This window comes from Anas acuta, chromosome 11 (assembly GCF_963932015.1).
Source record: "Anas acuta chromosome 11, bAnaAcu1.1, whole genome shotgun sequence".
NCBI lineage: Eukaryota > Metazoa > Chordata > Aves > Anseriformes > Anatidae > Anas > Anas acuta.
In genome coordinates this window covers 11207268-11268215 of record NC_088989.1, presented here as the reverse complement: position 1 = coordinate 11268215, position 60948 = coordinate 11207268, and the positions used below count along the sequence as shown (strand labels likewise).

Genomic DNA, 60948 nt, shown 5'->3' with positions numbered 1-60948 from the left:
AGCCCTGGTGTGTTTTACCAGCCTGGGCTTCATCTGCAGCCAAACCAGGGATGCTGGCACCCACAGCCCGTCAGGTGATGGATGAGCAAGGGCTGTGCTCGTCCCCAGGTGCTGGCAGGGTGCTGGATCCCAGGGGCAGGTGCTGGGCCAGGTGTGAGGCTTCGGTGTGTGCTGCAGGTGGGCATTCAGCACGAAGGTGCAAGGTGCTTTTAGTGGGATGGCAAACGATTTTGAGTAAGTCCCCTGAGAAGAAGAGAAAATATGGGCATGTCAGAAAGGCAATGGCTTCCCTAGACCTGGGGCGTTTTTGTGCTGTGCCGTGGGTGCTGCTTGCTGCTGGCAGCGCTCCTTGGTTCGGGTCTGGGCTGCAGTGTGGAGGTTTTCACTGGTATCATAGCACACAGGGGACAAATAATACGGAGCAGAGGAAGGCACAGGGATATAAAAACAATCCCCTCAGCAAATGGAGGGCCACGGCACATCAATTTCTTTCTGCAGTGTCTGGCGGTTGTTGCAGGAAGACGCGGTGCAGCCACCTCACCAAAAGACCCCCCTGGCTTTGTGGTACCTGGGTCTCCCCATGGCAAGGAGACGGCAGGAGGTAACATGAGCTGTTTGCTCCCTGTGGGCCCCTGGGGATGCTGGTAACTCCTCACTTTGCTTTGGCTGGAGATGGCTCACTTCTCTTTCATCCCAGGTAGGCTGATATTAAGAAAGCCTTGAGTGGCTCTGAAGGCATCTGCTCCTAGCTGGTATTTCTTGGACACATCCAAACTGTGCTACTCATACAGACACCTAAACTCTTTCCCTGCTTGCCATGAGGGCACAGAGGTGTCTGCAGTCCCCACAGCTCCAGGGACCCTGCTCTTCACGCCTGGATTTCCAAAGGCGAGATCTCCATGGGGTGACAAACGTGGGGAGAGGGGCCAGGAGCCGCACAGCCCCAAGGGCTGGGCTGCTCTGTTGCAAATCCTGTTAGTGGTGAAGAGGGATGAGAGGGAGAGAAGTGTGGAAAGAGAATCAGCTCTAGACAGAATATATGTATTTTTTTGCCTGCTCCCCGGGAGACTTTTGAGAGTCTCAGAGCAGCATTTCACATAGTTACTCAAGTGGAACTGCTCTGAATAAATAGTTGCATTTCAGCAGTGGAGATTTAAAACCCAGGTCTTGGCAATTTCTGGCTGCTGAAAATCCCTTGGTATTTTTCAGAGTAGTGGGTGTGTTAACCTCAGTACCTTGGCCAAATTCCCAGCTGGGAACCACCTCATAAAATCCCTTTCATACTCCTAGCAGGCTCCGTCTTAAAAATCTTTCCTTCCACCCCCCCCTTTTTTTTCCTCCTCCTCGTTTGCCCCAGCTGCCTCACTGCTCTGGTGAGGCGTAATTCTGAGTTTAGGCATGTTTCTAGCTAGTTGATATATTTTTAGCACTGGTGTCATCCTTCCACTGCTTTTTCCTTTCTTTACAGTTAGGATGGAGAGAGTAATCGCATCTCCTTCAGCCAAGAAAACAAAAAGTTTGTGTCCCCTCTTAGGTCACTTCCTACTCATAGGTTATCCTGGCAGGATTTTATTGTTTCTGTTGTTGTCCTTGAGAGTAGGTGACCTGTTTGTTGCTGTCCCCTTCCCTCCCAGCCCTCTGCTGCTGCACCACCAGATCCCAGCCTGGCTCTACATCGCCTGGGCTCTAAGCCTCCTCCTCTGTACCATAGCAAGTCATTTCTCATCATGCCACTGCATCAAACGATTCATTAACATGCAGATTTTCCTTTAGCAAGAAGATATTATCAGAAAAATAAGACAAAAATGATAAAAGTCCCTGTTCAGAATAGTCCAGCATCCTCCAGCCCACCCCTGTCTTTCCTTCTTCCCTTGCACACCGGGCTGGCAGCTGCTCAGATTTATTTTTCATTCTTCTTACTTCTTGGTGCTGCATTTTCTGTTCTCCACCTCCTTTCTGATGGATTTATCAGAGCCCTTGACCCCATTCCTGTCATACCACAGGCTACTTCCACCAGGACTTTGGGCCGGGGGCTACCTGGGTGCCCCGTCACTTGATCACAGGCAGATCTTGGTTCTCCACTTCCCTTTCAGCTGTGGTAAGAACATTTTCCATGTTGGTTACACAGCCTAGTTCGTATGTTTACAATTATTGTCCCTGTCCAGAGCTGCCGAGAAGAATTCATTTAGTCTTGGGGCCTCACCTAGACTTCCTGTGAACTCTTGTTCCCTGTCCTGCATCACACCACTGCTTGTTCTGTCTTTATTATCTTTGTGTTTGTATGGCTGGAGAACCTTTCACTATTTGTTTTAATATCCTTCCCAAGGTCTAACTCAGTTTGACTTCTGGCATTTCTCACTCTATCTCTCCACTTCACAGCCCCTACAAACCTTCCTTCTCTGCTGTTTAATCATTTTCTTTTCTGCGCTCTTTCCTCACTACGTTTGTCCCTCTTACCATATTAATTCCAGCAAGTTAGGAGCTGCTCCTTGTGTATTTTTTCCACCTTTGGGATGCAGTCTCCACGGAGTTTTTCACTTGGTTCAAGCTTCCTTAAACCTCCCTTTTATATCCAAGACATGGGTTTGCCCTTTTGAAACCAGGAACCTTTAGGCGACATTCTGCTCTTGTTTATCTGTCTGCTCTGGTTAAAATATGTCAAAATACAGCAAAAGTTTAAAATAAGTCACCCTGTCCAAGGTTATTTTCCAGTTCCAGCCCTTCCATGGTGTTCTTATCACTCACCAATGTTGAGTCTAAAACAATCTCCCTTCTTGGTGCTACATCTACTGTTGCTGTTCCACTTTTAACTGTGGTAACTTGGATATCTGGACCCTACTGTTTCAGATTTTTTTTTTGTTTTTGTTTTTGGTCTTCATTTGCCCATTTAGTCTCCCACAGTAAGTATTTTTCTGATAGTTTCTCTCTTTCTAATGGTGTTAACAGGAATTTCCACGTCCATTCAAACCCATTCCTGCTGCTCCAGGGAGGTCTTTCATCACTTTCCTAACAGAGCTGCTTTTATCTCCTTTGTCCAAGTGATGCTGACCCTAAATGATCTTCCTCTATTCTCTCATATGTCTTCATCCATCATGTTGGTGAGGACGTTGCTGCCTTGCCACTTCCCTGGTTCCATTTGTCTTGAGGGGAGCAAAGCCCTGCCAATTTTATTGCTTGTCCTGGTTTCTGTCACCTCTCCAGCACCAGGGTCAAGCTGGGCAATAGCAACACAGACTTTTCTTCTCTTCTTCAGCCTCCTTGTGGCTCAGTCTGCTGAGACACGCTCAGTCTGCTGACAAACCTCTGGAGCTGCCCATCCCATCCCACCAAATCCCCAGCTGGTGATGCCTCACTGGTGTGATCCTCTGATGACCATGAGCCTGGAGCCAGCAGCTCCTGCTGCTCGTACAGCTCCTTCTTGCCCTCAGCAGCTGTGCAGAAACATGCTTTCCTCTGAACCTTTTCCATAATTAACTTCTTTTTTTTCTTTCTTCTTCTTTTCTGTAGCATATTGTCGGTGTCTTCTGGTCTCTGAGCCTCCTGGGAGCCCGAGGAGGATACATGAGTTGATTTCTTCTGGAAGGGGGATGAGCAGCCTCCAACTTGCCAGCCCAGGTGGATTATCTTGTCCTTTTGGTTTTAATAAGCTGTGCAAGACTAAAGAGTGACTATGGATTAGGCTTTTTTTCCCCCTTGAATTTATTTTGGCACATAATTGGAGTAAGAACAAAGGATGCTGGGTCCTTGTGCGCCACTGCCTTTCACACTGGCACTGGTAGGAAACCTATTAGCAAATCTGGCCAGCGGATAGAGACCAAGGGGTTTGTGGTTTTGAGGGACTTACACGTTGTTAAACATTTTGCAGTGTTTGAGCTGTTTGTATGTGTTGGGCTTGTTTTCTTCCCCTTCCCTTCCACTTCATCTTCACTGTCTCCCTCACCACAAACCTGATTTTAAAAGTACATGCACTTATTAATTTATGAGCTGTGGTCAGTGCTGTGGGAAGAGAGACCGGGAGGGAAAGGGGTTTGTGCACGTGGCAGGGCCATAATGAGATCAGGGATGGAGGAGGCTCTGCGTGTGGACTCCTGCTTTTGCTGAGATACTTGATCCTCAAAAGAATGAATACAGCACATGACAGCTTCAGCTCCCCAGCAGCTTAATATTTCTGCGGATGATTGATGGCACTCTGTACAGGACCTTCCTACATACAGGTGGGCAAGTGTAGACCACAAATATCCCATGTTTGTGGCTGATAACAGGGGCTAGAGGAGGACACAGGAGGAGAGCAAGACCCCGATGCTCTCCTCCACTTCCCAGGGCAGCAGTGACCACAGCCTGGGGCAGGACAGAGCAGAGCTGCCCCTTCCTGCTGCTCCTGCCCAGCCCATGAGGCTGCAGCCCGTTGGGGTGACTTGGCAGGGGATACACGTCCCCTCTGCTCCCAGCTGGAGGTCACAGCGCTGGCAGGTACAGGCACTGCCTCCCGCGTGGATAATTGCATTTGCCTTAGCTAAAAAGCAAAAGATAAGAAAACCGACGGAAGGCGGAAGCGTTATCCTGATTTTACATACTGTTTGCATCTGGTGGCATTTTTACTGTAGCCCTACTGGAACTTTGCAAACAAGATCGATTTTCTCGTTTAACCCTTTGCCCCAGTGCTCAGCGCAGAAGCAGGTTTTGCTTCTCACAAGCCCCACGGTGCCCTGGTTTCCAGCAGCCTCTGAATATGCAGTCTGTGAGTAAGGAGGTGTTTGTGCTGGGTTGTCGTTCGTGGCTCCTCCAAGAGCTGAGTTTGCCAGCCTGTTACTGCAAAGCTGTTCAGGAACGTGGCAGCGCTGGACAAACAGGCCTTGTGGTTGAAGGGCTTCTCGGGGGAGCTCAGCGGCTTCTAGTAGAAAAAGCGCAATTAGCGCTCGGGCATCTGGGATGTGTTAGGACTCCTTTGACACATGGAGAATCATATGGATTTTTCCAACGAGATGTAGAAACAAAAAAGACAGGTCATCATCTGGCCTTTCTGATCTCAACATGCATCCCATTAACTAAGGGAAAAAATGTTGCAGGGAATTCGTGAGTTGGCTCAGTTGCGTGTGGGAAAAGATAGAAGTCGGGGAGGGGGGGAAGCACCACGTTAAATGTAACCCCCATATGCCCATTTAGGATTTAATAAGAGAGTTACCACATCGCTGGTAAGTGACAGCTGGTTATTGGAAGCATACGCTGAAGCTGTGGATGATCTGAAGGCAAAGCTGATGCTTAGCTATTCATACACCCATACATCTGCCTTTAATAATGACTTTTAATTTTGTTAACATGCATTAACGAGCTTATTAAATCAAAATAAAATGGGAATCTTACTCTTAATGCAACCACACAAAAAGGACCCAACCCTAAACCCTGCCTCTCTGGCTCTAGCCCATGGTTTCCTGGGTAAAAATGTTTCCAAGGGTAGGTTTAACCCAGCAAGTCATTCTGGCAGATTCACGACGATTTTATTTCCTCTCTCTACCCTTTCTACCTTTTTTTAAACTGCGCATTTCCTTGCTTAGCCCCCTCTAGAGCTGTATGTGTATGGGGCACAGCATGGGCGGGAATTTCAGCCCAATTCGAAGTTGTTCGATCTAAAAAGCAGGCAGCGAGCATCATTTCGACTGACTCTCTCAGCAGAGGCGGCACTTCTGGCCTCTCTAGATGAGTGAGGGATCTACACCAGCTCTTCAGGCTGAAACATTCTGGGGCTGTGAAGGAGAAAAAGGCCGGACTCGGCAGTGTGGGCTCCGTTGTGTTTTCTGCTTTTAATAATAACAGGCTGCGATGCTTTTAGCGTGGTGGGAGGGTCCGCTAGCCCATTGTGTGGGATGAGCACTGCCAGCACGCTGCTGCATTTGCAGACAGATTTGCTTGGATTGGGTTGAACCTCTGTTTTTCTACGCCAGCCTAGGTGTTTGAGCCAATGCATTTGCGCGGCGTGGTGGAGGCAGCGCTCTCAGATGGCTGCTGGTGGCCACCATGTGGGCAAGAGGCAGGTGATGGCCCTCCAGCAATCGGTGCTGCCAGAGAGGGAAGGAGGGCCATGCCAGAGCCTTCGTCTTCCTCTCCCACTGCACCTCCAGCTTCCCCATGGCAATGCTCACTGCCTCTCCTGGGCAGATGTGTCGGTGTGAAACCTGCTCGTGGCTGTGGCAGAAGGTGTTGGTGAGTGCCCCTGCTCCGTCCTGGGCATGCTTGGGGTTTGGCTTGAAAGATGAATTGGCTTCTTTGGCCACAGTTTGTTGGGTTTTCTAGACTGCCCCTTATCCCTCTGCAGTCTGGAGTGTTCAGCCAGTGGCTCTCCCCCTGAGGGGCAGGCTGTATGGACTCGAGGTCAGGGTGCTGCCTTGCAATCATGCATACATTAAAAACCACTGTTATAACCAGCTGGTTACTTCACATACCAAAATGCCTTCTGGTTAACTAGTCTTAATGTGGAGAAAGAGCGGGATGCCGACCTCAGCTCTCCTTGCCTTAGCTCCTCATCCTGACACCGTGTCCTGTAGATGATGTCCTGCTCCGGCTGTGCCCCATCCCGGTGACAGCCGCTAACGTGGGCAGAGCCAGCACTACCGAGGTGTGCGTGGAGCTGCTGGCCTCGTTGGTCCCTACTTCCGTCTAACCAGCAGAGCGGAGAAATTGCCTGTTACCTCAGGTCGATTTTTCATGCACTCCTAAATTGCTTTGTATTGACACGCTGTCAGAAATGGATTGTCACATTAACCCAGCCAGAGCCGGGCTGGGCTTTGCAAGGGCCGATCGCTTTACAGGTTCGTGGCAGGCTGGGGGAATAATGGGGTGCCTGGGGGGCTCTCCCTTTCCTTGGCCTCCTCTTGGGTTTGAAGAGATGTTTTGCAGCACTTTCTAGAAGTTATTTGTGCAAAGGGCGAGGCTTGCTCTATCCTCCTCTCGTTGGACTTTTCTTCTCCCCAGTGATTAGATCATAAAAGTGACTCACAAGGCTGGTGGCTCCTCACCATGGCTATGTGGTCTGAGTCATGAGCTCTGCTCCCCAGTGAAGGTAGGTGACCGAGAGCACGGATCCCAAGGTTTAAAGGATATGGGTCCTACTCTACTCTCTTTGCTTCCTCACCTGGCTGTCCCTTCATGCTCTTCACAGTATTGCTACCCCTTCCGTCTGCCATATGTCAGATACACACAGAGACTAGGAGCTGTGAGGTTGGGTTGCACCAGAGGAAAACCAGTGGTGACTGAGAAGGTGAGTGAAAGGAAGTGGGAGGGATGGACTCACCTTTCCCCATGAGTCAGCCTGCAGAGAGACTCCCATTTCTTCCAGCCAATTTTTTAGGTGACATGTAATTTCTAGAGCTTCCCCTCCCTACCCCTCATGACCTATTGCATTTTTCTAATAAGATTGCACCTCAGAGATTAGCAAATGTCTTTTGAAGTCAGAGCATATGCCACCCACTCCACCACCCCTGTCTGTCCTGTGGCTAAGAAAAAAAAACACTCCAGCCCTATGAGAGCTGGCAGAACACAGCCTGTGAGGCCAGAGCTGCAGACAGCTCTCATGCAAGGGGATCTTCCCCTCTGTGATGAATTTGAAAGAGTTCCTGGGTTGTGCCCCCACGTCCCCTGCCTGAGCTAGGGAGGTGATGGTGTCTCCTGATGGACAAGAGGCTTGTAGGATTCATGGAGGTTCACGTGGCAATGGTGTGGCTGGGCAGCAGGCTCTCATGTGGTTGCTTTGCTTGTGCCTTCCTCTGTCTTCTCTATGACAACAAGGACGGGTCTGTTGTCTCATCTCACAAGATCTATGAAGAAATGTCTGTTTGAAAGATGTACGTTTTACACCAAGCAGAAAGTAACTTTAGGGGTCTAGTTTGGCTCCTCAGAAGCCCTGTTCTGCTGCCTCTCAATGTAGCTGCCCATATTTCCATATTCCTGATCCTCCCTAAAGATTTGTCTGCACTTTGCCAGATCTACCTATGATTCCGGTGTGCTTAGCTTATGTCCAAGCAACACCAGAATAATCTGGGCATGAGCCCAGTTCATGAGGTCTTTTCTGGGTACAGCTGAGACAATAGGGTCTGCATGGGCAGAGAAATGTTTGTGACTCCTACCACATAGTTTAGCAGCTGGAGCCCTCTTCCCTACAATCTCTTCTCTCTCTGAGAGAGACTTGAACCCACGGCTCCCTCCCCAAGAGACCCTTCTGGTTATCAGGGCATTCTGTGTGTAAGGTGGCAGGGGAGCCTGCTCAGTCTCTGCCATTTGAGCTTTTCCACTTTGTAAGGAATGATTAAACATTATTTAATCCCCAGATTGCAGAGGGGGAGTAAAAAGAAGCAGGTCTTCCAGCCTGCAAGTGGGGGAGAGGTATTCCAGTGAACACTTATCTCAATTAAACTATGGAGTCATCTCTCCTCCCCCTCTCCTCTCTCTCTCTTCAGCCCAATGAATATTTACTCATTTCATGCATGGTGGAAGAGACTGAGATTCATAATATGAGCATACTCAACTAATCTCAAACTTCTGTGCAGTGCTTGAGGTCTTTTCTCCATTTCCTTCATCTCCCAGAACAGGGAGGGACCTCGTCCCTCCCCACTACAGCACCCTTTAATGGACCATCTCCTCCTCTGGACCCCTCCTCTGGACCCCTGCTCCCTATTTTGTCCAGCTTTGCATTTCTGGGCAATCAGGATTGCAGGTTTCTTGTTGTGCAAGAAATATCTGGGTGGTGGTGGGAGAACTGCCCCCGGTCACTCCTGCCATGAGCTTTCCCTCCCACCTCCATCCGAACATCTCCGTCCTTTTCTACGCCTGACACCACTACCTTATCACAGCTGAAAAGCATCCTTTCTTTATGGAACAGTCCCTGCCATTCCCCCGCTGGATTTGTCTTTCTCCTTTCATTTTTTAGCTGTTCAGCCTTTTCTTCTCATTCCTGTGTACCCTCCCCCCGATCCATCAGGCTTCTCCCGAGCCCTGAAGTGTTGTGACTGGGGCTGACTGACAGCGCTTTGTGCCTGACACACGTCTCTGGGATGCAGCCCGGGATGTGTATGCGAGAGCGAAGCTGGATTGTAAAGTGCCGTGTGGGAGTCTCTGAGAAGGGAGTCAAAACACCGTCAAGCCCGTTCTTCCCGAGAGGAGGGGAAATGTTGTGAGGGGGCTGCCGATGCCAGGAGTGCCTGCACAGGTTGGGCAGGGGCCATCCTGCCCCCTGGGCACTGAAACCTGTCCTCGTCCTCTTTGTAGGATGAGTGCAAGGGAAGGGGGAGACATGGAGGACCAACCTCCCTTCTCTGCATTTGTGGTGCTGCTTTCAAGCTCAAGCTAAGTCAACATGGACAGTCACAGTGAACTTATGCTGCATGTGTCCTGAGCAGAGGGCAGGGTGTTCCACGGTGGCTGCTTCTGGTGGCTTGGCAGAGGAAGGTGAGAACGTGGTGGCTGCAATCACATAGAGGGATTTGATTCATGGGAATTCCCTCTATCCAATCTTCCTCACTGGACTTTCTGGGCAGCTGTTTTCCGGCTTTCCAAGTTTTTCTTCTTCCCTCCCCAAAGCTGGAAAGGATAGAGACACCCAGGCCAAGCTCTGGCTGGAGCTGCAACTCTGAACTACCTCATTCAGCCGCTGCATTCATCTTCCTTCAGCCCTGCCTGGGCTCTCAGGTTATTATTGGTGTGTGTGAGAGCTTCTGCAGAAGAATGGGCTCTGATGAGTCTGCAGAGAGCTGTGGCTTTGCTGGGGACAAGGTGGCCTGGCACGGGAGGCCAGGATGAAGTAGAAGCAGCTGTTGTCCTCCTCTCTCAGCCCACCTGCAGCCTCAAGACCGCTCGCCCAAGCTCAGCATTCATCTCATGGGGCCTGCAGCCAGCCTGCTCTGCTTTCTCCCAGCCAACGTCTGCTTTAGCTGAGCTGGCTGGGTTTGAAGGTCTAACACGCACTTGGAGGAGGCTTGTTGTTATGAGGGCCATGCTCAGTACCATCATGTCTCTCTTCACTGCTTGCCAGCTCTCTGGTGCAGAATAAATCCCCCTCCCTGAGCACCTCCTGTGTTTGTGCTCCCTGCCTTACGCAGAGTCACCTAAAAATCCTCTTTGCTGGCTCCCCCTGAGACCCCAGGTGCTGCTTGGAAATCTCTTAGAGAAGTAATCATCCCCTTCGGATTGCACCATCATTCACCTTCTGTCCTCCTGACAGTCCCAATTTGTTTGTGTGTTCAGCTGTAGAGTGCCCAAAGCAAAACACCGCACACTTCTGCTTTGTGAAGTTTTCTCCCCCCCAGGAGGAAAGCAGCAGGGTCACTGCTTGCCTCTTGATCTCCTCACCTGCTGCCCTGTGCCCTGTTCTTCTGGTGGCTTTGGCCACTACAGTGGGAGGGAGGGATAATAACTTGTTGCAGCTGTGTCTGTTCTTAACAGCTGGTGGGAGGTGTTTTCATGGCTTCTGGGTGAGGAAGATGCACATGGCAATGAGAGTGAGAAATAGGGGCTGGTTCTGGGGTCTGCCCATCCTCCCATATGGTGTCGGTGTTCCTCTGTCCTGCCAAGGGGTCACAGAAAGGTATGGGTTGGAAGAGATTAAGGACCAGCTTGGAGCAGGCCAGCTTAGATCATCACTCAGGGCCTTCTTGACTTGGCTTGACTACTGTGTTAATTTTCCTGCTGTTTTCTTAATGTCCCATCTCCTTGCACCTGAATCCTGTTCTTCTCTGTCCTTTGTACTTCTTGTGTTTGTTTTCCCAATGTCCCGTGTTATCACTGAGATCACGATCAGGTTTGCTGTCTGTCACTTTAGTTGCTTTTCTTCTTCTGTTGCTCTTGTACATTTCTACTTCTACTTTTTTTTTCTTTTTTTTTTTTTCCTCCCTTTCTCACTGTGCCCTTCTTGTCCCCTGTGTATCTTCCATGCTCTCACTCTTTTCAGGAAGCAGCAGCCCCAGATGGGTGTCCCTATGTCGTGTCCAAGTCACAGTTACAGCGTTTGAACAGTTCTGATTCTGCAAGAACTGGTAGATCAGAGGAGCCACGAACACCGTGTGAAACAGTCTGCAAAATGCTCCACAAAGGAATTTGGCTCCTTTGGTGCTTCCTGCACAGATTTTCATGAGACTCAGCCCTCTGATCCACTCATCCCCACCTCTGGGCTGCTCTAGCCCAATTCCTGTTCCTTTCCTTTCTTCCATTACCAGCAAATCCCTGACCCTGTTAGACTCACTTCAGGTGAAGTATTTTCCTCTTTTCTGCTTCTTTCCCTCTTGCCTCACTTCCCTGCCCTCCCTTGTCCCGAGGGCTGTGAGATTTGGCAGGCCACAGCCAGGACTCAGCACTCCAGGAATTTACTTTATCGTCGGCAGAGACCTGCCATCCTGGGCAAGCTTTTCCTCCGTGCAGGACACTGTGTGATGGAGGGAGGTGACCTCCTGTGTATATGGAGTGTCTGAGTGTGCACAGTCTTTTGATACCACATCATAGCATCTGGAGAAATTGCCCGTGGGCTTTCTGCAGGACTGCTTGTGCAAGAACTGCATACAGACATGTGCCTACTATTGCCACGTGGAGACAGGTACAGAGAAGCGTGAAAGCCATCAGGCTGTATTTTAAGTCTATTCTCTCCACCCTTTTCTAAAAGAGCATCCCTCTTGTGTCTCTAAAACTTCACCTTCCTGCATGTCTTCCTCAGAGTTTGTACAGCACTGGGCACATCGTGGGAGGAGGACACCAGAGCTGATCCCTTGTAACCTCTTACAGGCACAACTTGCTATGCACACCGCAGCAGACACCTCCTGAGCACGTGTGTGTCAGGGATGCGCTGGCAGGGATCACCTCTTCTGAGAGAGACTTGGACAGAGCTGTGAAAAAGTTCCTGACTGACAGCATACCTTGGTTAAAAATCCCTTCACGAGCTTGCCTGGGACCAGCCATCGAGGGCCATCCCTTCTGAGAACGGGAGCAACTCCTGTGCAGGAATTAGCAGTCAGCACACCTGTTACTACAAGAGACTCCAGCTGAAAAGAGAAGAAGAAGGGGGAAAAAAAAAAAAGAAAAATAAAAGAGAGGCACTTCAATTTGACGCAATTATCTCAATTTTCCCAGGATAAGGATCCTTGAGATATTTATCTGATTTACAAGGGTGTGCTGCAAGGTGGCAGGCACAGGGCCTTAAAGAGACATCCATCGACTCCCTGTGTGTGGTGGGGGGAGAAGAAAGAAAAAGGTGAGTGAGAAGGAGACACTGGAAGAAGAACCCTTTAGAACTGGGAAAGGAGGAGGGATGCCTGCTCACTCCGTATGTTTTCACTTGTGATTAATAATTTGTGGAAGGCTGTGTTGACCACAAGCAGTGCTGACGGCTGGTTCAGAGAGGTGCCTGGGCAGAAGCAGAAGGGAGCAGGCAGGGATGGAGAAGTGGCAGAAATCCTGCTGTGGACTGGGATGCCTTTAAACTTTTAGCAGTTGGTACCTGGGTGAAGTGTTTCCTGAAGAATTTCTTTTTCTTGAGTTTCTACTGGGGAAATGATGAGGGTTGGTTTTATATCAGGCCTGGAGAACTTGCTGGAAAGCAGAGTTGGCTTTCTGAATTTGGCTACAGTTAGACAAGATTTTGGTGGGGTTCATTTAGTTTAAGTGCAGATGTTCTGGGCTCGGAAAATGCAGATTTTTCTATACCCCCTTTTAGGAAAGGAGTGGAAATTGGTGGAGAGCAGAACTCACCTGACGCCCTTGAATGACCTCCTTTGTCTGGGCTGTACCGCTCTCATTACAAGACAGGCTGGGCCAGGAGCCCTCATTTTCTCCCATGCAACGCCATCAGACCTTCTGCTTTGTGCCTCTCCCCTGCTCTGCCCCTTAGTCTTCCTCCTCACCTTTGCAGTTTACATGACTGTGGAGGCCCTCTGCGATTTGGAGGATGCAGCTTTGCTCCCACTGTCACCCCTGACTTCACATCATCTCTACAGAGAGGCAGGTATGAAAATCCTCCATCCTTCCTGAGATTGTAGCTGCCTTACTGCTGTCCCTGCAGCTCTTCACACCTCCCTTTCCCTTCCGTCACATCCAGGCTTCTCGGCTTCCCTTCTCAGCCCTTTTGCCTCTCTGTTGCTCCTTCACGTCCACATCCCTTATTGTTCCTGCAGCACTGCCTTGTCACATCACACCCTGCTCCCGTGATTTGACAATAGAGAGAAAAAACGAAGGGATTCAGTGGAGTGGCGAGTGAAACAGGGAAGTGGAAGAGGAGGAGGAGAGAAAGGGAAGATCAGAGGGAGTGAGAGCAAACGCTTGTGGCTTAACACGGCTCGGGAAGTCACCTGGGGGAGTCATTGACTGCGGGGTCACTGACCTTTGTGAGTAAATTTCTGTAATAAACTGGAGAAAGTACTGGCAGGCCCAAGTGATTTACTTTAGAAATTGCTGTAGTTCAGCTCCCCTCAAATGCAATTCAGCAGGACTGTTAGCAGGTGCAAAGCCCTTGCCAGCCTTAATATGGATTACTTTTCTTTGTCCCTTAAGTTCATCTCTTTACAGCACAGTTATGTTCTCATAAATTTGTTGCAGTGTGTTTGCGGGCAGCTGGCCCATCGGAAAGGATTTGTGTCCACTGGAAAAGCCTGTTGGATAAAGTTCACTTTGGCAATACGCCTTCGTAAGGCCTTTCCTCAGCTGCATTGCTCTGCAAAACAATACCTTAGTTAAAGACCAACTGGCTTCACTGTGACAGAGGCAGAAACCCTCATTTCACACGTGGACACCTGTGTGTCCTCACTGGCTGCGGATCTCCCATATCCTGCCCTCCTGTATAATAGCTGACTTTGATGAATGAGGAGCAGCCTTAAAGTGAGGGGAGAGATTTGCAGATGCCTGATGTAAAATAAGTTCCTTGTGCCACTAGAAAAGGGTTATAAGGGAATCTGTAAGTCTCCCTTGCGCTGCAGAGGTCTAATTGTTCAGCTGTGTATATTAGTATTGCATTATTGCATGATGTTGGTATTAGTATAGAGTGTGTGATATTGATATTGGTAATAGAGTGTAGGCTGTTCTCTGCTAAAAGCCTTGTGATAATGAATATATACCATGTATGTCTTCTCTACAGAGGGGAGCGCATGGGGAGTGATGTAGGGAGGTTGTTTAGGGTTGGTATTTGAGTAGTGAGATTCTGCTCCATAGGAAGGGACCAGAATGTTACAAATTTTAGTGCAGCTGGGTGTATTACATATATCCCTCTTTATCTTCATATTGGCGTTTCTGTCCACTGTGTCCTCCACTATAGATCAGAGAACCACATGGATACTTGATTCCACAGACCCTCTTGTTTAGGACTATGCTGTCCCAGCAGCCTGTGTCTTGTTCTTTCCTTCCACCTACATGTCCATCTCTCCAAGCAGCTCACAAATGCAATGGTTGCTCTGTGAAAGAGCTGTAGTTCCCAGAGGTGGGTGATGCAAATACCAGAGGCACTGCACTTGCTGCAGAAACAGTGGCACATGGGATGTCCTGGAGAGTCGTGTCGTGTCGTGTGGCAGCCGTGATTCCAAAGTGCTCTGGATCTGTGCGGGTGGAGAGGACACCCTTTGTCCCTTTGTGTGTCTGTACCCAAATGTGAGTGGTGACTCCAGGGATGTGGCTGTGGGGGAAGTTCCCATAGGGTCAGAAGTGTTGTTCAGCATGGAGGAGGAAGGTTGTGGATATGGAAAGGCCCTTGTCACCATCAGGAGCTTGCAGGACAGCCCTAGTATGCCCTGGTGAGAAGGTTAACCTGAGGAGCATTTCCAGCCCTGGTGCCAGGAACCCACTGGCTCCTGCAGCCATTTCTCCCTGCCTGCCCCTTCCCACCGAGCTGCCTTTTATTCATGAGCTGCACTGCACGTCGAGGAGAAAAGAAAGAAAAACAGGAGGAAAAAACCTCAAAGACCAGCGTGTTCTTGTTGTTTGATCTTTGGGGAATGTTGAAGAAATCTCTTAGGCCTCCGTCTGCCCGGCTGGGCTGGTAAGGAGATTACAGGCCTCGTGTTTCCCCAGGAAAACACCCGGGCGCCAGGCCTGGCACGCTAATCCAGACAAAGGAGAACAGCGGCCTAATTAATTCTCATGTCTCCGAATCTGATAACAGCACAGTACACAGGCGAGTCCGTAAGGACTTAATGAGTTTAATCGACTGCACTTGATGATTTTATTTGAAACCTTGTGCCACACATTCAACTACGAAAAATGCACTTGAACTTGATTGGCAGCCGTAATCCAGGCAAAGCCGCCTTAATCCGTGGAGCTGGAGAATGGGGTGGCCATGCTCCTCCCCAGCCAAGGGAGGATGGAGCTGGGTGTGGGGGTGACATTTAGGAAGGATGCAAAGGATTGGGAACAGGGAGAGCATGGGGAGTCTCTCAGGGAGGCCGGCGTCTGCAGGGGCTGAGCCAGGAATGTCTGGCTGTGCTTATCTGGTTTACTCCCGTATGTAAATACCTCTGTGAATGTATGCAGGCATGCACAAACAGTGATTTGGCTCAAAAAGGGGCACTAGGCTGAGGGAAGAAATAGCATGGAGGCCTGCTTTGAAAGTCCCTTGCCCCCCACCCTCTTCCATTTAAAGTAATTTGCAAAAGATTTTCAAAATTATAAACCAATTTGCAAATAAACGATCGTGATTAATGGCATATTCTTTAAGAGGTGACAGATCGGTAATAGATCCGTAATCCCCCTTATTATGCAGGAACCATTAACAGCAGTAGGCGTTAAGAGACTGCATTAAGGCTCGAATAGGCTCCAGCTATGTCTCTGGAGCAGAGCAGGTCAAGTTTTTGTTGCTATGGCTTCTTTACCTATAGCTGTGCTCATAATTGGTAGAAAGCAACATATCTCGCCGGCAGGAGGGTTTCACAGCTTACTCACCCCCCCCCGACCCTGTGCTAACACACGTGCTGTCTGGCAGCAGAGGCACAGCCTTCATCAGCTGGTGGCAGGAGGGGCTCTTCTGTCTGGGTATCTCCTCTCCAGACCCCTGATGTTGTCTCTCCGGGATGATCTGAGGTGCTCCTGGCTGTGCCTTGGTGCCTCATGGGGTGCTGGTAACGATGGGCTGTCCTGGGAGAGTGGATCTTCAGGTGGAGGGGTTTGGTGCAAGGAGAAAGGAGTGGGGACTGGGAAAGGCTCTGCAGTACCCCTTCACACCCTTCCCAGGTCCAGCCCCACCAGCTAAACTGCTCCTTGGAGACACCACCAGATCAAGAGCAGCGCCAGCATCTTTGATTCCCAGAACAGCAAGGATCTGCTGCATAGAAATGAGCAGATGATGATCCAACAGCCAAAGCACACACCTTACTGTTGGAGGAGTGTAAGAGCCCATTCCAGCAATTCCCTTCACTTAGAGAAAATCCCTTCCTGACCTTGGACCCTGCGAGTGGTTTAATGCCTTGTACACCAAGGGGACAGGCCACACAGCTGCCTGAGAAATTGTGTCTATCCCACTGAGCAGCAGCCTAGGGCAGAGGGCACCTCGCCTTGCTCTCTCCTTCACACTCCTGGAGTATGATACTGTGAATTTGTTGTATTCAAAAATAGCTGAAATGTTTAAATTTCATAGCTTGGACTTTTTCTTCTTCTTCTTTTTTCCTCTTTGCCACTGCACATCCTGGCCTACTGAAGTCCATTGCACCCACACTGGTTTGCATCTGCTCCAGGCTGGGACAGCAAGGCGAGCTAGGAAATGGGCGCTTCAAGCAGAGTTATGGATTAGTGAGCTGGTGGTGCTCCTTCTAGGGAAAAATGTGCGTTACGGGAATTGTTTTCAAGTGACTTAACACTGAGATCCTGCCCACTTCTTCTTCCAAAGCCTGGCACTTCTGGGAAGTACAGTGCTCGTAATTTAAGGTGTTGTACATCCTGGCTAATTACATCAGTCTTGGCCATAGTCTTTTGCATTTCTCACCTTTGAATGCACTGTAATGTTGCTATTCACTGTTAAACAGATGTCGTATGCTTTCCCAGTAGTGGCTAAATTTTAATTTTTTATTGGGAAAAAAAAATATAATTGGCATGTCTTTGACAGAAGAATGCTTGAGCATCTTAATGGGGGAGATCAGCTAGGGAATGGCAAAATATTTTTGTCTATTCCGTGTTGTTAGTGCTTTGATTAAACAGACTAATATTTCTGAGTCTGTCACTTAGCATGAACAGCAGGGTATTTTGTTATCAGGTAATTCCCTGCCTACGGTGGCTACACAAATGGTTGTATGTAAATCATGCGGTTAATAATACTCCAGTATTGAAGGCAGATGCGACTGCTAATTAAGACGCATCGGATGCTGGGCGAAATCACGGCAAGTATCATCCCCTGTCACATCACGGGGACTCTCCTCTGCCCTGGTGGCTTTTGCCAGGCAGGATGCCATGGCCAAGGGTACAAGGGCCTCATCCTGTCTGTAGCTGAGTCCCGGGGTGCCGATGGGCTGGGGTGCAGTGAAACCAGCCCCGTGGGAGGGATGTGCAGGCAGCACCGGTGCGGTCGGCAAACAGCTGTGCAGCCAGCACATGCAGCGCCTTCGTCAAATATTTACCCTTTGTTTCAATCCTGACCTCTTCGCCTCTCAAGATAAATAATTTAGTGTGGAAGCCGTGAAGGTTAATCTTGCATTTATTTAATGTTACAGGACACTTGGCTCACTTGCAGCTAAAAGCCCTGCGTGATGATTGTTAGTTTATTTAATCCAAGTGCCATTTTCTTCACCCTCTTCTCCTCGGATTGCAGAAAGGAAGGAAGGAGGAAGGAAGCAAGAGGAGAAGTTATCTGTCCGTGGCTTTTAGCCTCTGCTGCGGAGAGGGGTGAGCAGGGGGAGGAATCGTGCCTTTGCCCTCATGGCCAAGATGGATTTTCTCTCATTTGTCTAACAGCGTCTGGTGGCCTGGAAAGGAAACCTCTGCCATGGGGTTGGAAAACTAAGGCAAAGGGGAGGATGGCTGGGGGTATGTGGGGTCTGATTTACCTTGCTGGAATGACACTCTTAAATATGCATTTCTGACTGACCAGGAGGAAGAGTTTGGGGGTTTTGCATGTGGTTCAGCACACAGGGGCTCAGCACCTCTCCCAGCTGCCAAGGAGTGAATGGCCAGGAGATCTCAGGCTTCAGCGGAGGCAGGAACCAGCTTGTTGCCCAAGAATTTCTCACTGGTGGATTTGAAGACAGCAGGTAAGGTCACTTGAGAGTGGCTTGCATGGGCTGGAGGAGATGTTTCAGCATCATACTTCTCTTTGCTTTTTCTCATTTTTTTTCTTGTTGAAATGCACAAAACAAAAGTCCTCAGACTCTGTTAGTATGTCCATGCTCTTTAGATTTGTTGGAAAAAGCATCTGGAAAAGAAGCTGAGTAGTTGGAGCAGGCTGGCTGCTGAAGGTTGGCTTTTGTAGCCTAGCCCATCACTCTGGATCAGGCACTTGGCATCAGCTGCTCCCCCCCAGCTGTGGCTGGGGCAAATACAGCCTTTCTGCACCGGGTGTCTTTATGCATTCAGGAACAGACTGGCTTGGTCAGCAGGCAGTGAGGGATCCAGTGAAGAAACCTCCCTCCCAGCCCCAGCTCACGCCTTGCTAGTCCTTAGCATCCTCTTTGGGAAGCTGTGTGTTTCTCTGGATGCACTCCTCACCTCTCACAACGGTAACTACACTCATCCACCACTTCAGAGCATCTTGTTAACTTCCTTCCCACCCCTGTTTTTAAAGGCCTCCTAAGGAGAAACTGCTCCAACCTCTCTGAAGCAAATAACCCCTACATCTGGTAGCATTAGGGCCAGCTAGGGAAGAGGAGGAGTGTAGGAGGATGCTGGCAGTGCGATCACACCCTAGCATAGTCACATTTTCACCTGCTCATGTGGTCTAGCACAGCTGTGACTTGCTGGTAATTACTTGCTTGTAGCTGGTGTGAGACTCCCAGTTTTAAAAGCCATCTGCTTGCCTCCAGGTCCCCGTTGCGTGATCTTTCATTTGGAGTTCACCTCCACAGTTTATGGCAGTTTCCAGGCTAACAGTCCAGCTGGAGTTCCTCTTGACTCCATCCCGTGCTGGCTATGTCTCCTTTTAAAGGCCATTTTGCTTCTTTCAGTGAACACCAACAGGAGGCTCACAACGTAGCCTGGCAGTGTTTGACCCAAAGGGAACAGCCACGTGTGGTGGGCAGGAGCTTTGAGCGTCTGGATGTTCATTTGTGCAATCCAAATCTCCTCGGGTAGAGATGTGATCAGAATGACCTTTCCCATGAGCTTCAAGTGCTTCAATATTAAATGGGAAATAGCACAAGATCAATGTGCCTCGTGGCTTTTTAATGCCTTAGTCTGAACCAGGAGAGACAGTAATAAGAAAAAGTCAGAATAATTTAATAAATGCTCTGTTCTTTTTTTCCTTTCTTTTCTTTCTGGAGAGGATACTAAGATGTGTTTGGATTGGTGAGCAGGTTTGGTTTTTGTTCAAGGCAGTAATTCAGCTTGTTTCTTATTTCATTTTGATTCTTGTTGACATGTGCTGTTTGGGATATGAGCATGGAAGGAGAACAACTCTGCCTCTTGGTTCCCCTCCACCCACTGTCCCTTGGAGAGGTCCTGCACATGCAAGCAGTGTCTGGAAGTAGGAACACCCACGGAAAAAGCATATAGCGACTCGTGCCTGCTTAATAAATGCCCCTATATAGGAACATGTCTGAGTTGAAGGTTTTCCAAGGGCAGCTGGGAATTCACAACCATGATCTGTGTTTGGCTCCCCGGACTTTAAATACACACGCGCGTGTGGATGTGTTGCTCAGACTCTTTCATGTCAGCCTTTATACACCACTTCCAAGGTTTAACGCTTTAAATCATGACAAACACACTTTAACACCCTCATAATCTAAGCAGCTCTGATCAAACTGGCACTCAGTCTCATAACACCCTGCCACCTACACCGGTGTGCGCATTGCTGCCAACCTTTTGGCAAGCTCTTAGCTTTTGTGCTAGGACAAAGTGATTGACATTGCTTTGTGTGTCTCCATAATGGAGCAACGCGCCGTTTAGAGAGATCAAATTCACATCAGTGTCTCCCCAACAAACCTGCTCTGCCAATTGCTTTTTTTTCTTTTTTTCTCCCTCCCCCCATATTTAAGAATATATCAAGGCAGCCAGACGCAGTGGCTGAAGGAAGCAGCTAATTCCCCTTGCAAGCCTCTTGCAGAGAGAAGTGCTGGGCAGACTGGCTCTGAACATGGGGCTGGAAGTGTGAATGGGATTAGGGGCATATCTGGTGGCCCAGCTTCCCAAAAGCCAGTTAATGGCTGCTACAAAAGGAGGATTTTACTTCTGAGGTTAGAAATGCATCTTTGAGTCTGGAGTAGAGGGGGGGGAAAAAATGCTAGAAGAGCTCAAGACTCAAAGGGAAAGTTCAAAGGGTTTTTATTTTTTATCCTTTTTGCAGTTGGAACTCAGAAAGGAGGGGCTCGTGCTTGTGTTCTTGTACAGCTCTCTTCCTTGTCCCAGCTCTGCCTTTCCTTGTTGATCCCAGCAGTAATGATTTCTCTCTGGTGCTACTGAGGAAGAGGTGCTTGTAGAGGTGCTCATCCTATATGGGCACAATCCAGCACAGGTCGGGGTTGTCCCACGGAGCCCCACAGCAGCTGTACCCCCACGCATACTGGGGCTCAGAGCTGCAGATCAGTAAAACATGTCCAAATTTCCTCACCCCTCTTTTTCTTTTCCCCCAAGAATCTGAAAGTGGGATTCCTGGAAAGCAGTAGGAAATAACAAACTTAATTTTGGGCTTTACAAACTGTACCACTCTGGCTCCATCTCAAAAAGCTTTCTCCTCTTCTCTGGAGATGGTTGGATGTGGCTGAACCTGCTTGGTCCTGGGCCTTGGAGGGTGCTGGGGTCCGTGGTAGAGACTTTTCACCTCTCTGTGGTGGCCTGGGGGTGAGAGCTCTGCAGGGATGCTCTGTATGATCCAAGTGGGGCCCTGGGACGGCCTCACAAGAGACCTCAGCCTCACCACTGCCTCTCCCCGCTCCATATGACTTCCCCATCTCTATTTACCCAGAGCTTTGGGATCGTCTGTGATGGAGGCGTGCAAGCAATTATCACTGGAGCTAGGGCAGGAAACAGAGGGCTTGTTTGTGTTTTTGGATCCACGGCTGTTTGCTCAGCTGCATCTGTATCACTGCTAATTATTAAGACATTTATTACCATGCTTTATTTATGTGTGCGGGTGCTTGTTTACCTGTCTGTGAAGCCTCCAGCTTTCCTTGCTCAAAAAGGAAGGATTTTGGATCCGCAGCAGGATGGGTGGTGACTCCCAGTGCTCCCATCCAGGAGCAGGGTACCTCTGGCAGTCTGGGACCCTTCTGTTTAATTTCTATTCCTTTCTTCCAAGGGCTGAGATTTTTCAAGTTACGTGGATGAGCCTGTGTCTATACAATGAGACCCACTGAGCCCACAGGACTGTCTCTCCTCTCCATTTTTTGATGTGTCCCTCATGCTATTTTAATCAGAATGTCCTGCATTCAAGGGGCTCCTCTCCTCTATAAATCCTGCTTGAAATGATGGAGCAGGGGGAGCCGGCTGGTGCTTGGATGCTTGTGTAAGGCTGGGGGAAGATGTGGGATTAATGAAGGCTTGTTCATACAGCCCGTTATGAAAAGCAGAATTGAAGCTTTGCAGGTGCTGTGCGGGGATGGGGAGATTAGCCCTGCCAGGGCTTATGGCTTGTATCAGGGCAGGCACGGCTGGCGGTAGGTAAATAGAAAAGATGCGTGCTTGATATTAAAAAGGAGCTCTTTATGTGCAGAAAGTCTTGGAGGCAGCTTGCCTCTGCCACAGCCCTGCTGCAGCTGACCAGGGAAGGGCTACAGAGAAGGGGGCTTTCCTCAGGGGCTTTTCTTAAGGGCTTTCCCCTGGTGGGGGCTTACCCACTGCTTCTTCTGTCCCGTTTGGGTGATGTCCTGCTGGCACTAAACTGATCTGCACTGCAGCCACCGAGGAGAGCACTGATGGGGTGGTTGGGACAGGGAAGCAGGAGTTGGGACTCCTGGTTCCTGTTTGCAGGAGTCACAGTGTGACTGCTACGTGGCCCGGAGATTGCAGGTAGCCTTGCTCTGGATATTCCATGATTCTTAGATGTGTGGGTAGGAAGAAGGGCTGAAACTCCCTTTATAAAACCTCCTATGGCTCCTGTGTAGGCCAGCTGGTCCTGAGAGGCACCTCTGTGTGTGCAAGTGAAGGCCAGAGATGCTCCTAGTGAAATCCCTTCATCACACAGGTGCCTCCTGTTCTGTTTCCTCTATCTCCTCTTTTTTCCCTTTACCTATTACTCTCCACCCAGAGAAACCCACAAGTGTCTCCTGCCTGTGTGACACCAGACCCTTACAAACTCAGGAGGCAGCAGGATGCTCAGCTCAGCCCATGGGTTCCTGGAATGCAGCAGCTCCTGGCAGGTAAACTTCGCAACGAGGTGTCTTCTTTCTTCTTCCCCCACCCTTTTGCTTGGTTTCTTCCCAGTGTCTTTTCCCTGATTTGAGTGGATCCAACCAGCCTGGCCTTGCTGGAGCATTCAGAGCCTTTGTGGCTGCGAGGCGACATTATGCAGGAGGGACGGGATAATTTCATGCATGTTTACATACATCTGCATTCCAAATCGGCTCCAATTTGTGTATTTGTCAAAACCAGCATGCTGATATTTTTCAGAAATTTGCTGGCTCTTCCTTTCCCTTAACCTCTTCCGCACAGAGCAGAGCAGGGCTTCTGTCCCCCAGGCAAATGAGGAGCTCATGTGCTGGGGCCGCCTGCCTGTCCCAGGGGCTGCGGGGATGCCCTGTGGAAAACTCCCAGCTGGAAGCAGAAAGATTGTCCTGGGGCTCCCCCGCTGGGGTTTCTCAGCTCCTGAAGCAAGAAAAGCACTGTGACCATCCCTGCTTCATTGAACAAATGTATGGTACGAGTTGCAAGCCCAAGTGCCCCGTGCAGAGAGGAGGATGATGAAGGCTGGTCCCTCTGTTTCTGCGTCCTGCTCCACCTCGGTCATTTTACAGCACAGCAGCCAGGGGAAACAGCAGGCAGGAATTTGTTGAGGAGCTGCAAATAATTTTAGCTGATCTTTTTTAAACAAGTGGTGTTTAGTGGCAGCTTGCCTTGCTTTTCTGTGTTTTATTGATTTGGAGGTGCTGCAGATTTGTTGGGGCTTAAAAAAAAAAAAAAAGAAAAAAATAGTTAAACTAGTCAGGCTGTGGGGATACTGGAGTTGGTGCAAATGCTTTGAGTTCTCTGCCTAAGGGCTTTGGGGAACATGAAATAAAACTTGATGTCGTGTTCAGGTTCTGACTGTTGGGGAACAATCCTGCAGTGAGGGAAGATGCATGGGAAAGTTGTGATGGAAAAAGGGATGATGCTCAGCCACGTCCTGCCATGACCTGCAGTCTGAAGCCTGCTGTGACCACAGTTCTGATTTACCGGGGTGTAACCCTGAGAATTGGAAAAATAAAACAACAGTTGGCCAGTTCCAGTAAACAGTGGTTTGGGAGGGATATGAACAGCCTTTCCTTTCAGGCCAGGAAACACAGCAAAATAGATCTGTTATCTCTTCCTCTGGAGAGCAGAGCTGAAATGACAAGCCTCCTCCTTCCCCTCCTTGCCGGATTGCTGATTGTTGTGGTGATTGCCTCGATCCGTAAGAATTTTAAGAAAAGCACCTTTTGATTAGTGACCCTAGCCTAGCTCAATAACGCCTGGAGTTCCTCAGTCAGCCGAATAAGGTTCAGCTTTCCCAGCATGTGGAAAGGGGAGGGTGCTGTGTGGTGTCAGCCCCAGCCCAGGAGCCTGGGGTAGAGCTGGCTTTGCTGCAGACCACCTGAGAAGGTGCAGGCATAAGCAAGAGCAAAAGGTGAGTGCTAAGAGGAAAGCAAACTCTACTGCAAATGTGATAGCAGCAGCCACGTTCAGGTACCATTCTCTAAAAGAGCCCTTTTGAGGGAAGGAAATTGCATCAGCAAAAAAAAAAAAAGTATTGGCATTTACCAAAGCCTTTCTCAGCCGTCTTCCAGTTGCACATGTCATTTCCCTGTCGTGGGGTGAGCTGGAGCCATCCTTTCATATGTCTGACCAGTAATTAATTAAGAGGGGATCAGGCTGATAATGCCCTGTAATCCCTTCTCTCCCATCATTTTGCTCAGTAATCCTTTTAATGCTGGCAACTCGGGGGTGGGAAGTGGCGGGGGCTGCAGAGGAAGGGAAGGCTGAGTTGTGGTGCTGAGCAGGCAGAGCGATGGCAGAGCATCCCTCTGCTGTCCCCCAGGGAAGTGTCCCAACCTGGGGACAGCTCACTGGGTGGCATGGGAGGGGAGAATTCACCTGTGGGGAGCAAAGGAGTGAGGAAGGGAAGGAGAGGGGCAGATGGCTGAATCCTTCTTTTTCCAAATTCCCACCAATTTTAGTTTAACCTCAAGGTGTCCACTGTGCATCACGATGGCATTTCTACTACCACCCCAAAAAAAGCACTTGACAGTCAGGTTTCTGCAGTGACCCTGCTTGGGAAATCCCTGATTTGCCTCCAGCTCCAAGCCATCTTTCCAATGAGGATGCTCCACCAGCGCTCCCCATCACCGGGGGACCCGGAGAGGGCAGCAACCATCCGCAGGGGTCTGATGGCTGCGGTGGTGCCACTGCCAGCAGAATGGAGAAGGTGGGGAAAGAGCCCCAGGTGTGGGGCAGGACTGGGGACTTGGCAGCGAGAGCAGAGCTGCTGGTGGGGTTGGGTGTGTAGGAGGAGGGTGGTCAGAAATGGTGGATTTGGGGAGGAAGAGGTTTAGGAAAGGAGAAGGGCAGTGTTTGATGTGCCAGCGACAGCTGTAACAGCCCTGCACTTCCATATGAATTAGCCACCACGAGTGCTGCAAGCACTGACCCTCCTCTCCTGCCAGGTCAGAAGGAAAATGGAGGGTGTTGCCAGCACACACGGCAAAGTGTTTGGGCGTTGAGAAAGCCCAGGGCTGCCAGCACCACATCAACATCCAATTTACGGGAAAGTCTTTCACCTTCCACAGCCCAACGTCCCCATCTCCCTCTGACTCGACTTCTAAATACTTTCTTCCCCGACAGCTGGGAGAGGAGATGTGAACCTGCCGATTACAGGGACTAAGTGGGTCTGAAGGGCCTTTTGTTTGATCAGAGCCACGGTTATTACCCCTGACAGTCACAGGCAAGGAAGTCTCCAACGTGTGTTTGACTGAGTTAAGGTGCCTTTGATGCAAACTTCTCTTCATCCCATTTAAACTGCAGATCATTTCCATTCGCAGTGAGGGGAAGCTAAATAATTCAGTGCCAGACAGCAGCATCGATACAGCTGGAGGAGTGGGATGGCTTTACCTATCAGGCAGCATGGCCTCATCTGCTGAAGGGAGGGAGATCTGGGAGAAAAAACATCTCTCTGGGCTGGGTGGAGTTTGGACCCACAGTAACACGTTTCGATGGAGCAGCTACGAAAGTACACGTGATGCTTTAGAGACCAAACGAGGGCCATTTGCTGTCACAATCCCTAAATCCCCCCTCTCTGCGTGTTTAGTAACGCAGATGTCTATAAAGCAAATGCCAGCTGATTATCAGAAAACATATTTGCTGAGCATGAACAACTTTGTAATAATCAAACACTGCAAATAAACAGTGACTCCATGCTTTTGTAACTTCAGAGACTGGGTTTATAATCTGCTGCGCACCAAAATTATAACTAAGTGTGGAGTAAACCCTTCTGCCTCCAGATGACGGTGCAAATCCAAGCTGGGTCCCTGGAGCTGCTGTTTTCCTGTGGCTCCTACCTTGCTCCTTTGGGGATGGAGGTGGAAATCTGTTTTCTGGGCATTGGGTTTTGTGTTCCTCCCTCCTCTGGCTGTGGATGGTCACAACCTGGCCACCAGCCCACAGGGCCTGAGGGCTGGGAGCCTTCCTCCAGCTCGCTCCTTGCATTGCAGAGATGAAGCATGGTAAGGTGAGCATGGGCTCACCTCCTAAAGCAACTGAAGAAGCCTCTTGCAGGTTTGCTGCTGTTCCTAGATGAATGAGCATCTCCTGGTCCAAATGGGTCTGTCTTCTTCAAAGCAGCCACCTGTGGAAGCCTTTGCCAAGACCCCTCTGTACACAGGTAGGAGCACACAGGCTTCAGCTCATCCAGGCTTTGTGCTAAATCGTGGTCTGCTGTGGGCTTTTTTTTTTTTTTTCCTATGCATCATTTAAAATAGCACAGAGAGTTAAGCATCTGCTTTAAAATAGCTTTGTTAAAAAAAGAAAAAGCTTACTCCCCATGACAATCAAAGAGAGAAAGAATAACCTCCCGGCAGCACCCGCTAAGTTATAGACGGAGGGGACCGTGTGAGGAATAAACGCGGTGCCTCGGCTTGACACTTCTGACAGGGTCAAGTTTTCCCCGCACCGTAATGAGGTCTTGTTAGGAAAGTGGGAGCGGTGAGCGATGCTCTTTTCTCTTGGATCTCTGCATTTCAAGCTACCTGCAGCAGGAGTGTGGTTGGGGATGGGAAGGAGAAAAAAAAAAATTGATGCTTTAGATATTTCTACCTTGGGCTGCGATGTTCTGAGGATGTGGCGGTGGAGGAAGAAAAGATGGGGGCAGGAGTAGCAGGAGGCCAGGCAGGCTCCAGGAACAATGCACGTCTTCCCCCCTTTCTTTTCTGCACCAGTCTTTGTTGGTGCTTCAGTCTGATGTTTTAGCTTCGAGTTCCCGTGATGAGGAACCTGGGAGATGCGTTGGCAAAAGCTTTGCTTTCCTGGCAACAAGAAGGCTGTGCAGATCTGGGGGCTCTTGTGGCATCTAAGTGGATGGGGAGGGGGAAGGACTCCAAACTTCCAATCAAGCCCTGCCAGCTCTCTTCCATTCGAGAGGAACGAGGCTTCGCCTTGTTAAAGGCAAAATGCGAGTGAGAACGGGCAGCGTGCCAAGAGCCATTTGAGAGGCAGGTGAGACTTTCTGAAGTAAGAAATATCCATTCCACTTTAAATTGAAGTGCGTTAAATAAGGATGCTGTTTAGAGCTAATAAGGCAGGCAGCGAGCTGGAGAGCACAGCTGGGGTTACGGCTCCCGGCTGGTGCCGTGGCCCCAGATCCGGATTCGGCCGCGGCTCTCGTCGTGTCCATGGCAATGAGCTCCAGGCAGGTGTTGCCCTACTTCCTGGGCATGCACATCGGTCAGTGAAGGCACGCTTTGCTTGGCTTAGGGTTTTTTTTTGGAGCTGTTGAGCCCTAGGGTGGGAGTCATGGGGGCTGCAGAGGGCAGGGTGAGGGCACACAAGGGGACGAGGAAATCTGCAGCGCTGCTCTGCAGCACTTGGGCTTTCCACGTAGGGATGGGGAAAGCTGGCACAGCACCTGCTTTTATTTGGGTTTTCTCTACCCTCAGGCCCTAACTCTGAACATGAGAACTGCTCTCCTTTTTTTTTTTCTTTTTTTTTTTTTTTCCCTCTAATCTCTCTGCTTTTCAAAAATGCTGGAACGTAAAAGAATAGATGCAAATTAACACATAAATCCAGTTTGGAGGGTGCCACCAAAGGAACAGGTACTGCATAGTAATTAAAGAACACGGAATTCTCTGTGAGATGTTTGTTAGAGCGCTCTAAATAGCCAATTGCTATTTCTTAAATACACAGTAATTACTGTAACTGGACACAGTTTGGCTTAGAATTTAATAAGGCCTTCCTGGAGAGTCTATTAGATCACCAGGAGGTCAGCGGGATGATCTAACAGCAGTACGTGTCTGCCTGCCCTGTGGTTTTGCCCTAGAAGTCTGCACAGCTTTCCCAGGTCGATGGGGAAGGGGCAGGGTACACGACATGGCCTCATGCTCTGGGGGGGGCTCAGTCCCCCTGTGCTGTGGCTTTGTCCAGCACCCTGGAGTGCTCCCTTGATGCCCCAGGCAGAGAAGCGAGGTGTAGGATTTGTGGCCTGTGATTTTTTGGGTGTTGCCGGTGAGCCCCATGCTCTTTGTAGCCTCTGCACCAGGAGAGCTTGCAGCACCCCTGTGGTTGTTTCACCCCCTTCACCACATCATACCAGCTTCCTGAGGTCTGTTCTTGCTGAGCACCGCTGCCGTCATCGTATGCAACACCCTTTCATGCTAAGAATGAGGAAACACACCCTGGATATTAATCCCATGACATAGTAGAGAAGGACTCTTCGGAAAAAAAATGCTATTTCCATCCTTGCTGGTGTGCCGGAAAATATTACCCACAAAGGATACGTTTCCTTCGAGCAGCACAGGGCCTAGGAAGTTACACACACGGGATGGGAGCTGCCTGGGCATTATTGTGCAGTGAGTCAGGATCCTGGGGCGGGGGGCAGTGGGGGGTGTCTCTGCTCTGCTGCTGCAGGAAGGGGCAGGGAGGGTCTCGGGAGTGCGGCTGCGTTGTCCCTGCTGCTTGCCCCTTCGGCTGCTTCCGGGCTTTGTCCTGGATTGTCTCCAGGATGTCCCCGGACGCTTCTGGAGGCTGGCTCTGCCGAGGAGACATTCCTGAAAGGCAGAGGGGATGGGGCTGTGCATGGTCCTGTGCATCCCTCTGGCACTGTCCTGCTGGCTCCACGCCCTGAAACATCTCCACGGGTTTTCTAGGGGTACCCTGGGGTGTACAACTCATGTCACCTTGTCGTGCAGCGGCAGATGTTCCTCTGTCAGGCTGCTGTGCAGCCCTCACGTTATCTGAGATACTTTGTGTTGAGAGTTTGTCGGATATGTTTGGCTGATGTGCAGAGCTTTGGGGTGACGGGGTGCAAAGCACTACGGAAGGACAGGCAGGTTGTCTTCTGCTGAGCTCACTGCTCCTGCAGTCCTGGTTGCTCTTAAACATATCCTAGGGAGAACTGTCCTGCTCTCAGACAGGAAGGAGAGCAGTGCTGTTATCACAGCACAGACCTGTCCTGCCAGCTCACAGCACCAGCCAGGATATGACCCTGATGCCTAAGGGATGGTGACAGCATCCCTCTACTTGGTGGTAAGAAGCCCTCTTTATGACCATGACATGCTATTGGATTTGAGATCTGTACTTCTGAGCATTGCTCCTACAGTTAAATGTATTTGTGTTGTCTGCCTCTCCCCCAGATGTGGAAAATAAAACTGCGGGATATTGTTGTGGAAGACCCTGACTTCCAAAATGGAAATCAGACCTGGGGGCTGAAAGGCTGCTCAGTTAATTCCATTCTGTGTGAGTGAGGAACAGGCACTTCAGAAGAAATGCTTCTTTTAATTGCAGTCCAACTTTCCGTGAGAATTCGATTCTTTTTCCTCCTGAACAAGATTTCATCCTGCCTTCAAAACTGCAGCCTTCTGGATCGCACCTGCAGGATGTCTCAGGATTATTTTTGCTGAGGGAGGGAGGCCCAGTTCTCCAGAAATACCTCTATCTTCCCGCTGCCCGAGCTGTACTCGCCTGATCTTTGAGACACATAATCTAAGTGGCCCCGCATCGTTGGAGCCCAATTTAATGCCAAGCTGTAAATTGAAGGATCAGAAGCGCCTAGCCACAATGAAATCTTGCGCACAGATTAGGGAGTCCTGGCCGAGCAGCCCTAGAAATTGAACTGGGGGACTGGACTAAATCAATTTGATTCACCCAAAGGGCAGAGCTGCTACTGAAATGCAAAAAACACAGAAGGATCTCCCATTACCATGCACCTAGGAAAGGGGGTAAGCCATTCAATAGTGTAGCCTGAGCTTTTCTGGCTGAAACGTCCCAAACACCGACTCGACTCCCTGTCTGTTCCTTTATTCCCCTTTGTTTTCCTTCCCCTCCCTTCCATCAGCTTGGGTGGTATTTTTAGGCTCCAGCCTAAAAAGATGTAATGATGGTCCTGAAAAGGGAATTGGCTTCTGTACAAACCCTAGAGCGGAGCCGGACCAGCTGCACATCTGTTCCTTGGCACACAACCCAGGCACGTCAGGGTAGTGTAGGTGTAGGGAGAGGGGGGTGTCGGGAGCAGGACTCCCCTGGAGGACCGGTGCATGTGTGGGACCTCCCTGCAGCCCCATGGTGGAGAAAGAAGGGCATCAGGATTAAAAGCTATTGACAGACAATCTATTGTGCCACCTTTCTGCCTTGTGCTTGGGTTATCTGCCTCTCACAGGAGAAGCTGGTGATGGGGAGCTCCTGCATGCACTCGTTTCACTCTCTGCGTAGCAGCTCCCAAGTGGAGGGGGACAGGGAAGGAGGGAGACCAAGCCATGAGTCTTGCTCCCATAGCTCCAGGGGCTGCTCAAGGGGCAAGATTTTACAGGTAACAGTGAGTCGCCCTTGTTCTGGCACTAATATCAGTTCTGTTATCACCTCTAGTATCAGTTCTGGCTTTGATATGGGTCCCAGGACATTAACAATAGCTGGTAGGAGATGGCTTCCCACAAGACACTCAGCAATGCAGAATATCAGAATTCAGCTGTGGGTTCCTCAAATTCAAAGCAGTACGAGATGTGGAACAGATTAGAGGCTGGATCATACAAGCCACAAACCACATTAAAAGTATAGGAACTACAATAGGTATTCTGCTCTCACACTTAAACACAATCCTGAATGAAAGGATTTCCCCTGCCTCCAGCCCTTCTCCCCCTAAAAAAAAAGGATTTCTGTCTCCAGGAAATGCAATCCAGTTACATGAAGCACCTTGGGTACCGTGAGCATCTTTGCATAACAATGTCATGTCAAACAAATTCCTGCCTGCTCCTTGTCTGCTGCCTGATGTATTGTACCCCCAAACAGTTTTGACTACCTGCCGCCTCCGAAACACCTGATGGCTGTGGAATCAGCAATCACAGAAGCAGCTGTGAAATGAAAAGTAAAACAGGGTGGGAGAAGGAGGGGAGAAACCAACTGACTGGGTGCTGATGCTGGGAGAGTGGAGGGGAGAAAAAGGCCATCTGAGAATGGGTTTTGTCCTCCTGCCCCCGGCTGAGGAACAATGTCTCAAGTGCCATACTGACGACTGTGGAAGGGATTTTGGATTACTAATGATTGTTAATCAGTTTGGTAGCAATACTGGTCAGCACTTGGTAAGAGGGAGGATTTGCTCCTCTAGAGACGAGAGCCCTCCCTCAGCTGCAGTCCCCCCGTTAGCTGCAGATGTGTGTGTGGAGGGGTGGGAGGAGGACAAAGAGGATGTTTTGGTACTGAATGCCAGATGCTCAGGCACCACGAAGGCTCTGGCAGCACCCGCATCCTCCTGGGTGCTGTGCTGGGTCCCTGGGAGATGGGGAATCAGGGTTCCCAGCATCTCCAGTGCAGAAGTAATTAAAGCCTTGCCTGCCTGCCACAGAGCATATGGGACAAGTTAGCAGAGTAATTAAATTTTGCAAAGTGAGTCTTTGCTGGAAAGCTGGAGGGTGGGTTGGTGGGAGGCAGGAGGAGTAGAGGCAATGCCCCTCACCTCCCCGGGTCCTCGCTCCAAATGGCTCCTCGCACCACAAGCTGAGAAAATAATTAGGCGGTGGCTCATTTGCATTGTTTATTGAGTTTCTACATATGAAAAGATCCTGAGGAAGCTGGTCAGACTGTGCAGATGCTATAGGTGCGAAAGGAGCACGTTTGTAAGCATGTGGGGAAATGATGAGAAGGGCTCCTGAGCAGAAAGGCGGATGTGGGGGACTGGAGAGTAGGAGGGGCAGAGAGGGAGAGAAAGTAGTGGGAAGAACAGAAAGTCCTATTCCTGCAGACATGGGTGAAATAGGTGTAGTGCACGGTAAAATTGCCAATTAGTGGAGTTGCAGGAGGATGGAAACTGCTCCTGAATTGCAGTCAGTGAGCGTCAGTGGTGTGAAGAGAAGCAGGGAGGGGGCTGAGGCAGGCTGGAAGGGTTGGCACATGGATTTCAGGGTGGGATGTGTCCTTGCTTGGCCAGGTGAAACTTTCTGAGACCAAACCTTTGGACGTTAACCTTTCATTTTGTCATAGCCTGTTATACTTGGAGTGAGAAAAAGGGACTTTTTTTTTTTTTTTTTTTTTTTTCCCAGAAGAATATAAAGGGTTAAATTATTCAGTTTGAACAAAATTTCTAAATTTCTTTCAGGGTTGAATGAGTTATTTGCAGTTGCCCCAGACCCCAGGCTGAATGTTGTTTTATTGTGCTTCCCCCCAAAAGCTGAGATTTTCCTCAAGTCCCAACTCGTGTGTGATTCTCTTTTCCTTCTCCGCATCTCTTGGGTCACCTATTGAATCTTGTATTCACCCAGCATTGTGTTTTGTCGCTCTCACAAAAGAGTCCATTCTCATAAACACCCAGCCTCACGCAGCGATGATTGTCGCGGTTATTAATACGTGTAATGGCTTTCTCTCTTCCCGAGGACACATCTCTAACAACCTACCCTTTCCCCTCTGTTCAAGATGCTCGTGGAGCAAATTGCAGGTTGGGAAGGCTAGAAAATAGCGACCGACCACTGACCTCTCCGACAGGGTCAGTGGCTCCGAAGCTTTCCTTTGGGGCCATGGCGAGGGAAGGGGTTTTCACCAGCAGCTTCTGCGCTGGTGGGCCACAGCGTTCCCTATTCATGGCAGGCACGTGGCAGCTTTCGAATAGCGCAGGCAGCTGTGTTTGAAGAAGTGCTCCCTAATTACCCTCCCGCTTGATGAGTGTGACAGCCCATTGTGCTGGCCCCAGCTGTATGGCTGCCACTCTCCCCATGTCCCCTGCAAGCCAAACTGGGCACTGGGACACGCTCCTCCGGCAGCCCCTTCCACCCCAAAGGGCACTGCCCCACGTGTGGGCTGATGGATGCATGGGCAGGAACATGCCCCTCTAAAAAGGGCTAAAAACTGCTAGGGGTGTCACTGATCAATAATTTTGCTTTTTTTTTTTTTTTTGCAGGTATAATTGTCTAGATTGGGAGGGGTGAACACGGATGTTTGCACGGAGGCTTTTTTTGGATGAGGAAATCTGGAGTTTTCGCACCAAAGCTGAAGTTCATCGTTTCCATGGGAGTCATCCTGGAGTCCTGCCTCACCTGCAGAACCTGAGTGTGACATTGCTGTGAGTGCTCCGGGGTGTGAAACACAGCTGGGCAGTGCCAGGGAAAGGAGAAGGGGGCTGGACTGGGGCTTTGCATTTGGAAAGTACTATTGAAGTGTAGACTCCTAAGAACAGCTAAAGTGTGGAAGAAATACATCCAATACAGCAATGATTATTTGGTGCATTGGAAAAAAGTCCTCTACCATTTTGTCCATGGGACCCAGAATCACCACAGCTAGTCCAGAGAGATAAACCCACAACAGACCTTCTTTTACCTTCTTCTGAGGATGCTGATGAGGGAGAAGCAGGGCTCTAAGGGAGTGAGTGATGCCAAAAAATGGAGTCACAGTAATCGTTTATTAAAGACACTGAGCCTGGCTTCGTATTTACTTAGCTTCTGTCTCAGCATCTGTGCCACTCCTTTTCTGGAGATCCCTCCTTTCAGCTAGAGAGGTAGCTGTGACTGACAGAGTAAATTTCCTTGCAAGCAATGCCAATTCTCCCCTGACAAAGTATTTTTTCATTGAGAAAAAGAAGTACACATCTCAAAAATACTCCTGAGCCAAAAAAAAAAAAAAAAAAAGCTTTTTTTTTAGTGATGGAAAGTTCAGGAGGTTTCAGTGTTCTTCTCCCTTCATTTCTAATTAGAAGTTATAGACTGGAGACTCCCCATAAGTCATTAAAACTCCTACAGTTTGCATCGATTCTTCCCCAAAAAATGGTGTTTCCCAAAGGGTTTGCTCATCTTTTGGAAATGTTTCCCTTGGTAGTTTCTCTTGCCTCTCCTGGCAGCTGCTCCATTATCTAATTGCTCATCAAGAGCAAAGCCTCCCCTGCACCTCCTCTCAGCTGGCTGGGTTGTGGTTTAAGGTTATTGGTTCTGTAAGTGTGCAGTGCTGGTGAGTGCTTCGGAGATCTGAGGGAGGCAGGGATCCAGATCTTGGTTGCTTCTCCAAACCTCCTGGCCTCCAGAGACTCTCTGGGTCAGTGTTCAGGGGTTGCCTTGGCCATCTGGGGGTACAAATGGGACCAAAACCCACAGAAAACATGGATTTTCCATGTCTTTGGTGAGAGCAATTTGGGTTTTCAGCCAGTTTGTGTGCCACAAACAGAAAAACTCCGCCACATGTTGGGAAATCCAAGCACGTTTCTGGGACTGGTTTTTCAAGGGTGCTGTACCCATGTGCAGAAAGGAGCAAGGACTCGCAGAGGCTGGAAAGTTGTTCTTGCTGCTCTCCATTAGCACTCGTGTGTATCTGGGAAAGAAGGTAAAGGCTGTCAGAGGGCTGCTGGCTGTGGCAGGGCGCTTGGTGAGGGAATGGCAGCGTCCCCTGTCCTCCCCGTGCCCAGCTCTGTCCCAGTTAAGGGTCTCAGCAGCACTTTGTGTATGACATGTCTGTGCCTCTAAAGACGTGGCTGAGGTGGTGCTGCTTGAGATGCCCACATCCACAGAGCTCCCAGTTTCCCCTTTGCTCACCATGGATGGCAGAAACTTTATTTGCAATTTGCTCTGCAACATCCCAGCCAGGCAAGTGCAGCAGTGAGAGAAGGAGAGTGGAGAAGAAATATGTAACTAGGTCAGTTTGCTCCACATTACAGCTTCATCCTTTACCCAGGGAGGAGTTGTGGTCTTTGCCCGCCTCTTGCTGTTCCCATTCAGTCACTTGATGGGGTTTCTAGCTACTTTGAGCCTACAACCTTCAGATCAAGATATGTTTTTTTTAAACTTGGCTTCCACGTTCGACTCTGCTTCTTTCAACCTGTGTTCAGAGGCTCACAGTGGAAGGAACCTTTTGCTGTATTTAATTGTAAAAGTTCCTTCCCTATAAAAGTCTTGGCAAACTGGGCTGGCTCAGTGGTTAGTGCTTTGCTCTCCTCCTTGCAGGGGCAAAGTTCAGTTGCTTAGCGTCTGGCTGCCTTTTCCCTTGTCCAAGAAGGAGTTTTTAATCACAGTAGGACTAGATGGTTTGGCTTCTTCACAGCAGGGCTACAACGCCGATTGCCATTAGGTCTCTTGTTCAGATATGGTCCGGATTGTTAGTGAGGTTTTAACTGTTCCATGGTCAGAGTGTGACGAGTAGTTGGGCTCAGCCTGTGTGCCCGGGACTGTGTGTACCCCGCAACGAGCACCGCCTGAATTCCTGTCCCCCTTTTTGCACCCCCCATTCCCATGATTTTGGTAATCACCAGACACCAAAACATGAATGGGGGAGGTTTAGGTCCAACCCATGCTGATGCCCTTGGAGGCAGAGGGATGCAGTCAGGGGATGGTGGGTCACCCATGTGCATCCAGAGGCAGAGACCATGCCCAGCACCATTCTGCCTCTTCAGGCTGAAGCTGCAGAGAGGTGTCCAGCAAGGCTGCCTTGGCTTTGGAAATGCTGCTGGTTTGGTATCACTAATACCAATATGAAAGCAGATAGAGATGCCGCATATGGGCCATCAGTAAGCAACATGTTAATTATGGGGATGCAATTATATACGCAATTATATATGCATTAATTACTCCAGGCTAGATCCTGCCTGCTGGCAAGCGGCACCAGCACCTCACCAACCTCCCCGCAGGTTGGAGGGCTGCAGGCAGGGACCACGTGCAGGGATGTCCTCGGGCCAGGCAGTGTGTGTGTGCCCGTGCCCATGCAGGGAAGCTTTTTCTTTTGTTGGGACTGGATCTGAAAGAAAAACACAGTGAGGGGTGGGGTAAGGCACCAGGGATCATCCGAAAGAGGGGCTCTGCTCAGCAAGTATTAGTGAGCATTTTAGAAACAAAACTGATTTTTTTGTTTTTGTTGTTCTTAATGAATCTTGCACTATTCAGGCTCAGACAGTATTTGCAAACCATGGGGAGAAAAAGATTTAAAAACAACAACAACAGAAGAGCATTAGCGGGGAATAATCTCATCAGCCCCAACTCTCCAGCAGCGCTAGAGACAGGAAAATGATGCCTTTTTATTAGCCTTATTGTCTTTAATTAAAGCATTCAGCAGAACCCTCTGATAATGGACTGCAAGTGAGGTCGGCAGCATTTGTAATAACACAATACAGGGTTCAATTAAGTTGTACTTTTGTAGCTTTTCATCTCCAGTTTAAACAAGCTAGTGATATATGCAGAATGATTACCTTTCCTAGCTGGGTGAAAAGGGAGGAGGCACAGGGCCTCGGGAAGACAAACCACTTGTTGCTCTATAACCAGTGCTCTAAAAATATTCTGTTTCCCCACATGGTTTTCATGTATTCAGCCTGCTTGTGGGGTACCCCATCATTGCCACCCAGGCAGGGTGGCTGCAATTTGGCTGGTACACCGCAGCCATTAGGTATAGTTTTCTATATCACAATCACGTTTTTTGTGTGACTGTGGGTATCCACAGCAGGTTTCCTAGACCTGAACCTTTAAAAAATGTGGTTTTGATGGTTGCAGTACCTAAAGAACTCCAAACAAACAGGGGGATCAGAGGCAGCAGCAGAAAAGATCAGAGGTCCAGGTATAACCATTTAAGCTGAAAGACTGTGGATGATTGACAAGCAGTTGATATTTGCTGCTCCTTCTTTTCCCTGCTCTTTTGAATTATTGGTCATAAAACACCCTGCAGTCGCACTCTTGCTGTGTCAGAGAGAGAGAGAGAAGCCAAGAAAAAACCCACATGGCTAACACTTAACTTTATCTTCACCATTAAGTAATGCTAAATTAGAATGAAATCGCTCTGGTAATACAGGTGACAGCTATATGAAGACCAAATGAATTCCCTATGATCAGTGCCGTTAAAAGGAGCACACTGGCAGAATTCATGATGACGGGACACTTACTGTGTGTATAACTCATGCGCGCACACGGGAAACTCATGGTAAATCTGGCTGGCGTTTTATGTCAGGCTCTAAAAAAAAAAAAAGTGGCTTTTAAAGCTTCTGTTCGGATTCTCATCTCTCCAGCCCTGATGTAAATCTGTGGTAACGTAATTGCGCTGCTAACCTGCCATGGGGGAGAGGACGAGAGGGGAATGGAAAGCAGGAGGTTTCCTGAGGCTTCTGGGCAGAGATACTGGGTGCTCCCATGGGAGCCTCAGTATCCAGCTCTCGCTTTGGGGTTGCTGCCACCTGGAGCTGCTCCTTCACCCCCTGAGCGTTGGTGGCCATGCTCCATCGAGAGCAAAACAGCTTGCAGCAGCATCTAGCTCCTTGCACACACCCCAAATGCTGTAATCTTGCCATGAAGTACCTGCAGCACTGCTTCTGTGACACTTACTGCTGCTATTGATTGCTGGAGCCTTGTATAAAGGAGCAGGTTGAGCCGTGCTTCATCTTGGGCATGGCTGTCCCCGCAGTGATACCAGGGCTGTGTCGTTTTTTGCTGTCAGAGTGGTGACACAGGTGGTTAGCTGAGCAGTTTCTACTCCTGTATAGCTTTAGCGTATTGGCTTTCCTTGCAGGGCTGGTGCTCGTCTCCCCGTGTTGATGGCAGAGGAAGGTGCTTTGAGGGAGGTAAAGCCAAGGTCCCCCTCCCCGTGCTTGCTGTCATGCTGCGGTACCCCATGCTGGCACACTTTGTCACACAAAGCCTCTACCCTCCGTGTACAGGCAAAAATTACAGGGAGATAATTACCTTCTGCCTCCTCGCAGCCCAGTTTTACCCGAATACTGTTCATTTCAGTATTTTTACTGTCTCTCATGTAGTGCAGCTATGCGCTGTTAAACAGCTGTTCAGCTCCACCCTAGAAAAATAGCTTCAATAAAGTGCATTTCCCATACAGGTCATATATTGGTTAATTCATCCTTTTGGGAGAACTTCCAGACAGGAAATGTGGAGGCAGAGGAAACTGTCCCGGCAGAGCACAACAACTTCTAAATTAAATCCAATCCCGGCTCCCACTACCTGCCATTGTTACTGACATGGAAAGAGAAAGCAAAGGGCTGAATTTCGCCTGGCTGCTGTGTCACTGCCATGGCTCCATCTCGTGGGGCAGCTGTCCCCTGCAGAAGATGGGTCGAGGTTTGATTGGTAACTTAAGTAGTATTGTATGCCTGTGCCATATTCTGCCTGAGTACGTAGAGGGGTACTGTGATGTGCCAGGCTCCCTTCATTCATGATGTTAAAGATTTATTTTTTGGAAGGGAAAAACACACTGGAGCTTACTGCAGGCTGAACCAGCTCTGGTAGGTTTTATAATCAGAGGAGGTGCCGAAGGGACTGCCTCTGCCTATTCCCCTCGGATCATGAACTCCACCAAACCTGTTCGGGTCTGTGGATGTAATTTCGTATGGTCATGGCAGAAGCCACTTCTGCGCAGACCCGGTTTGCCATGCACTCCTCATGGCTTTGCTGTTATTGCCCCCTGACTGCTGCTGAGACAATTTCTTGCCTATTAAAATGCAGTTATGGCCTGGAAAGTGATAGTGTAAGAATGGCTTATCAGTGCTCCGTAGCTATTTGCTCTAATCATCCGTACCAAAGGCCCGAGAATGCTCCCAGAGAAGCCAATAAGACTTTTTCCATTGACTTCAAAGGCAGCAGAGAGCAATTTAGCTGCTGCCACCAGACAAAGCAGGTTAGGCTACAGCTGGTACTTCCACAGCTAACTTGGCTCTGAAATCCTGACAATCTAAATGTATTTCTGCTACATGGGATGTTTAAAAATAGACAAGACAAAGTAGCAGGGAAAACAGATTGCTGGGAATATTCCTTCCCTGGTAGGAGAAATGGACTAGCTGAACCTAGCAGGGCTTTTCCATCTCAAGTGTGTATGAGCCTATGATTTCTGTCAGCAAACTAAGCACTTCTGAGCCAGAGGCAGCACAGAAAGCCGCTAAAAGCAATTTAGAGGTGCTGGTATCATAATTTTTCAATCCAAGAGGAACTTCTGTTTTTGCATATATCGTAGGGCTCAGGAAGATTCCCCCGAATCCAGGGAGACGCCGTGCCTGTGCAGAGACAATCCCATGGACACAGCCCATAAGTCATAATAATGCGAGTGTCTTGGTAGGGCTGTCCTCCCAGCTGCCTCCTGGGAGGGGGATATTGAGTGCATGATGTTGGAGAAGATCAAAGAGACATCTCCCGCTAATAAATCACCAATAATGGGCGACTTTGAGTGCCCACATATAAGGAGGCCAGCGATGTTTAGTGAATCAATGTCTCAATACTTTAAATTATCCTCGGAACAGTTACTTCGAAGGCATGCAAGACAAGTTTTTTTTTCGATTTTGCCTTCAGTAGCATGGAGGATGTGGTTCGAGACAAATGGCTTCCTACGCACTAGTGATCACAGCAAAACCGTGTCTGTCACCCTCACGGACTGCATCAAAACTTGGTCAGGAACTCGGTTCTGTGGAAAGGAGAAGTTAAAAGAAATGGAAGAGTAATAAATGAGAATTAAAGCCAACCCTCTCAGGCTATATATAAAGACAGTTTACTCATCCTATGTATACTCCCAGAGGAAAGCCAGACCTGTGTAAATGGCAGAGAGGAGAGACATTTAAGCTGAATAAATAATTTTCACTAAAAGTGGAACCAGCGCAGGGCAGCCCCATGGAAAGAGCAGAGCCCTGGCAGGGCTGGGGCAGAGGGAGGGCTCTCTGCTCTCCTTGCAGCATGGGATTCAGCAAGGAGAAATGCCCTGCCTGCAACTTGGAGGTGCCCAGTAATTCCAGTGGGAATGGCAGAGGAACATCTAGCTGGCGAATGCCAGATGCTCTACCCGTGCATCCCAGCATCCAGGCTGGGACCCATGGTGGGGAGGAAAGTCTCAGCTCCTTGTGATGCTCGGCTGGCACATTGAGCTGGGCTCAATACGAACCTGAGCGTTTCATTAACCAGGTTTTCCACCCTGGAGGAGAAGCTACGGCTGCATTGACCTTAATGCGAAATTAAAGCCATTTAAGCAGGTAACAGCCAGACAGCTGGGTGCAACCATGCGATGGAGGCGTTTGTCTCTATTTACAGACAAGCTGTGTATGTGTTTCCATTTCGCTCAACTTTTGCTGCTTGTTTATTTAGCTAATAAGAGCCAGCAATCTGCCTCGCACAGCCGTGCAAACAGCAGAGCAGAGTGTGCCCGAAGAAGGGCTTTTGTTAAACACTTGCTGGCCTTATGGCACCGGCTGTGGCTCACCTGCTGCAGGAGGGAAGGCACTTGAACAAAGCTTTTGCTCAGGTGGGGCATGTCCTGTCTCTCTCCATCAGTCTGGGACAGGACTGATGTGTTCCCGTCCCTGGGATGGGGCTGCATCATTGCTGACAGACTGAGCAGTGTGTCACCACTTCCCTGCATCCCACATCCATCTAGACACTGATGGCAGCTGGATCAGCAACGCCACCATGTCCGTGTGTCTGTCCCTCAGAAGACAGACAGGAGGAGGTGACCAGCCCTCTTTGGCTGTGCTGGTGCTTTAGAGAAAGAAAGGAGGCTACGTCTAATCACAGAAGGGTGCAGACAGGACAGCTGCTGCAAAACCTCTCCCTCATCCATCTCTACAGGGGGACCGTTGCTGCATTTCGGGAAAATGTTGTGCCATTGTCTTGTCTTCTGCTGCTGCACCCAGCAGTCCTTTCTGACTTTTTAAGCATTACTCTGACTGCCTCCTGCTTTTACCAGCCAGCCTTGGGTGTCCCAGATGCTGCTTGGGAGTGAAACACAGCTGCTGCCTTTGTGTGTTATCCGTCTTCTCCTTTTGTGGTGAAGACTTTGATCTCCAGCAACAAGGGGCCTGTCCTGCCATGGCCTCGTGCTGCAGGCATGTGCTAAGCAAAGACCCTGTGGGTGTGTGAAAGGCTGGCCTGGGTGTATAAGTCTTAGTGCTCTCACAGTGATCCCCTTTTTACAGAAGAGGTCTTCCTGACAAGCTCATCAAGACTCTGTTTTCTCTTTCCCAGCCCCTTCACTGCTGGTATTGGGATCATTTCTCCCCACAGTGCTCTGAGCACCTTCCTGTGGTGCGAGGGGCTTGGGTGGCAAATGAAAGAGGGCAGGGAAGGAACCTCCTTGGGAACTCTGAAATTAATCTGGGAAATCAGGAGGGAGCTTTGCCCATGGGCCGTGACCTGGCTGCTGTGGAGGCAGCAAAAGTCTTCTGGAAAATACCCGCTATAGCCTTTAGATTGGGTCCCTGTTTTCTAAGGAAGGCATTAGGGAACTCATCCTCATCAAGCTAGGTGCTGCACCAACACAGAACAAGAAATGATGTGCACCCATCACTTCTTGCCTGTATACGCACGAAATCAGAGGCTTTGGGACCTTAAGTCCAGCTGTCTGCTATGAATGCACAGGTCTTTTAGAGTGCAAAGGAGCCAATGCTACATAGTTCTTCCTGTGCTTAGCTGCTAATTAGGAGTTTTTAGGACATAATTTGAGGTGTTACCAATTAGTTCAATTGTGGACCAAGACCAGAGCTGTTATTTGCTTTGTCACAGCAACTGAAAGCCAAATAAACAAATAGTAGTGTCTTTTTCCCCTGTGCTTTAGAACCACTGTGAAACAAAATAATAATAATTTCATTGTCTACTTTTCAAAACTCTACATTTAAAGCAGATCATAAAAAACCCCACATGGTTTATTTTGTGTAATTATTAAAAAATCAGGCTTTGAATCCCAGAAGAAAAACTATATGTTACTTAAAAAAAAAAAAAAAAAAAGAAACCAGCAAAACAAAACAAACACACACACAACCAAACACACACATGAAAAAAATAAAGCAGGCAGATGAACGAGCAAAATATGCTAGAGTTTGTCCTTCTGGTGTTTATGATTGGGAGTTTTGAAGGGGGCTATGGGAGGTAAGTGCTTAAAGCCCGCATGACATCAGGGGGTCTTAGTACCTTTTCAATGTGGCTCTATCAAAAACTGAGTGTAAAAAAAAAATAAAAAAAATAGTTGCAGATGAATAGAGGAAGTTTGAAGCTTTTTAATTTATTATTTATTATTTATTTTTAACTCTCTTCAACTTTGGATGTTTGTTTTCAGTTTTCCCAGGAAGCCACCAACCACACAGCTTGGGATAGCTGGCTCGTGCTGTAAACTCTTCTGACAGCCTGGGCCCTCAGAGGCTCTGCTCAGCAGGAGGAGCGAAGGACTGCAAGGACAGGAGCTGTGATTGTGGGCATGAGGTGAAGCAGAAAAAAGCAAAGTGAAGTGTCTCAAATGCTGGAGAGAGGACTGTTGCTGGAGCTGTAGGATGACAGGCATAGATTTCACAGGTATGTCCTCCTCCTCCTTTTCTGTGAGCCTTTTTTTCCTTCACCTTTGTATTTCTAACATGAGATAAAAGGAAACAACTGAAAATACAAATGTCCAGGTGTCCTCCTGTCAGGCAGTGGTAAGCCCATAGAAGTGGGTGAGCTCTCAGCTTTCAACAGTTCTCTTCAAAGGTTACATCTAATTAGGAGAATCCTGATTTTGTCATCGATGATTTTAGCAAGTTGGTCTTCCAAGGCATCAAAGAAGTCCAGCTGGGAACCCATATGGGAAAAATATATATATATATATTTATATATATGCTATAAACATGTTATCCCTAGAAAACTTGTACATAGTATGTGTGAGCTCACTCTGTACACCTACTCTTCACCACAACCTGATTTTAGACATCGCATGACAGATAGGCCCACTGATACCTGTCAGTATTTCTATATGGAGCCTACTTGGAGTTCTCTGCAAGGTAGTTCATGCTCTTTTTGAGAGGGAAAACTTTTTTCCTGGTCTTTCCCTAACTTTTTTTTTTTTTTTTCACTTGTAGCTGCCTCATTCAACTGATTTCCTCCATGGATGGAGGATCAAATTCACCCTTCTCTGGTTACTTGGAAAATGCAAGCCAAGACCTTGCAGACTGCTTCCATGGGCTTCCTTTAAAGCCCTGGCAGTGGCAATATCGGCATATCCAAGATTCAGTGTTTTATTGGGCTGAGCTGCAACTTGAACACAATTTAGTTGCCAGCAGATATACTGCACATATGGGATGGTGGTGGTGTAATTTATAAAGGTATTGGAACCCAGTTTTGGGCAGGTATGCGTATCTTCAGAAACAGAGGATGGGGGAAGCGGATAGGTCTGTGTCTTCTCCCACTTCTGCTGTACGTGGACAAACAGGAGGCACAGTGGTGCACCCTGACACTGGGAAATGCTTCTTCCTTAGCTGAGGTAAAGCTAAGTCTATAGGCACGTGCAATTTAGCTGATCCAGGGGTGTTAAAAGGATGGCAAATCTGTATTTTAATCCTGCCTTGAGGTTGTTCGTGGGGAGAGGCATGTATGTGCTGGTAGCACTGCATGAATGTGCACCCAGGTCTCAGGCCAGGTGAATTCCAGGCATGTACTGATGTGCTCTGAGCTGAGATTGCCAACTTCTGAAAGTGGTTGTCCTCAGCCCACGAGAGATGCTGTTACACTGCTGGCTGGGTGCTCTCCTTGATAAAACTGCCTCCCCTCGCTTCCTACATTCATTCACTTGTCAAGAGCAGAGACTTGTTTCAACACTGTGGATTCTAAATTTTCTCTGATGTAATTATTGTTTGACACTGCAGCCCTTCCAAGAACCTTACATAAGGAAAGAGAAAGAATTAAATATGAGAGAAGTCTAAAAATAAAACTATTAAAAGGAGGCAGAAGCTGTTTTGTGAGCAGCAGGAATGATGTGGTGCCTCTGGGAGAGGATATGCTGAGCCAAAGGAGATGTTCTGCTTTTAGGCAGTGCCTTTCATTATATTTCAGTGAAGTTCTGTGCTTTTCTGAAGTTCTTAGGTGCAGCGCTTTTAGAAATGAGCCTGTTCTTTCTCTTTGCTCTTGCAAAAAACCACGACTTTCATACCATTCCCCAAGCCAATCTCCCTTTACAGAATGTGCAGCCAAAATTTCCCTTCCCTAATTAAGCTAGAATGGTTTTTGAAGAAGTTTTAGCCTCAGAGAACATCAAATTTAGCTCTTAGCCTGGAGCCAAGCTCTGGGCTAAAGAACACATGTCATTTTAGGAATTCATGCAGATGCACCTTGACATCTGGGATGTGATATGTCGCCTGCACACTTCCCCATTGAGACACGAAGTGGCAGCGGGCACTGCTGATGCTGCAGGTGGAGCACAAAGGGTTTTTGTCATTCATCCCTACACGTTTGTCCCAGCCATGTAAAGAACTGCAGGAGATTTCTTTGACACATGCAAGCCTCTTCTGTTGGTATTTGTTGATGTGATAACTTAATTGCCTCATTTCTCTTCTGGGTTGCTTCTGAGAGCAACATAAAGCAGTGTTTCCTAAGTTGTGACCTGTAAAGAATGGACTTCTCTGGTGAACATTTGTTTCCCGTGGCTAGTTCCTCTCTAGTGTTAAAAGGCAGCCAAAAATATGCAACACGCAGCTTCTTCTAGTGTCATTTTGGAATGACCTTAACAGAATCTGGTTTACAGATTTCTGATGAAATTCAGGTATGGAGAGCAGGGCTTGAAGGAGCCTTCAGAGGTCATCTGCCTCAAGCCAGGATCAGCCAGGTTTCTAATTTCTTACAAACCTCTAGCGCTGATCGTTCCACCCCCAGAAGCAGTAAGTTCAGAGTCCGGCTCTGCCTGTTGTAAGGACCTCTCCTGCAGGCAGATCCAATATCCCTCGAAGCTAATTACCTGCGACTAGGTGTCTAGCCTAAGCTAAGCAGGTGAACTTTGTTCCTTTGCTTCACTTCCAGAAAGCAATGGATTTTGCCCCTCTTTAAATGCCCTGGGTGAGATCAAGCCCTCGCTGAACATTTCTCTCTCTGCAGTGACTGTAGAAAAAGTCTGGCGGGCTGCATTAGGCAAGAATAGATGAGCATGCACTGAACGCCTCATTTACATCAGGTTCCTTTTTTATTCATGGCTTGGGCACTCAACAGCTGAGGCATCAGTATCACAGCACTGGGATCCTCAGTGTGTTCTTGAGCTTTCTTTTCTACACAGCGATTATGACTCATTTGTTCTGTGTTGTATGCGATGATGTTTGGAAGAGGCATGGAACAGTAACAAGGGGAGATGGGTCCATAATGATGCCTTCCTCAAAACCTTGTCCAGGCTAAATAAAGGTAAAGCCTCGACAAGCCACACACATGTAGTGTCCAGAATATCCCTGGGAATAACTGGATCTGGGAAGGTGATGACTTTGAAATGCTAAAACATCAACAATGCACTCCAGCTATCTCATTACAAGCCCATCCAGAACCAAAGCAGAATCAATGATGTGAGGCTTGGGTATGCTGAGTCCTTGAGATTACTTTTTTTTTTTTTTTTTTTTTTTTGAGAAACTGCCTGTTGTCCAAAAATTATTTGTAGAAAATACTGGGAGAATAGTTTATACTAGCAATAGCTTGTGGAAAACTGTAAACATCTGGGAGATCATTCCTGAACAGGAGAAATACATTATTTGCTATGACTTACTACCTTAGCTCTGGTAGCTGCATTGCTTTCTTTCTTTCTTTTTTTTTTTAATATATTTTTTAAAGAACTTAATCAACAAAGAAAACATATTTTCCCTCTGGGTTAAATAACCTCCTGTAATTGCACAGCTCCACTGGTTTTTAATCCAGTCTGTGTGCCCACAGTGAGGAGGTTTTTGTTTGTTTGTTCGTTTGTGGTCTTTTTTACTGCTTTCTGGCTGAATACCAGTATCTGGAAGGTTTGTAGAAAACCTTTGCTCTTGAGCTACAGAGCCCCGTAAGTTTTGTAGTTACGCAGGGGCTGACTTGAGCCAACAAGCAGTGGGGCATCATGCCAGATTCTGCAGAAAATAAGCTTTCACCTATTGGAATGCCATGTATATTTTCTAGCCATTCTGTAAAGAAAGCCATCTGAAGGCAAAGTGAGGCTGGCTTGATTTCCTGAACTGCCTCTTGAGAGGCAGGAAGAACAGGCAGGATGAATGATCTGCACTTCTTTACTCTGAAAGCTGACGAGGTGCCAGCCAGCTACCAGCTAAGTAGCCACTCTGTCCTGTGTTCAACTCTTCTGTTTGTCATTGAGCTCCAGCTACTCTCCAAGTGGGGCAGAAGTTTACAGTTATGTGTGGGACATCAGTAGTACATCAAGAAGTGCTATTTTTTAAAGTGACACAGTCCAAAGAGCTTCCTTATTTAGCGCTGCATGAATTCAGCACAGGAGCTCTGTTGGTATAGGCAGCAAGAAGTTTTCACCTTCCCAGGCAGATGGGCAAGGAGGAGCCAAGCTGTCAGGTCTCACTTCATCAAAGATGACCCTGGTAGGGCTGCTCTATCCAAACAGAGTCACACTGGAGTCACTTAGTGCTCCTGTTGGTTGTAACCCACACACCAAACTGCTCTTGTAGCAGGGTTTGGGCACAGAGGAGCTCAGAGGAGAACCCCATCCTACTGTTTCTCTTTGCCAACCCATTTCTATAGTGAGGGTGCAGGTAGTATTTTTGCCCCTGCATCCATAAAGGGTAGAAGTTTTGTCCTGAAATCTCTTACAGTGCCATTTTTGTTCTGCCTTGCTCATGACTTCAAGGCTTTGGATTTTTTTCTTTCTCTTAACTTAGCTACCAATCAGCCTCACTCCAGCTGCAGTAATAACGTGTGGGATGGCAGTTGCCTCCAGTGGCTGTTTAAATTAAACACAGATCTACTGAATAGACACCGAGTGCCAAGAGATCCCTTTCGGGAGAAGGTGAGAGGAGGAACTGCTTTCCAGTTAACATTGCCGATGTGTTTCTGAAGCGAAGGACAACACCTTTCTGACTCCAGGACATTATTAATGTCTTTCTCTTACAGAACATGTGTTCTGAAAACCTGTAGCGGTGTCACCTTCAAGCTGTCATTTCAGGGGGATATTGCAAGCGAGGTACAGCCAGCCCAGCTTATGATTTGCATGGGAGACATCCGAGACACTACAGGTAATTCAGATGATGTTATGTCCTCCCTGGAGGCAAGGCTGACTCCAGGCCCAGCAAAGTGCCAGCCAGCACACTGCACATGTCTGCAGGTGAAGCCAAGCAACATCATGGGTGGTGCACAGCCATGGAAAGCTCTGGGAAGCATTTGCTTGGAGCTGCATTTATAAATACAGCCAAGTTGTGCTAGTGACAACCCTGAATATGTGCAATTTGTGATGTAGGTGTGAGCTTGAGCATGTTGGGTCCCTGGAGCTGCCTGTTCTTGGCGCTGTCTGTGGCTGCCCTGTGCTGAGAGCAACAAGCATCAGTTGAATCAGCTCTCCCACCCTCCCATACTGCTCCCTCCTTGCACTCCTTACCCCTGCCTTGATGGGATGGCCCCACTGCTTTATCCAGCCCTTGGGATGCTGACTCCAGCAGTGTTTCCCAGCCTGGACCCAAGGGGTTAAGGTGGGATGTTAACTTCAAAGCTGGGCGCAAAGGGGATCTGAGCAGCACGGGTCACGGATGTCCTCGCGGGCAGCTCCCTTCTCTCCATGCTGCCAAGAGCAGATGTGGCGTAAAAGCTTCCTCTCAGAGAGGGCATGATTAATCTCTGCTTCTTAGAGGATGACAAATATATTATATTCGCCGACATGCACACGCATTCTCTTCGCCTGACAGGTGACCCCTGTCTTAATGCCAAGCGCGCGAGGTCCAGCTCTGTAAACGAAGAGGAGAGCTTTGCAAGCTCATTAATGCTTTGAAGTCGCTCATTAGAAGCAGATTCCTCTGGAGCTGGCGAGCGCGACACCCTTTGTGAGCACGGCTTCGTTTGATACTAATGCGGGTGCTGCAGCTGGAGGCATCCGGGGATGCTGGGCTGGGATCCTGCACACGCGGACCCGCACAGCGTGTTGCTGTGGCTGTGATGGGGAGAGCAGAGGGAAGCAGGGAAAGCTGCTGTCCCCTTCTGGCACCCAAAGGGGTGAATTTCCTCCTGGCAAGGATTTTGCTTGTGGATGGATTAACCCTTTCCTCTGCTGAGCTGAGGACCTGCAGCACCCTGCAGTGGGGTGCCTGGGGTCTCTGCCTTGCTCCCCAGCAAGGCGATATGGACCGCATCAGCTCTGGAGGCCAGGCTGTCCCCTCAATGTTACCCTTTTCCGAGAGCTAAAAACACAAATTTCTGGTCAGTGACTCTCACTCCTGCACTCACTGGCTGCAAGCCCTCCGAATAGCTCAGGCATCCTGAGCACATTTGTGAGCAGCCCCTGGGGAAGCAAGGAGGGAATTGCTCAGCTCCAAGTAGGGCAGACACAACAAGCACCATCCCCTTCACCTACAGATACACCCCCTTCTGGTTGTGGAACGTGTCCCCAGATGTTTTAGCTTACTGGAGCCAAAAAAAGGCTTCCCACAAACTGTCGGACCCGCCCGGGTCTGCATCTTCCCAGCCCTTCCCATGGAGGAGGAGGCTCCAGTGTGTCCTCAGCAGATGAGATCCTCCTGTGAAAAGGTCTGGCCAGGGTTGTGGGCACTGGGGCTGGGGCTGTGCAAGCCCAGTGCAGGGATCCAGGATGTCTGGGGATCCCCTGGGAGGGAACAAGACTGGGAACAGGTTGCAGTGTCCCACCAAAGCGATGGCAGCCCTCTGAGGACGTGCTGGCCTGGGAAGGGAGAGTGGCTGAAACAGAGACAGAAAGCATCAGGCTCCTGTGGCTTAAGGGCTAAAGACTTAGTGAATGCAGCCTTGTTTTGAGGCTGTGGGTTTGAATCCCATGTGACTCAACAAAAATGTTTTTTGTTGCTTTTGTTTGTTTTTCCTACAGGGCAAAGCAAAAGCACAAAATGGTACACCTCACCCCAAAGAGAAAAGGAGGACGCCCATGCCCCACAGTTTGTCCTGGCTAAACACTCCACTCGAGCCCCCAGTGCAGCCCAGAGAGGGTGAAGAGCAGGACCCAAGGAGGAAGGGTGATGCTTTAACCACTCAGCTGGTCTGGCTGAGCACTGGCAGGCTGGCAGAGCTGCTCCTGTCCCCCCTGATCACCCAGTGGGGTCAAGCTGGCACCCCCCAGAGATGTTCCTCGTGCCTGGTGGTGTTATCACTGATGTCTGTGGTCCTTGCCTGAGGTCCGAGCATGGCACATGGGTGTTGTGCCACTCCCCATGGCCCTGAGAGCTGGCAATTCCCAGTGAGGTGTTTGGTTGGGGTGTGCCAGCTGGGCTGAGCAGAGATTTGCTTCTTGATGATGGGTGCCAGGACATGGGAGCAAAACTGTGATGTTTTGGAAAGCTCATGGGGTAGGAAAGCATTTCTTGTGGGGTACAAGGAAATGGAGCGAGGAGGCTTTCTCACTGTGCCTCACCAGAGGCCAGCTCAACAGAGAACTTCAATAAAGCAATGAGGAGGGGAAGATGTTTTGGGCTCAGGAAGTCCCCCAGGCTGGGACCCCGATGGCTTGGCAGGGTGTGTGTCCTTCAGGGGAGACCTGGCAGGCCAGGGGGCAGCAGGCAGCCCACCAGGATGGCCGAGTGGTGAAGGCGTTGGACTTAAGATCCAATGGGCGCATGCCCGCGTGGGTTCGAACCCCACTTCTGGTAGGAATCTCCTTTTTTTGGCAGTCCACACCTCCCCGTCCTGGCTTTTAGAGCATCTGTCTGGAGCAGGGAGGGGAGCCCTCAGCCCTGTGCTGTGCCTGGGGGGCCAAAACCATTCGGTGCCCCAGTGAGAGCCCTTTGGTGGGACTGAGCCCCATTATCACCCAGGCTGAATGTGAGGAGATGTGAGCCAGGCGCTCTGGCACAGGGCTTGCGGCTCTTGTCCTTCATGCAGGGAGTGCTGAGACCGTCGTGGGCTTGAATCCCACGTGCTCCCAAAATAGAGACTTCTTTTTCCTAAGACAGAAGTAGAAAAACCTGACTGTCCTGAAGGAGATAAAAAAAGACGTTGAGCTCTAAACAGCTTGGGCAAGTCACAAGTGGAAATGGGTGCAAAGAAGATAGGTTTGGGGTTCACAGAGACTGCTCCATGCTGGCTTCCCTTGCCAGCTCCACTCTGTGACCCCAGACTCATGGCTTGGCTCATCCAAGGCACCATTTGGCACTCTCCAGAGGGATTTGGCAGGGTCACAAGCCCCTGGAGCTCGCAGCATGGCAAGAGGGGTTTCCTGATGCTGCAGGTTAAGCTGGGGAAATGCATGAGAAACTGAGGGCTGCTCCTGGGCTAGCGTGTCCTGGGCTAGTGTGTCCTGGGCTGTCACTTAAACACTCTTGGGCGATGTTTCTCTTCCTCTTGTGCACGGGTGGGCACCAGAAACTTCCTTTTGTAAAGGTTTAGCCCTCCGGACCCGTGGAGATGCTGTCAGGCTTTCATTTGGCTGCTTTGCTCCAGCCTGAGGCCAATCGGAAATGTCCTACTGCTGGGACATGATTTGAAGTGATGGTGTTAATTTGGTTAATTAGGATTCCCGGGTAGCGTGTGCGTCTTGCAAATCGGCTTACCATTGTAGTGTCACTGCAAAGAGTTATTTGCTGGTGCATGGGGTTATGTATGAATTTATGATTATGATGTAGGACCATTAATTTCATGTTTGTGGCAGATGATACAGCTCAATTAGAAGTTGCACGTTACGATCCTTGGCTCTCTCTGATAGATGGAAATCAGACGGTGGCCTGCAGGAGGGATCACGGGGCCGGTAACAGTGGCCCTATAACAAGTGGGGCAGGACCCAGAGAAGAGGACAGGGGAGGAATTACCCTGCTCTTCTCCCGTTCGATTAGTTCTGGGAGTGAAATTCTGTGTGTTTGCCACAGCCAGCTTGTTGCAACTAACCTCAGTTGTTAAGTGATGCAAAGAATGACAAATCCATCTCTGAGAGCATCCCAGGGGGTCTCAGCAGCACTGCGGGTCAAGTCTTTTACCTCTGATGGCTTGGAGTCAGACTTCTGTCTAGTCCATGTGTCAGAGGCGTTCGCTGGCCTCCGCTGAGTTCAAAGCTGAAATCACCTCATTTGAGCTTCTCTGTTGATCCCTATTCTCACAAAGCTTGTGGTTTTTTCCCACCCCAGGGATGTGGGCTCTGGCCTGCTCCCGATCCACGGAGGGTGTTTATCCTCTTTGCAGAACTGTTGGGTAGGCAGAGCGTGGTCTGCGGGCACTGGGAGCAGAGCTAACAGCCTTTGACATCTGGGGCCAGGTGTTAATTTGGCTCAGGGCTAAGCTGAGATGGCAGAGGCATGTACGAAGGTGGGGCTGGGGAGCTGAGGCTGGAATAGCAATGAGGCCAGCAGCCAGGGCACCTCAGGGCTGTACTGGACTGCTAAATAAGCTGCCTTCCAGCAGGCCACAGCTTCCCTCCTCATCTCACACTGGCCCCGTATCCTCCAAGTGTCTGACAGAGCTAAGAAGAGCAGCATGTCCAATAGCCCATGTATCATATTTATTAAGATGGTTACTGCAGGTTAAATATCAATAGTTTATTAAAATATATTTATTATAGATTAACTGTGCAGTACGCACATCTGTTATGTTGTGGTTAAAAGTAAACCTCGGCAAAAGGGTTTTAATAATGAATTTGTATCGAAGTGGTGTATAATAAGTATCCTTAGCAATCTCACTCTCTATTTCACATGACAGTTTTATGTTCAATAAATACCTAGAGATTATTAAAAACATATTTATCAAAGATTAACAGTGATAAAATAGATACAAATCTAAGCTGCTAAGCTCAATAAGCCTGCTTATAATAATCAATTCCTATATTAAAACTCAATAACAGCCTTGTTTAAATGAAATGGGTTTTGGGGATCTTTGTAAGTGCCATTTTTTGCTGTGTGTTCCTGCTTGAAGATCTCAGATTAGATAATGGGACATTTGTGTCTAAAATAAATCAGGTAGGTAAAAGCAAACCAGTCCAGGCTGTTTCAGGAAAAGGGAAGCAGAGATTCAAAGGATCTAGGTCAACACCAGTCCACAGGCATCAGAGCAGCTTAGTATGGCTTTACCCAGCTCTGTATCCCAGAGAAATCCCCATGTGCTGCCCATACTACAGCTCATGCCACCTCCTCCAGCCACACCACATCCAGGATTGGGAGTGTGGAGCAACAACTCTCAATGTCTTTAACATCACAGATGCACCCACACTGTTTTGGGTACAGAAATGTACTGCCTGCCTTGTATCCCATTATTATCTAGCACTTGGAGGCAGAGTGCTAAAATGAGCTAACTGTTTAGGAGGTAAACAAAATGTTATTGTTTTACTATTGTAAAGCTGTTGTAATCATTGCTGGCTGGTGGGTAATGGGAGCATCAGCCTGTGCCTGCATTCTGCTGGGAGCAGCGTCCCAGCTACTCGCTTATTTTGGGGAAAAAAGTCATGGGCTGTCTAGGTGCCTTTTGGCGCATTGGTGATGTTTGGACCTCAGGAGCACTTGGACTCCTGTGCTCTCCTGGTGGCAGACTGGGGATATTGGAAACCTCAGGTCATGCCCTGATATTTAGCCTGTTTTCTGGATCCAGTGCCCTATGCCAGCATTTGGTGATGTTTTTATCTTGTGTTTGAGCTCACGTTTTTACATCTGTGAAGCTCTGTGCCAAGTTTAGGTGAGGTTACAAACCAGAGGCACCCAGATTCAAGGGAATTCACACGCTGCGTGCCTAAAATATGGGCTGGGCTGTAATGCAAGGGGGCTGCATGGGTAGTTAACTCTGGAACCTGTAATGTACTGGGAAGGGAAGGGTTATTTGCCTCTTGTGATTGTGGGATCTCAGGAAATGTAGGGATGTTTCCCCCACGCTGCTACACAGCAGTATCTCAAGTATATGATGTTTTTCCATTTCCCAATTTCCTGTTGACTCCCTTTCTTTTCTTTATGATTTTGAACACTAGACTCAAGCTCTGCCTTAAGGGATGTTATTTCTGCATTTTAGATGCTATCAAGCAGCTCTGTGGAATCAGATTTGTGCATGGGCTGCCGAGGAAGCCCTTCAGAGGAAGGGCAGGGTGTGATGAAGGCAGCTGAGCAGCCTTGGGGAGATGGAGGGATGCATTGGAGAGATGGTGAATGAGAAAAAGTGGGGAGTTTCTGACCTGTATTAGCCACTTGTTTTCATGTATCTCCCATCCTGGTATGTATATATATGTATTTTGGTATATGAATGCTATCTCTGAGCTGGTACCACCAGGCAGTGCAGGTGTCTGGCTTTTTTGGGTGGACTTTGACCAAAGGGATGGTCCAGACAACCAAGGAAGATCTTTCTGTGCCTGGCTGGGTGAGGACAGTGCTTTGGCAGTTTGCAGTGATGGCTCTGTCGACTCTGTGGTCACCTATCTTTGTATTTTAGCAAGGTCTGTCTGCGTGATACCAGTCACCAACAGCCCCTGACTTCAGTTTTCATCCCACCTGGGGAAACATGGCCTGAATAGCTTTGAGGTTTTGTGCATCTCTAATGCAATCACACACTCCTCTGTGGACATCCCAGAAGTTATATCCATTTATGCCCCGAGTGAGTTTGTCTCCCCTGTGTGCTCCTCAGCCCACCTGCTCTGAGGAGGATGCTTAGTTGGCAGGGGGGAGTTTTCCATCTTAGCAGAGGGCTGCAATTACAGAGGTGACCAGAGAGAAAAGACAAGCGGGCACGCGCCGCTGCCTTTAATAGAAGGCAATGATTCTTCTGGGCTCCGGAGTAATACGGGAGATCTGGTTTTAATAAATTAACAGCCTACAAGTAACAATCTCAAGCAATTAAACTCTGGAATGAAGGCGAGCACCATGAAATGTATTCTGGAACTGACAGGGGGTGGCAAAGACAATCCAAGAGCAGTGGAAAAGACAGAAATAAAATAGAAATGCCCCGGAGAGACTGGGAGAGCTGTGCTCCCCTTCTCATTTCTGTTGTGCATGCATGTGGCTATCTCACCTTGCTCTCCATTGCTTCTCCTTCCTTCACCAGGCCCTGGGGAACAGATCTGGAGTCTCTCTGAGGTTATCCAAATCTTCGCCAGCACCATCACCCTTGTACTTGCTCTTGCCTGTGTAGTTAAGGAAATCCTCATGGTGAGGAGGGGATGGCTGGTGGGAGAGATGGGAAGCAGCTGGGAGCTTGAAGATGGCTCAGAGCTGAGAAGGGAAACAAATAAATAAAAAATAAAACAGCTAAGCCTTCCTGTCTTACATTAATAGCCTGTATGGAATCCTCTTTGCCATAGAATTCAATTTATTTCCATTTAAAGGCTGTTCTTCTCAATCAATGCAGCTAATAAATAGCTGCTGATGGCCGTGACCCCCGGGCTGCGGGAAGAATTTATCTTCTGAGCCAATTAAAGGAATTGAACAATTCCTTTTAATAACACTATGGGATTTTAATACCAAAAAAAAAAAGAAAGAGAAAAATGCTCCTCCCGAGTCTTGCAGGGAAGGGTCAGGTGGGCAGGGCTGGGATTAGATGCTTTAACTTTCCTTGTGAAGCTGATAAGGGAAATGTAACGTTCCCTGTGAAAGCACAGGAATGTTTTTCTCTTCTGATGTCTTAAAAAAAAAATGCAATGGAAAATTATGTTCCTTTGTTTCCAGAGCTGTAAAGGGTTTGTAAGGATTAGTGAGCTCCTGCAGTATGGTGTGGTGGGAGAAATGGATAGGTCAGGCTGGCTGTGATGACTCTTGCTCTGTGCTCTGTGGGTGTGAGGGCACTGGGACCCAGGGCAGCAGAGCCTTCAGCCTCAGGCACTTCCTCGCTCGTAGGGGTAAGGCAGGGCTGGGCTGTCCATGGCTTCTTTTCTGTGATTCCCATGACTTCTTTTTAGTGGCAAAAATCCACGCTGATCCTCTCAAGCCCTTGTGGAGGGTGGGAGGCATCCTATGAGCTTTGTGGGTTCCTAAAGCTCATACTGGAGCCAGAGTTTGCCTGAGAGAGTGATTGCACCTTGGAAGACAGACATGTGCAAAAGAGGTGGTGAGGAAAGCTGAACAGATACCTATTGAGTTTTTACAAAGCTACATAACCCCAAATAGCAGTGGGTCTTCTCCACTCCATCACTCTCCTGTCAATGAAATCTCATGACTCCTGTTGGCATTGGATGAGAGCATCTGTCAAACACACAAGTCTCTTTCAAACACTTCTGTGCTGTAGGGAAGTCTCTTATCTCCATTTTACAGATGGCAAGCAGAGGCACAGAGAGGTTAATTGACTTGCCCAAAGTCAACGCGGGAGGTCTGGAAGTGATGCCACAACCCCTCAAATCCCTGGCTTCTAGCTTAATCGTAAGACCATCCATCTTCATCCTCTTCACTCTTAGGATTCCCCAGCAGCTGTGATAGCTCAGGCACTCGTGCTGGCAAGCTGCAGTTGGAGACGATGCTGGGAGCCGGGCATTTCCAGTGATTGTTTCTCAACTCCATTTCCCAAGAGGACATCAATTTTGATCTTAAAAGGTACTTTTTTTTTTTTTTAATTTTAAATTATTTTTTTAAAATTCTTCTCTCGTCTTCTTTAGTAACAGTGAGATAAATGTGCTTGAGCATGAGGAAGAGCATTCACTCTTTGGGGAGGCATTTCACAGATGCTGAGGCAAAAGGACTTTTCAACATTGCTTAGATATAGAAAGGACATTTTTCTGTGTTTTAATGAACCACTCCTATCAAGCTGATAAGCAGCTTAAGCCCACAGGTAGGAAGCAAGCAGCAACCTTCATTTTTAAGTGGTCACCTGGTAATAGATCCACACAGAGCATTTGAGATTGTCCTTGACAGCCATTCCCCTATCTGTGCTAGCAGGTCTGTGCATGTAGGGCCACTGAGAAATGTGGCCAGGCATGAACATTCCCATCACAATGTCTCTTGTTTCCAAAGTGTGAATGGATGAAGCTGAGAGTCCTGGGTGAGCCGCTGATGAACGTGGAGCACACATTACTTGCCCTCTGAGACAGAGAAGAAAATCACAACTAAGCCTGCCTCTTTCAATTTACAAGCTTTCTGCAACATCTCCGTTCTTTCTGCTCTCGTTTTCATTTTTTATTAATTACCTGGTGGCAATTTTCCCATAGGAGTTTATTTCCCATTAATTATTAGGAGAGCTACAGGGGAAAGTTGAACTGTTGGAGAGCTCCCTTTGAGAACATCAGGTGGGAGGATCTGCTGCTGCCTACAGGAATATCTTTTTGACTTTCACCTTGCAAAGGAGTCTTAACAACCTGTCTGGGGTGCAGAATAACTTTTGTGTTGCAGTAGACCAAGCTGTGTAAGGAAACTTAAAGTGCTAGTTTGTTGGTTTTGGAGACTAACACACCGCTTGGATGGAATTGATCAGCGTGCTTGTGTATGATTTATTATCATGTACCGCATGGAGGAGGAATCACAGACAGAAACCAGTGTCAGTGTGGGACCGTGCTACACTTGCATCACTGTTTGCTATTGCTGAGGGTGTAGATATGGCAAGAGAAGAAATAGTGCTGGCCTGAAATTTCAGGTCCAGATGGTGACCGTCCCCAGCACAGATGAATAATGAAGGTGGAGGAAGAGCATCTGCTCCTCCTCTCCTCCTGAAGCCATGGCTTTTATAGTTGCATCTTCTATAGTCTCCGTAGTCTACTGAGGTTTGTGGGAATTTCTTGAAAGAAATTCAGGTGTTCACAGTGAAAGACTTCTTGGTCTTGCACTTGTATTTGAACACCGTTGGTATTCAGTTTCTGTTTGAAAAAATTGAAGCTGATATTTTGGTGATGTTGATCTGTGGACATGTTTTTGCAGGTTATTGTAAGTTACTGAGCACCATTATCTAGGATATCTGGTACTTAAGTACATCTGTGCAATTAGAAGGTTGTCCTCCATCCATGAACTGTTTTTGGAACTAGCTGAGAAGATCCAAGGTTTTCTCCAGAAAACCCTGTCTGGGTCTGACCCATGCTGGTAAAGGATGTGTGTGAGCACACATCCACACCTTTCAGATGCCGAAGGAAAAGAGTATAAATATGGTAGATTTCTGGGTCTTGAGGACCTTAAGTTGGATTAATGGCTGGTACCTGCCTTCCCATGCTAACTTCATCCTCCAGACCATGCCTGACTTTTTGCCCAGGACAGCACTGCTCAGACTTGTTATGGGTGCATCCAGAATTACTCCTCCTGATGGGCTCTGTTCAGGTGTAGCACTACAGTAGCACTTTATTACACGTCAACTCCCATGCTGTTTTACAACTCGGTTTCCATGGTTACCCACCAACCCCTGTAACCCACAGAGCCCATAAAGAGGCAGGATTGCATTTCACATTGGCAAGAACCATTTGGTATAGAGATGGGCTTCATACCTGGCAGGAGAGACACACTGAGCTGTGGTCAGACAAGGTCGCTGCCCTGGGAGATGCTCCTTATGTTGGGAAGTGCTCAGGGTCAGATGTAGGACGAGGTGGGATCTTGTCAAGACTCAGGGCATTGCCATTCAGCTCCCAACAACCCAACTTCTCACCATGTGCCAACAGCAGGCTCTTTGCTGCCAGACACTGGAGTTCACTGAAGGATGAGGCTGGGAGAAGAGGTTTGGAGCTCTTTGGCTGCTGATGAAAGCTGAAGGTTTTCTGGAATGAATCTACAAGCATGGTATATCATTGGTTTTGGCCACAAGCAGCTTTTTCTTTCCAGAATAACAGGTTGAATGCATTTCTGTTTCATCTTCTGAGGTGGCTTGCTTTAATGGTACCTAAGGGAGAGAAAAATGATGTTCTGACACATTTTCAAAGAAGAACCAAGACTTGATTTGGAAAACATGACTGCAATGGAGAATGAATTTTTATGGGAACAATTATTTAACAGAACACTTCCTAGTGCTTAGCTGTCTGTCTAGTTGGACCAGACCATGCCCACAAATCAGCTACTGTCATTTGATGTTTGCTTGCTGTTGACCTGCCAAATATTTGTATGTGCAAGACTGCTATCCAAAATAGTTAAGAGAGCCCAAAAAAAAAAAAAAAAAAAAAAAAAGATTTGGAAGGCCTCAAGGTGAAGCAGATTAAAACCTTATTTCTTTGGGGAGAAAATTGGTGTTTATTGTAAAAACAATTAAAAAAATCAAATATCCTCCACAAAAAATAAGTCGTCCTAAACCAGAAGTGTGATGTTTTCAGGGAACACCCTTTCCCTGCAACTATATCAGAAATTAACAATTTTGACAAGTTATTTTCCACCAGTTCTGGGTAAGGTACATGAATGGTCCTTGAGATGCCAGCAGATGACAAATTGGAGATTGGTCTGAAATAGTATACTACTACAAATAACATCATCTGCCTCCGTGGAGGCAAATTATTCCGTGGGAAGGAACAGCCCTTCCCTACGTGGTTTGAATTTGTCCTCAAAACAAACCACACGCTCGGTCCCAACCACCACAACGTGACCAGATAATGAGACCTGGGAGGAAGCTAAAAGAAGAGCAACCAGACCACCCTTTCTGCCTTCTGATCGCTAAATGATCAGATGTTTGGAAAAACTGATTTATGTGGGAAGCCTCAAACCGCTAAACGAGGCTATGAGATGACAACGCGTACTTCTGTGTGTGGAAAAAAAGCCTAAAAATATCTGAAGGGTGTAAACATGAAGGAGAGAGTTGCAGTATCAAAGGGACAGCGCATGGTACAGGGTTCAGAGCTGGCAGCTTTCGCTGCTGTTCAGAGCAGCGGATAGGAGATAACTGAGAGGCAGAGCAGCATTATCATGACTATATTTCACTTAAACCTGTTCCTCGGTGGCTTGAGTTGTCACGTCCTATTCCCTTCAGGGACTAGTATCAGGAGCTGTCCCACTGAAATACTGCCTGGAAACAAAACACAGCAACAAAATATTTTCCCCTCTGCTTAATTGTGGTGACCTCCAACACCATGGAACAAACTCAAACCCTCTGAAAGTGAGGGGCTTCTTCCCACGGGGCTGTAAAACCCGCTCTCACCTGCCAAGTATCATTTGTCCTTGCAGTCGCTCCCTTCCTTCTCAAGTAATAAGACACCGTATGGATCATCATTACCAGACCCCAAGAAATTGTTATATATTTCCTATAGCTCTCTCTAGATACATGGTTGGATTCTCAGCTGATGGGGAGCAACGCTGATTCATAGCAGCTGAAGACAGAGCCTCTTGTGTTTTGTCTTGTCTTCTCATCTCATTGAACTTCCCAAGGATCTAAATGAATGTAAGGGAAATATGACCTTGCCTCAGTGAATTGTTTTGGGGGCTAATGTGCTGAGAGATTTATGGGAAAAGAGTTTTTTTTTTTTCCCTTTCTTTAATAAAAAAGTGCTTTCATTCAGCAGCTTTGATGGAAAGCCTGCGAGGACCCATGGTAAGTATGTAACCGGAACAGACTCATATTAGATATCACTGTTACAAATCTATTAGTCCCACACATTAGAGCATGTGCTGGACCTGATGAGCTACACTAGTGGGAACATGAGTCATTTTCTGAAATAGATGTAGCTTGCAAATCTTTTAGACTGTTATCCAATTCCTTTTCTTTCAGTTTAATTAGGATATAAAACATGGCCTTAAGAGCTCGCAAGAGTGGAAGAAGCTCCATGTAAAGGATAGAGAGCCAGCTGTGAGCATTTCCCAGCTGTTCTGCTGTTGATCCTGCTGGCTTTCACCCGCCAGGTGGCTTTGCTGTCCCCCCCAGGGGCTGACGGAGGCAAGGCCTCTCGAAATATTACAGAAGGAGAGAGCTGCTCTTGCTCATGCAAGGGTGATGTGCACAAAGCAGGTCGGCCTTGGGCTCCTTCCACATCCTCGCCCTGCCAACACCCCGTGCTGGGAAATGCTGGGCTCTCCTCCCAGCCGGCTTTGCCACTGATGCTGGCGGGGCACACGGCACCAGTGGGGCTTGGCCAGCGCCCGGCACAGCTCCCAACATGTGGAGGGGTCTGCCAAGAGCTCCTGAGCTGGGTAATGCAGTGACAGCAGGGAGCAGCAACGAGGCAGAGCAGTGGTGGTTCTTTTCCAACCACATATGCAAAGCACCTATAATGAGAAGAGACGAGCCCCTGAGATCTGTGATGCTGCTGATGAATTAATATCAAATCAAACCATACACTTTAAAGACAAGAGCATCCAGCCCTTCTCATAACTGATGCAGGACATGTTTCATCCAGAGCAGATCTGCTATCATTGGAGCTCTTTCTGTTCTTGAATTCATCTGTTCTGTACGTTTGAGGACTGGCGCGATTAGCATTTGGCTTTGCGAATTCAGAACCTAATTCCTATGAGTTTTCATGTCTCCCTTTTTTCTTGTTTTGATTCCTGTTTGTCCGTTTGGTAATTTGTTTGGCAACATATTTCCTGTTTGAAATAAAAATAGCAGAGATGGGCATTTACTTTCTTCCTGGACAGATTCCTTTGGATAATGATTTATTTCTTTTTTTTTTAAAGAAGGACACCTGGTTTCCTCATAACTGAGTGTTGGCAGGCACAGGGGGGTAGGGGTGGGGGGATGGAGAAATGCATCTGTTTAGAACAAATGCAACACCGTAGGAAAGCTTTATAACATGATCCAAGATTGGCCTGATTGCCTGATGCTTTAAACATATGGTATGCTCCTATATATATTATGCATGGAAACTAGCTGCATGCACATAGCAGCCGTTCTGCAATGTTTTACATACAGTCTGCCAAACCCTTAACTTCTCCCTTCTTATTCAAACACAGCTCTCGGGGAAGACGATGAGCATTTATCCAAGGCTCACTGCATTTGGCGTGCTCCAACCCTTCTCCCTCAGTTTAATCCCACCTGGATAAGGATTGCATCCTTACGCACGGGGTGCCGACCTTCCTGCTCCTGAGGATGTGTGCAGCTGGATGCCTGTGGCATTGTGGCAGTGGAGGAAGTGTTGCTGGGCAGGAAAATAAGCCCCATCTGCAGTGCTGTTGGTAGGCTTTGATGTAATGCTCATATATCATTTGTTAGCTCTTATTCCTGCTAGTATGTACCCAGCATAGTCTAGGGTCTCTAAGAGAGTTTTCCAAATCCACCTAGGCAGGATTAGCACCAGGATATGTGCTAGGAGCTGAGGAGAAACTGCCAGACCCCATGTTTTCTGCCCTGCTCTGACACAGGTCTCTCTACCTAGCCTTCATCTGGTTTAGCTTTCTTTTATGAGAAGGAAAGTTGT

The 60948-nt window shown here is 48.4% G+C and overlaps 3 long non-coding RNA genes and 1 other non-coding gene across 6 annotated transcripts; all 4 read left to right on the top strand.

Annotated features, from left to right (window-relative positions):
• Positions 1-233: 233 nt before the first annotated feature.
• On the top strand, positions 234-18204 carry LOC137862699 (uncharacterized). Of its 2 annotated transcripts, XR_011100483.1 has the most exons (4): positions 234-601; positions 3508-3615; positions 17649-17787; positions 18026-18204. It is a non-coding gene; the product is annotated as an uncharacterized lncRNA (long non-coding RNA). The 2 variants fall into 2 exon arrangements; XR_011100482.1 differs by lacking the exons at positions 17649-17787; positions 18026-18204 and having other exon boundaries at positions 3508-3980.
• Positions 9255-17028, top strand: LOC137862573 (uncharacterized). Of its 2 annotated transcripts, none has more exons than XR_011100403.1 (4): positions 9255-10570; positions 10934-11572; positions 11690-12223; positions 12686-17028. It is a non-coding gene; the product is annotated as an uncharacterized lncRNA (long non-coding RNA). The 2 variants fall into 2 exon arrangements; XR_011100404.1 differs by having other exon boundaries at positions 11690-12973; positions 13143-17028.
• Positions 18205-29104: 10900 nt separating the features above from the next.
• Positions 29105-48231, top strand: LOC137862683 (uncharacterized). The gene is made up of 6 exons (XR_011100475.1): positions 29105-31338; positions 32843-33004; positions 41935-42167; positions 46475-46602; positions 46707-46828; positions 47492-48231. It is a non-coding gene; the product is annotated as an uncharacterized lncRNA (long non-coding RNA).
• Positions 48232-49331: 1100 nt separating this feature from the next.
• TRNAL-UAA (transfer RNA leucine (anticodon UAA)) lies at positions 49332-49414 on the top strand. Its single transcript has one exon. It is a non-coding gene; the product is annotated as a tRNA-Leu (tRNA).
• Positions 49415-60948: the final 11534 nt, after the last annotated feature.